Genomic DNA, 71,391 nt, shown 5'->3' with positions numbered 1-71,391 from the left:
TGTAGACTGATTTTTATGTGAGGAACTTGGGTCATTTTTGCCAGGAAAATCTAAAGTATGTGATGTTTACGGATGCTCTCGAGAACCTCTACTGCTCTATGACACATGAAATGAATGCTTATACAATGTTCAGGATAATATTGAAAGAGCTACTCTGTACTGTAATGTTAATGTGTCATGCAAAGAAAAGAGACTAATTCAAACTATAGTCTCACATAACCAGATTATATAGTCTTCAGTCTCAAATATACTTTATAATCAAACTATCCTAACAGTGTCATTTTAATTACCGCATCAGTCAACATGATGCCGCTGAATTGCAGAGTTTGTGTAAACATATCCACATCGATATGATCAGATGCTTTCTTAACTGTTGTTTTCTCATCGCTGTCATTGTTGTTGTGTGCTTTTGTTATTAAGAGGAAACCGTGCAGCACATCTTTACATATTCTAGTCTAGTGGCTGGGAAGCCATTTAAGCTTTTATCTTTTATAAAATGAATTAAAAACTAAAGCACATCTGTGGACTTTAAGAACCTACTCTATACAAGAGCATGAACAAGGATGCTTAAGAAGCTGATTCAGAATTGCTTCAGAATTTAATTAGTGGTGCTTGCCAAAGGCAAGGCAATGCAAGTGCAATTAATAATGCAATGCAAGTGTCGTCAGTAAGCAAAGTAGCACGTCCTGATTTTGCCGAGTCAGATGCGTTCATGGGTCTACAAGTTTTGTGGATCCTGGAACAACATTCCTGCCCGAAAATGTAATCATAACCTTATGCCTACCCCTAAATCTAACCCTACCCATAATGTAGATGTAGAAGCGCCTAACCCAGGTTGTAAGCCTAAACTTCACATAAACTGTAAACTTGTTCCTCAAATCTGATTGATTGGGTTGATTGGACTGTTGTTCCAAGATCAACGAAGATGTTAATCCAGAAACATGTTGCACTTGGTGAAATCAGGTTCTGCAAGCAAAGTAATGGGGGCACATTTAGGTCAACTTGTATGTTCGTTTTCTTTTGCTTGTACAATTGCTTGTTGCAAGGATAACAATCTGAACCAGCTAGGCAGTGAACAGCTCTCTGCATACTCAATGAGCAACTGTGCAGTGTTCCGAGACACTGGCTGTGCTCTCTGTGCACTATAATGAGCCCGTGTGACCGGACATGGCTAACTGAGGGCTGGCTAATTTTCGTCATAAGCCATTTCATGGAAACTTGCTCATTAACACTGAATTCCGACAGTGTGTCTGCAGGGAGCACACAGTGAGAAGGCCAGTTGAAAAACAATGCAATCGGACCTTGAAAAACATTAAAATATCAAACAACAGTCAGAAAAAAAAAAATCTCATAAGACAAAACTAAAAGAGTGGGTGAGCGAGAAAATAAAGCATTGTAGGTCTTACCTTTCTGTTTCAGGTTAACCTCGATGGTGACAAAATTTTCAAAGAACACATAGTAGATGTACGAGTAATTCTGCTCGAAGAGGTGTTTGAGTTCAGCAGGCTCCGCATTTTCTACAAAAAATTAAAAAAAATAACAATGAATCAGCTAGACATTTAGCATATTTTTTTTCCCCAAAACCAAGAAAGTTTTGAACAACAGTTGTACAATTTGAAATGTTGCAGGGAAATAAGCTGGGTTCTGATCAACTGGGCGAGGGTGTCTGATGTTGAAAGACCCGAAACACCCAATGACCCCAGGTTCCATCACTGAGGATGTGTCCAACGCATCTGCATGATGTATCTTTTACCTTCAGGTATTTATGTACAAACCTCTAGATCAAAAGAACTTTAGGATCATGACAAACAAACATTACTTCATTGTGTACTGTGTAAAATACCCCTTAATGCTTGGTCTCTCTTTCAAGCACACAATCTGTCTAGTTTATAATTTGTGTCTTTCAGCATGCAGGATGTGAGCAGGTCTCTTTATACTGATGCTGAAGTCTACTTCAACCTGCAGCCCAGCAACACAAGTCAATATTTGTGCTTTAAAGCTCCTCCACACAGTCCAGCTCCACTCATCATCCTAATGCAGCCGGTCCTGGTCACAGACACGTTCCCGCAGTGTCCAGCAACCTCAGTCAAGCACCTGCTTCATTCTGTTTATAGAGCTGTGAGCCAGCATGAACACCAGAGTACTAATTACAGTATTAATAATACCGTTACATGTTCTCACGTCTCTAAGAAATGCACATTTGACAGTAGCTTGAGTTGACAGTAGGAGTAGCTTGAGTTAGGATGCAGATGTAAATTTATATTCATTAACAAAAACAGTAACATCTGCAAAAAAAAAACTGTTTTGAGTTTTATTAAAATGAATAATTGGTCTTCCATAGTAGCATACATTTAGATCATGATAACCACAGTTAAAACCAACCATATAGCACCTCACTGCCATGGTAAAATGCAACTATATGGTTTCTGTGGTATTTGTATGAAAAACAGTAGGATAAATATACAACTTGTACAAAAATATAATGATAGGCTATAGCTTAAATCACAAAAAATACTGTAATTATATTCCATTACTCCTTTATTAACAATATGAATCTCTACATTAATAATATTATAAAATTCAATATGAAAATCCCACATTTCTGCCACAATACCATGGTGCAGTTAGTGTTACAATAAATCCATGGTAAATGATGGCGATTTGTAGATTGAAAAACCTTCTGACTGTATCTGCCAGCTTATGTTCAGCCTAGTTTCTTTATCATGGACTTTTAATTTGTTTTCATGTTCACCATGTGTTCCTTTGTTCAGTTTTCCCACTCTTCGTCATTAGTTAATGTGTCAGCTGTGTTCTATTAATCATCCTCATTTGTGTTTGCAAGTTGGTCCCTCACAATCATTCTCTGTCTGATCACCGTTATGCGTAAGTGTGTGTTGCTCAACCTGTTTGCCTGTCTTCTGGATTGTAATTAAAACTTTGTATTTGGAAATGATCTTCTTTTTCATATGCCTTCCTGCAACCCACTGTGATAGTTTCTTGCGCACAGTGTTTCACCTGTTTGTCAGCGCTGTTTCATCTGGATTTAAACTGGTTTAAATCACAGAACGAACCTAAACTTTAGACTTTTTATGAATATAATAATATTATTCACATATTTTTCTCCTAAATAAAAAAAAAAAATCGATAGCCATATTAGTGGTTTCAAGAATTATGGAATTTCAATGAAATTGTTATCAGCTGAAATTAAGGGGCTAAGCTACTCAACCATAAAATTCCTCAAAATGCCCATCCCGAATTCAAACTGCCAATGAGCAGTGAGCCAAAGACCTATGAATTTTACAGATTGTGGTGTATATCAAAAAGCTTTGAGCACAGACAGACAGAGGGGAATTTTGGCTGAAACTACAGTACATGAGAGAGAACAGGCCAACGGATGGTGCTACACTGGCTGTCGGAAATATTTGAGATCTAAAATAGAACACAGCAGAGAGCACAAGTGTCTGACAATGGCCCTCATCTTTAAAGATGAACTAAACACCACGGAGAGAACGACAGCGCTGATGCTCCTGTCAATCTCAAGGAAAGCATAATGTATGATTCATCTTAAAACCAGAACTAACTAAGATTCTGATGCTAGGAAGTTGTGGGTGAGTGGTTGGCCACTTTCTGGCCACAGACAAAAGAATGTAAGTCTATGGGAATTTTTTTTTATCATCCATCATGCAAAAATCATAATTTCAATCACTTAGAAAAGTAGTTACATGTAAGTTTAGCCCTATATGTATGAACCAGAGTCAGACACTGATAAAGGAAAGACTCTCTTTGAGAATGAACCAGATAGTTTTTTCAGCCATTTTACAATGATGGATGAGCAACACACACAAAAACTGTTACAACATTCGCCATGCGCTATAATGAAGCAACCATAGACGGAAGCAACACACGCACACAAACATGTTGAACATGTTGCTTCATGTTCATTTATTAGGCCTACTTGTTGTACAGTGGCAAATGTGACATGATGCCTACCGATACCGAACAAGAAAATATATGCTGCATGGAGATAAAAGTATAATTATTTTAATTATAGTTGTAACTTCTGTAAACAGATTTATTTTATGAAATACCATTGCCTAATACAGTTTACTATAATGAAGGTTAGAAGACAGATACAACAGCTTGAAGTGACTCCCTCATGTATCCACTGCGTCTTCAGCAGTTCTGATGTCTGGAGTACATTAAGACGCTTACATCTAACAACAAAACACCTGAATTGCATACAAGACATTCTTGCCGCCACAGCTGCTCCGGCGTGGAGAAAATGGCAGAATATACAGCTCACTCAGGACGGAAACTGTGCTAATACGGCAGAATCCGTCAGCAGTCGCGGGCAGAGCCTAAGCGATGTGACGTCACATTGTCAGAAAATTAAACGATTTGTTCTATGAGACTGTTGAGGTTTTATGGTGATTAAAAAATAGGAGTGGGTGGATTTGTAGTGTACTAGGGATTGCATAGACTAGTCGACTTTAATGCTCTGCCATGACGCTTTAAACTTGACGTCGACTAGTCGCTAGTCATGGTCTATAGAGGACGCAACAGGATAAGAAATCTTTTAAGTCCACTTTTCCAAACAGTTAAAATGACAAGTAAATGCATACTCAAGAGAGCACTCCACAAGATATGTTTGATTATACGATCTGAAAAACTGATTGGGAGAATGCAAGTTTTAAAGAGCTTATTGTACAAGTAATTTAATCTTCATTCTCTACTGCATGCTGCATTGTAATACACACACACACAGAGAAGCTTGCACATCACGTGCAGATCGCGCGCACAGAAACATTCAGTAACGCAGAAATGCATTCTCAACACTGTTCACTGTTCTAAAATAGCTTAGAAGCTGAAAATTTCAAGCATATTATATTTCTTAGTAACTAAAACCCACAGCTTCACTATTAGTAGAGATACGGTGCCATAGAATTAATTCACACGCAATCGATCTCTCACTAATGCATTAATACAAATTTAATCTTTACTGTGCTACTTAATCTGTATCTGATTTAGAACGAGCAGAAATCTGTGAGAAAGAAATATAACGACAAAGACAAAAAAACTGATAAAAAATAAGCTGTTATGTAGGAGCAATAGCCTTGTGAGCAGCGCTGTCTGAGTCATATATGCCGTAGATGTGCACAAGGCAACCCACGTTCGAGTCTCAGCTCGATGTTCAGGCTTATTTGTTCATTAATGACGTCATCAGCGACTTTTGTCACATAAATGTCGACTTTAAAAAATCTGAAATCGTTCAACCCCTATTGTGTACAAACACTGCCAACACACATTTATGTTCAAACAAACACCATATAAAACTGAATTTTGCAAAATAGGTCCCCTTTAAAGTAAAAGTACACATTTAAATCTACTCTCAAAAGTACAAATTTTACAAGTACAAAAGTAAATGTAATGGAGTATCAATGTACTTCGTTACTACCCACCTCTGTATATGTGCAATAATCATAGTAGTGTAGTCATTTCAATATTGAAAATCAATCAACCAATCAATCAAACAAGTTACTGAGTGTGCAGCGATCTGTTGAGAGCCATTTAATGATTTACCTCATATAAAATATGACTGTTTATCACAACTCTCAAGCTCAGCATGGCAATTGATCTGTGCACAGAAAGGATAATGTACTGTAGTAATGCAGGACGTCAGCTTTGAACTAAATAAATCTTAAATTCACATCAGAAGTTAATTTTAAATAGTCGCAGATGCATCTGAATAACAGGTAGGCCTAGTTCTTAAAAAGTATTGTGTGCTTCCTATCAGAGCAGTTTCTCGAACACACCCATCCGTTTATTTAGGCTACTTCACTTCCTCAGGTCCACAAATGCACAAAAGCTGTTGTGCACGGGGTCTGATCTAGGCCTTAATAAGTGGATGTGTGAATAATGTTTAATAATGTTGAGCTTATCACTTCAGGGAAACTTCAATTCATTGCTGTATAATATGCATTTAAAAAACGCAAGGACCTAGTGATACATACAACACAACATTAAATTAATAACTTGGTCATACCATACCATGATCATGATATTTTGCAATTCTTTGTTTAGTGCATTCAAAACTGCAATATATGCAACACCATTCAGATGTCTGGAATCAGTAAGATTTAAATAATAATAATAATACTGTTATGCAGCAAGGACACATTAACTTGATGAGTGACAGTCAATACATATAAAATTACTAAATACTGTTCTTTGGAACATCCTGAAAGTATAATAAAAATGTATAATGGTTTCCACAAACGTGATATTAGGCAGGACAACGGTCACAGGAATAGATTTTAAAATATATTAAACCAGAAAATGTTTATATTTTTAAATTGTAATAATATTTCACAGTATTACTGGTTCAATGTATTTTTGACCAAATAAATGCAGCCTTGGTGAAAATAAAAGACTTTCAAAATAATTTAAAAATATTACCAACCCCAAACTTTTTGAACTGTAGTGTATATTTCTAGCTTGTTTGTTTTGGGAAAATTAAAATAAGCAAAGCCACCACAGTTTTGCTCCATTTCCCCTAAAAATATAATTGTGAAAAGTGCAGAAACTAAAACTATATATTTTTTTCTGCCATGCTGTTGGTTAATTCTTTGAAATACACATTATATTTTACCCACCTCTACTTACAAGTACACTTTCTTTTAAAATAGACCTTAAAATATAACACATTACAACATTAAAACTATGTGTGTTCCTATGAAAATCATTTTAACAATCCTTTTTTTTTTTTTTTTGCTGTAATGGAAGCAGTTTCCTTGCCATTCACAGCAACATCACATTTTCAGTTTCAAAACAATCATCAGTGTACACAATGGCACCAGGAAGCCAGATAACACCACACTGAGCAATTCAGGAAACAGGACAGTAACTACTCCACGGCAGGCCAGCATCTCTAACAGGACTCTTTAACCAAAGACACTTCACTCAAAAATCTGTGATGTTACATAAACCATCCACATGTCCAACATTCAGGAAGTCAGTGCAGCTAAAACAACTCAGGAATCTGAGGGAACTGGCCTGAGACGGATTCCTTCTCGGACTTCCTTGACTAATCCCAAAGGAAGTGCTGGTTTATTTCTGTTATTCAGTGACATCCCACCCATTCCTAAAGAACCAAATCTTTGCGGTCCCCCACCCAAAATGTGAACTAATCTCCACTGGTCAATTTCTCTCTCTCTTAAAAAAACTAAACAAAAAAAGTTCAGGGATCCACTTTATTTAAAGTTGACAGTTACATTGTACTTACTCAAATAAGTACCGAGTAATATTAACTACATGCACTTACGGTTAGGGTTTGGCTTAGATTTAGTTACTTGTAATTATGAATAATTTACTGTTATTACTAAGTAACGTATAACTAAGCAACTTTAAAATAAAGTGTTACGAAGTTCAGATCTCTGAACAATTACTTTCTTTTCACACCAGATTTTAATTTATTACTTAATTTAAGCAAACTGAACGTTTGGGCGTGTGTTCAAAAGAGAATAACTGAGTATATGAGAATGACTCTGAGCAAAATTGTCATACTCTTCTCAACTTCTAAACATCCTATCACAATGTGAGCCATCACATGCAAAATGATTCATTCAATGATATGTATATACGTATATGAAGTATATAATTGATATGGCATAGATAGATAGATAGATAGATAGATAGATAGATAGTTTAATCACTTACAGACAGAATAACCAATTGAACGTAATAGAAAAACTGTCAAAATGTGCAAACACAACATCCATTCAACCTCAGATTCACTGACATCTAAAGAGGTTCCAGTGAAACCAATGCATGTCTTATCAAAACAAAACCCACTCCAGACAAAAAACACTCAACCATACAAGAGAAAAAGACACCCTTATCAAATCATTGTATATCAGACCACACTTCCAAATGCAAACTTGTCAAATACTGTCAAACGTGTCACAGAATTGCAGGTAAACAAACACCATGATTGCTGATGGTGCCTTCATTCTCCTCTCTACATAGCATGTTAGCTCCATGCAAGGCAACATTAGGTTCATAAAATAAATACAAATAATGTTATTTCTCACCAATAACGATTCGAAGATGTTTCAGTCTTGTCAGCACGTCTTTCTTGGGGTCCAGGACTTTCTGTGTCGATTTCCTGACATCTCCATGAGGTTTTTTAGAGAACATTCCGAGATGTTTTGAAGAGCTAATGATAATCTTCCGTTAATTTCCTCATACATGGAAGGGGTTGTCAAATTCACGGCTCGAAAGCAGTTATGGGTTGTAAGGAAACGGGAGGAATTAGTGGTGAGGCGTGCATTTTTGCAGAGGAGGTCAGACAAAAGAAAAGAGCAGGCAGCCCTCCTCTGTGTGTGAGTGTCTTGTGAACTACACAGTACACACCTCTCTGAAGATCCGAAAAAACATGGCGGTCGGAGGACGCGACATGAAAAACACCTTCATCGATGCCAGAGTCATCCAACGCTCAGACGCACAACCACACACATCCAGAAACACACCCGACAAGAGCAATATTATTATTTTATTTTACATTCATAAATAGTGTTTTTGCATAATTTATGTAAAAATAGATCATTGCACTTCATATTTGATGATAAAAAGGTGTAAGACATTTCTAAACTGTTATAACGAGGTATGTTATATTTTTGTATTCTTGTTTGAAAGGTTTTATGTGTTTGTATTTTTATGTACTCTATTCTAATATTTCTACGCTATTTATTTTCCTATTTTTTTATTATATTGCTTGCCTTTGTGACTCAATGAAATTTCTGTTGGCTAATAATTGAGGGAAAAATTACAAATAGGCTGACTAAAAAACAACAACAAACATTTAAAAATGTAAACATTCAAAACAACTCTCTTTTACATTTATTGTAATGTTGTTAAAGTTGAGCAGTAGGCTATTATGTATTTATCATTGTGAATATAAATTATACTTTACAAACGAAAGACATTCGAAAGACGAATTCAACATCTTTGTTTTGATTGTGTCGATTCATAAGCAGAAGTCTGCACACTTCACTCCTAAGTTCCACATTTATGAGTTTTTAAATATATATTTTTAAATCATCCACTTCAATAAGTAAATAAATGTAAGGTAGTACAGTAGTAGGCTACATATTTGTTGTAAGTTATTTCCCCATAAACTTGTTCTGTAGGAATACTAGTCTATTCAAGCAAAGAAGTAAAAAAAAATAAACATAATAAAAATTCAAACTTCATCTTTATTGTTTAGTATATCAAATCTAGTTTTAATTTTAAAAAAATTGTGTATTTCTAAAATAATATATGTCTTCTCCTTATATTATATCCTTTATTTTTGTACCATATTCCTTTGAGAATAAATTAATAAAAATAAAAAGAATTCGAAAGAAAGAGGTTTATTTAATAATGTTTGGTTTCAGTATTATTTTTTGATTGTTAAGTTGTCTAAAAATAAAACTGGATTAATAGTAACTCTATTTCAAAATAAATCAAATAATAATAAATGAGAATTTAGAAGTTTACTTGCTACAATGAAAATAACACAATCATTCCATCTAGTCGTCCATTGATTTATACAGCCTGTTTTTATAGTAGTAAACACGCTCTCCACAGAACGAGTGACTGGCAGGGAACTGTAGTTCTTTGGATCACTATGAACCATATTACCGGAGATACATGTATCACCATAAAACTACAAACCCCAGAAGCGCTACAACAGCTCACATTCCGCGCCACTGTCCCAGCTTTTCACAGGGTAGCATGGCTTAATGAAGCAAAAAGAGATTTTTTTGTGGTTTACAAAAATATTAAACGAGCTAAAGCTACTTAATAAGCAAAAGCTCCCCGTTTCGATTTCATCAAATCCAGACTAAACGAACTACTAGTCATTTGCAGGATTTAAACGTTTGTTGTTAGCATGATACATCTAGATGTAACGTTATGTTTTGTTTTTAGCAATAACATCAAGCTAACAAAAACATCTGTTCACAAAAAGCATTGATTTAAAGGTGAGAAGCAGTTCAAAGCTAATCTTAGTCGAATAAAAGACAGGATGCCAGTGCACTCGAGAGAAAAGAAGGAGAGCAACCATGAAGAGATGGAGGTGGATTTCGCAGAGCAAGAGGGGAGCACTTCAGAAGATGAGGATACAGAGAGCTCTTCTGTCTCCGAGGATGGAGAAAGTTCAGGTATCTATCTTTCCACCTATCGTCTGTCTGTCTATATTACAATGAGACAATAATAACAATATTTTATGTTATTGTTATTATTGTATCATTGAGGAATTGCTGGTCCCTGTTTGACAGCGCCTACAAGTAGTTGACAGTCCACTTCACATACCGAGCCTGATTCTGTTACTTCTAATTTACTTGAAACATATGAAGAAATAAACAATATGTTTAATTACAGAAATGGACGATGAGGACTGTGAAAGAAGAAGGATGGAATGCCTTGACGAAATGACCAATCTAGAAAAACAATTCACTGATCTCAAAGACCAGTATGTACAATCTTGTTTGAATTGAATCTGTGCATGCAAAAGTGGAATTTACACGTGGATTTTTCCACTTTTCCACATTGGTCACTAAGTTTGCATGCTTTTATTAGGTTATATAAAGAAAGACTCAGTCAAGTTGACGCCAAACTCCAGGAAGTGATGTCAGGAAAGGCCCCCGAGTACCTGGAACCTCTTGCAACTCTTCAGGAGAATATGCAAGTCAGAACTAAAGTTGCAGGTCAGTCCAAACCGAACATGGGGTTTTTGTTCTTTGAAATAGTGATTTTTATTAGATAAGAAAGTGCATTATCTCACTGATTATATGCATAGGTATCTACAGAGAGTTGTGCTTGGAATCGGTGAAGAATAAATACGACTGTGAAACCCAAGCAGCGCTCCAGCACTGGGAGGTGAGATTTACAGATGTAATCCACTATTACTTAAACAATGGTGCATGAAATGTCATTATAGAGCCATACAGAAGTGTTTATATTGCTTGAGGCTGTTAGTCAGTTACCACATTTGAAGCATGCATCTATTTAAATGCACTTTCAGAGTTAAAGTCAGCATAAAACAAGTTGCGATAGTCATATATCCTAGTGAAACGGCTTCTCAAACAAGAGAAAAAAATGGGCGGGAGTTGATATTGTCCATGGGGAATTGATTGGATGGTTGTTGTTTGCTATTGGTTGATCTCATGTGAGTGACAGGTTGCCCCGCCCTTGCGCCAGTAAACAGATCATCAGAGAACAGAAGAGATGTCGCTGCAAAAGGAGGGGAAGATATTTTGATTAATGATTTTGAGGGCACATACATTTTCAAAAAATAATGATGTGCACGGATAAATCATTTATAATAAATACTGCAACATTCCAAAAAAAGAAAGAATTGCCAGTTATGATTTCATTGTGACTTTACATGTAACTCAAATTTGGTTCAATTTATTTCTTCTAGAGTGAGAAACTCCTATTATTTGATACGGTTCAGAGTGAACTGGAGGAGAAGATCAGACGTTTGGAGGAAGACCGACATAGTATAGATATTACCTCAGGTACTGGAATTGTTAATACGGTCACACATCATTTTTGTGTTTTTGTGTTATTTATGCAATCTTTGTCGTATTTCCCCTTTAGAGCTCTGGAATGATGAGTTACAATCAAGAAAAAACAAGAAGAAAGATCCCTTCAGTCCAGACAAAAAGAAAAAGCCTGTTGTTGTGTCAGATATCCTTTACTACAACATGCAGTATTATAACTACTATGGAAGCTTGTTTCCACCATGGAATAAAAAAGAAAAGAAAAGATGATTGCGACTTTTTATCTTTTTATTATTTTGTACAATTCTGACTTTTTTTCTCAGAATTGGATGATATAAAGTCGCAATTGCGTGTTATAAAGTTAGAATTGAGAGATATAAAGCTGCAAATCTTTTTTTCCTTAGACTTCATAATTCACAATTGTGAGTTTATATCGCACAATTCTGATTTTATAACTCGCAATTTTGACATTATGACTCGCAATAGCGACTGTATATCACGCAATTGTGAGAAAAAAGTAAACTACATAAACTACAATCTATCTATCTAGAATTTGCTTGAATAACAGTATGATTTATGAGTTTCTTAACATGTTCACGGCCATATATAGTTTACATGTTGCAAGACCTGGATATACTGGAAGACTGGACTGCTATTAGAAAGGTTAGACTGTCAAAAACTCTTCTTTTTTATGTGAAGACATTTTTATTATTTTGTAAGTGATGTATCATGTTACTATCTTGTAGGCCATGGCAACATTAGGACCTCACAGAGTAAAGACTGATGGTAAGATATATTTAATATTCACAACTATAGTCAAATATATTATTCATATATATATATATATATATATATACAGTATTTACATTATTTATTAGTTTTTGGATAACTGGAATAATTATACACTACTGTTTAAAAGTTTGGGGTCGGCAAGATTTTTTTTACAAATGTTTTTGAAAGTTTTTGAAGTATTTTCTGCTCACCAAGGATGCATTTTTAAAAATAAAAATACAGTAAAAATGTGAAACATTATTACAACTGCTTTCTATTTTAATATATAATAATAATATTTATTTCCTGTGATGCAGAGCTGAATTTTCAGCATCATTGCTCCGGTCTTGTGTCACATGATCCTTCAGAAATCATTCTAATATGATGATTTGCTGCTCAAGAAACATTTCTTATTATATTATCAATGTTTAAAACTGTTGTGCTGCTTAATATTTTCAGATTCAGGATTCTTAGACGATTGATTTATTTAATATGTCCTTGCTGAATAAAAGACCCCAAATTCTTGAAGAGTAATGTATGTAATTATGTATCATATCTTGAGTGAATACAACATTCAACTTTTCAGTGACCAACCCAGATCTTTAAAGGGATACTCCACTTTTTTCGGAAATAGGCTCATTTTACAACTCCCCCAGAGTTAAACAGTTGAGTCTTACCGTTTTCGAATCCATTCAGCCGAACTCCGGGGTCTGGCGGTACCACTTTTAGCATAGCTTAGCATAGATCATTGAATCGGACAGGACCATTAGCATCTCTCTCAAAAAAATGACCAAAGAGTTACATCGTGTACTAAGACCGACGGAAAATGTTAAGTTGCGATTTTCTAGGCTGATATGGCTAGGAACTATACTCTCATTCCTGCGTAATAATCAAGAAACTTTGCTGCCATACCATGAGTGCAGCAGGCGTAATGATATGGCGCAGCACCTGAAAATAGTCCCCAGCTCGGTAACTTCCAACGTGACCGGGACTAAGTTTGTCTAACCTATTAGACCTATTTTCAGGCGCTGCGTCATATCATTATGCCTGCTGGACTCACGGTACGGCAGCAAAGTTTCTTGATTATTACGCAGGAATGAGAGTATAGTTTTTTTAGCCATATCAGCCTAGAAAATCACAACTTTACATTTTCCGTCGGTCTTAGTACACGATGTAACTACAGAAGAGTCAAGTTTTAAATAGGAAAAATATCGAAACTCTTTTGTCATTTTTTTTTGAGAGAGATGCTAATGGTCCTGTCCGATTCAATGATCTATGCTAAGCTATGCTAAAAGTGGTACTGCCAGACCCCGGAGATTGGCTGAATGGATTCGAAAACGGTAAAACTCAACTGTTTAACTCTGGGGGAGTTGTAAAATGAGCCTATTTCCAAAAAAAGTGGAGTATCCCTTTAACTATAGACACAGCAATGTTGATTTGTGTTATATCAGTGACAGTAGAACTTTGCATAATTTGTCATAGTCTCTTCAAAGAGTGAGAAACACCAGCACAATGCCCGCTCGGAGGACGGACGCTTGTTTTACGACGGGGATTGGTACAGCCGCGGACAAGCCATTTGTATTGACAAGAAAGACGAGTATCCTACGAGGTGAGGGTTCCTTACCCAGACACGCTGAATTGCCAAGCTCATATTGATTATTCTGCAGCATTTTTCTCCTCTGTCTTTTTTCAAAACAGTGCTATAATAACTACAATCAATCACGATGAAGTCTGGTTCAAACGGGTCGATGGGAGCAAGTCAAAACTGTACATCTCACAGCTTCAGAAAGGCAAATACTCCATAAAACATGCCTGATCCACCTGAGGTCTGAAATGTTTAATAGTGCCATTTTATGTACAGTATATCATGATTTAAATACCTTTTTTGATGTTTAAAAGCAGATACGTTGGTGTATTGTCTGTCATTTGAAATGTGGGGAAAGCTGATGTTATTTTATTGTTTATTCAATGCAACACCATTTGTAAGATTATTATGCCGGACAAATTCAACCATGTATTTTAATTACAGGTGAAGTTACATCAATGAGGTGTTTTACTTTTGTATTTTGACGACTGGGCTCATTGTCCATTTCAATTCTGCTCAGTTAATGGCGTTTGAACCCAGTTCGGACGTGTAGTGATTTGTAATGCCGTGTCAAGTTACCAAATGGTATCCTACTCTTATTTTTTTACATTTCTGCCTCATCACTGTGTTTTCATATACAAATGACAGTTTCCATCCTTGGTGACTTTTTAGTGTAACGAAACGCTCTTGCTCGTCCAACATCTTTTATGAAATACAGATTAAGTATTTTTAGGAGTGAATAAACAAGACGTTATCACAACTTCTCAGAGTATCAGGCCTTTATCAGGTGTTCTAAGAAGATGTGATCTGATGCTGCTCTATTTACAGTCTAGTCAAGCCATGAATACTTTATATCATACATTGTAATGTACATTTCAGCTCTGGTCATTGGTTGTTGTTGTTTTTTTAAATGTGGGGTTATATCACCACCCTTTGGTCTGTTGCTGTACTGTGACTTTTACATTTCTTGTTTTATCCATACTTTTGAAAATTCTGTGCTGAATGTATTTTTGTCAGTTTCTTATTAATTCACATTGAACAAACTCTCAAATACAGCATTTCAATATCATAGCGCTTTGTTGTCCTTAATAAATGACACAATTCAATAGTCTAATTAGAATAGAAATACCATGGGTTAAAAAAGAGACAAGTTGTATAATCTTTGCAAAACTAATTTAGTGAGTGTGGAGTCATAGTATTATCCTTTAATTATGTTTGCCAGATCATTAATACAGCACAAGATGAAGAAGAGAAAACAAGACTTAAATCATACCTTGGTTTAAATAAAGTAGTGGCCAAAAGTGATGTCCAGAGGGGATATTTGTTTTTAATGACCCTACAAGTTTGATTAAACCATCAAAATATGAGGAATATATTTTATAAAACAAAATTTTTAAATATGCAGGAAGAATAAAACACTAAACTTCGTTAAGGTATTTATTTGACTAAATAATTTGGTTTAAAAAAAAAGGCAAGCTACAGTTATGCAAAACAAAAAAATGCACAGAAAAACAAAAATATCTGGAAAAAGCATATGAGCAAGCAAAGCATGCTGTCTTAAATTTTTAAGTACAATCAAGTCATTTCAACTTAAATTACATTAATCTGACTTAAAAAAATTAATCTTTAACAAGTTGAAAATTGCTTATTTTGATGAGTTACAGCAATGTAAAAAATTGTCATAAATTATTGATCATATAATTTTTGCAGTGTAATCAGTTATTGATATTTCTTTGGTTCTCTCTTGTTTTTGCGTGTATGACAGTCCAGGCCAAAAATTATGTCTGCACAATTTGGCATGTTTCATTGCACTATTACAAATAAACCAATTGAGACCAAGCACAACTATGCTTAAAAAAAAAAAAATTGAATAATATTTGAATAAAGGATGAAGAAGTCAAAGGGTTACTGTGGGTCTTAAATCAGTGCAGAAAGTCTTAAATTCATAAAGCCATTCATAAAGATGCAAATGTAAAATGAAGTCTTGAAAAATGTAACAAAATTATGTGAGTTTGTGATTAAAACAAGAACAAATATCTGTCAATGAGTTATGAAAACTTCCCTTTAGATTTTTCTGAGCACATTAGCAGATATTTGTTCTTGTTTTAATCACAAACTCACATAATTTTAAACAATTTCACAGAAAACAAGACTTCATATTTTATGTCATTTTGCATCTCAAGTAAATGTATTTAAGAATTGTAAGACAATTCCACTGGAAAACAAAACAAAAAATAAATGATTAAGAACATTTCTGCAGTGCATGTGATCAGAAGGTACAGTAAAAGTTATTTACATATTCTAGTCTAGTGGCTGGGAAGCCATTTAAGCTTTTATCTTTTATAAAATGAATTAAAAACTAAAGCATATCTGTTGGAAGTGTTGCTAATACAACTCATTGTGTTTCTCCCTAGACATTTACTAGAGAACATATTCAATTTATTCTTTACTTGGTCATAAATTTACCTGCAGAAACCTTGTGTCAATTTTCCTATAGGTCGGACATCACTTTTGGCAACTACTGTACAAGCTTTAAAGAGCATTAGTTTAAAATTTCAGAATTATTTGAAAGAAGCCCTTAATTTTCTTCGACAGCTGTCTGCTTTTCAAATGGACCAATTGAGTAACATTACTAGTCTCAAAGCAAATCATTTAAGTCAATATGTCGAGTTGTGTTTGAGTATTTATATATGCACTATACACAAAACTGCAAGTTTGTAGTCTTGGTGTGTCAGTAATCACAAGTATAAACACTGTACAGGTAGATAGATGTACTTTATTAATCCTGAGGAGGACATTCGGGTGTAATTTGCTTGACAATTGCATGGCATTGTATGCGAGCTTTATTCTGCGGCTAAATGCTGTAGCGTAAAAACATTTAGGTGACAGTACATTGAGAAGACATGAAAGTATAAGCTACCAATGACTGCTTTTGTTATAATTCCGATTGTGAAATTACATCTTTAGATGTTTGTAATTAACACATTACCATTCATGTGCATATATTCAGAAACATAGTTGACATTCAAGTGTGTAAGTAATAGATTAACATGTAGACACAACAAGAATTGGATTTGCAATCTCAAAATGGCATGAAAATACATAATCCTTCACCAAAATGCTTTTCGGGTTCTGCACTGCATTCAAACTGAACATTGTGTTGTATTAACAAAAATATAAATATCCACTGGCATTCGTTTCATTCAACATTATGATTAAATGCAGCCTTTTATGTTAGAAAAAAATGGCTACTTCATAAATATCACAAATATTCTTTAACGGAAGTTTCGAGATCACAGTTCAACCGAAATACTGTTACACGACAGTTTACACAATAAAGCTTAAATAAACGTGTGTAATCAAATAATAAAGTAGATTTAATTGTTAGAAATAGGCTACTTTCAAACTCTAAAGCAAAATGGATCAATAAATGCATTGCAAAGGGATGTTCATTATGTTAGTTAAAAGAGACGTGGCATTAGTGCGCTCAAAAATAAAAGAAACCATTCTCCAGTGTAAATGTCCTCATAAAGCAGAATCAGCACTGTATTTCAGTTTATAGAATCTTTGCAAAAGAAAGAGTGATGCACGGTTCGTACATGTGCTCTCTGTACTGTAACGGTGATGAGCAGCAGGCCTGTGGTCTCTGAGCCGTCGCCGTGAAGCAGTCCTGACCTTTTTTTTCCATTCCCGTCTAGCCATTTTCATGTGTGGTCAAAGCCGGAGCCTCTCTACGCTAAATCCCAGCGCAGATAACAGGTGCAGCAAGCCTCGGACGGATCACGCAAATTTCTTCTTGGTTGCAGTGAATCGTTCCATGTACTGAGCAAGGGAAAGATAAAAGCAAGTCATTATATGACTATGTAAGAAAAAAAAGAAAAAAAAAAAGTATTAGAACTAAATTTCAAATGGCTTTCTTAATCTAGATCGTTATTAGGCTGAATATTGTCTTAAAGGTGCAGTAAGCGAATTCTGAGAAATGCTGTTGAAAGTGGATGTTCATATTTTGTTCTTCCTTGTCGTTCGTTCTCCATCTTCGATGTATTTTTCGCAAAGCATTATTTTGCTTCGTTTCAGCCATGATAAAGAGATTACGTGTTCGTGCATTTAAGGGGCGGAGCAATGAAGGGAGGTGTGTGTTTGTTCAGGTTGATTTCAAATCACTTATTGCACCTTTAAGACTATAGTTTTAGCATGTAATCATAAATGATCTGCTTGGGTGCAGGTATGACGTCAGAACCCCGAAGACTGATTCGCCCCTGGTTACTTCAAGATTTTCCTATGTGGTTTTTAATGTGGTTTTTCAATTTATGAGTAAATTAAAGGCATACTATGCAGTTTCCGTTTTTGTCAAAAAGCGTATTGTAAAAAGTCGTAAATACCACTCACGCAGAGCCGTCTCTGCACTCTTCCGACCGCGCTTTCTTCGTCGACTCTGCCATGATTCACGTCTGAAATGCGTGCTAGTATCTTCCATAGAGGCTGCTTCATATGTTGTTGATGTATGTGATGTCGTGCCGTAAAGCAAGTCGTGATTCTCGCGAGATTTGTCGGGGCGCCACCTCTCAAACTTCTTTTTATATCAGTAGATATAAAAAGATTTAGCTGATTATAAGATTGAAATTTCACTCATAAGTGAAGCAAATAACTGATTGGATCAAGTTATTTTTTTTGGTAACGCTTTACAATAAGGTTTAACATTAGTTAAAGGCACAATATGTAACTTTTTTGCTTTAAAAATAGCAAAAATCACTATATCTATTAGGGCTGACTTCTAATAGTCGAGGATTCGACGATTCGATTCGGAGAGGTCTGATTCGACTATGAACCTCATAGTCGAATACATGGGCGTCAGTTTGGTTTGAAATGTGCTGGGGACAGAGACGCATTCGCATTTTCAGAAGGGCTGGGTACAAAAAAATATTTTCCGCTTTCGCGCAGGTCATGTTTTGAAAGACGATGTCCTGTAGCTTACTAATGTAAATAAATAAAAATGTATTCAAAAATCTGCTTCACATTTTCAGCAGGGCTGCGGAGAGGCTCTCATGGGCTTTATATATAGGCTAAGTCCTAACGTGAAAAAAGCTTTACGTGGTTTAATGTACCTAAACAATGATTACCAAATTTCCCTCTCATATTGCTCCTCATAACCACTGAAAATGGTCAAAAAATCGAACCCAGAGTCCAATTATTATGGACGTTATCTGATATTAAGCGTTTCTGCTTCACATTTTCAGCAGGGCAGCGGAGCGGCTGTGAGTTGACTCCACACGGTTCTCATGGGCGTGAAAAAGCTTTACGTGGTTTAATGCTACCTAAACAACGATCACCAAATTTCTCTCTCATATTGCTCCTCATGTTTATGAAATGTTATGATATATGTGTGATATGTTTTGTTCATCTGGCTTTAAATGAATAAAAGGTATTTGTTACACACCATGTTTTTCTTTTAGTTTTTTTTTTAGCTCTTTTGTTTGAAATGGAAAAAATCTAGCTGCTATCTAAAAAAAAAAAAAAGAAAAAAAAAAAAAAAGGTTCGACTATCAGTCGACTATGGCAAAATCTAACGAATCAGATTCGACTATGAAAATCCTTAGTCGAAAACAGCCCTAATATCTATGTTATATATTTTTTTTAGTTGTGTACTTACATTATCCCGACTGTCTCCAACAACTTTCAAACCAGGAGAAATTTGTAATTTAATTCGAGAAACGTCCCGTTTCTTTATTTCCGTTTTGTCGCAGTCAATGCCGTCATATCCGCGTTGTCCCTGGTTTCCGCTCGTGCTGCCATGGCAACCAGAGCTATGAACCAGAGCCCTCTGATAGTAACCAAAGCGACAGACGTGGCCAACTTTGTAGTTCGCAATGTCTATTTGCATGCTATTGTTGTTGCGTTCAAACATTATGGACAATGGCAAGCAGACTTTGGATAAAAAAGGAGAACTAAAACGAGAATCAATATCAGCGCGGTGTTTTCGAGATGCCGAGAGCTCCCATAGACAGTATATAAACGAGAGCTCCACGTCCGAGACTTCGACCGCTCCTACATGTACTTTATTAAACAGGTGAGCACATTTACATAAAACTAATCAATGTTTTATAGTTCAACAATGATAAAATGTTAGAATATGATTTGTATGTTATTCTAATGTTGATCTAGTTTACTGCTAGTCTCATACAGACAGACTAACACATACATTTCAACACATTCAAATGCAGTTTAGTGTGCTAGTGTAATGTTAGACCAAGTGAAACAGCGCTGCGTTACCTCACAAGTTTAATTTGTCTAATAAACTGACCTGTGAGTTGTAATTCTGCACTTGCGTGTAGTTTGGTAGAATGAAATGTCCATATTCCTTTTATATCCGCGGGACTCGTGTCGCGTGTGGAGCTGATAGCTGTCTCTCAGCAATCCCGAACTGCTTCATATCACAGTCATGATAAAAGCATCGATGTATTCAGTCATCCATAAACATTATTAGATCGGTCGGCTTGACGTTGACGACAAGATCCATAATTCTTAGCAAATGTTGCGTCATCAATCTACGCCTTTGTTATTGTAAAGAGGTTAGCGACCCCTAGTGGCGAAAAATTCCATACTGTCCGTTTAACTGTATCAATTAGCATGAACTAAGAATGAACAAAACTTCTACAGCATTTATTAATCTTAGTCAATGTAAATTTACTCATTTTAATTTTTAAAATCCAAAGGTGTATTTGTTACTAACATGAACAATAAACAATTAGATTTTTACTAACGTTAACAAAGACTAATTAATGCTTTAAAAAATATATTGCTCATAGTTAGTTCATGTTAGCTAATGCATTAACTAATATTAACAAATGAGAACTTTTTGTGAAGTGTTGGAAATTTTTTTATAGCCACTTGGCACCGTTTATGCCTGAAAGTAAGATCTGTTTTGGGCAAACCAATCACAAGTGGACTAACTAACCTTTTTTTTTTTTTTTTTTTTTTAAAGGGTCCAAAATGCATTGAGATTTAATCACTCAAACTACATTATATTTGAGGGGTTTTCTTTCTTTTTTTCTTTCTTTTTCTCTTAGAGGCAAGTTTTATTGTCAAGTGTAAAATGAACTGAATTGTTCAATTCCTAGCTAGATTTCTTCTTGGTCTTTCCTATTACACCTTCCTGAGATGACAGGGTTAGATTGTGTGGGATTTGACTTTGTGTCAAAAATAAATACTTAGACCAGTTTTGTTTTACATTCAAACTTAAACTGTGGTATTTTCCATCTAGGAAAAAAACGTGATATTTATAGAGGACAAGATGCACAAAACTAAGCTGACAGTTAACATTGGACCTGGAATATAACCTAAAAACAAAAGTTTTTTTTTCATTGTGCCTTCTTATAAAAGACAAAATGTAAAGCTAAAAAAAACGCTAGAGCTTGAGCACACAGCTCCCATTCTCTGTCTTAAAATCTGTTTACAATCTGTTTAACATTCCTGTCTAATGCGTTATTAGATATAACTATTATACATAGAAAGTAGACAGTATATGAAATGTTATTAGCGTTTGCTGTGTGGTTGATGCCCAATATCGCTATTAGAGCAGAAATACAAATCATGTTTCGTGTGGTCCCCTCAAAATTGCGATGGATTTTCTCCTAAGCGTTAAGGTTAAGAGGTCCATCTATCACTGTTTTCCATGTTCATAGAGTTAGTTCATAGAATAAATATATAGGCTATAAATCTTCTTTTTTTTTTTAAATGGCGGGAGCTGGTGTTTCGCGTGCGTTCGGCTGTGTACACTAACTTCACTGGTCTGAAGTAGGAGCTAATTCAATTCCTCCAAAAGCATTCCTAGTTCCTGCGGTGCGATCACGCCAAAAAGCGAGTAATTCAGCCATTAGTTCTAGGAACTATAAAAAGGTTCCTCTGGTGTGAAAGCCCCTAAAGAAAGAACCTTATGTGGAATGGAAAGGTTCCATGGATGCTAAAGGTTCATCATGGAACCAGAGATGGCATTGAAGAGAAAAATATAAGAGTAGCCTAAACTGACACAAACGTACTTTATCATATCCTTCTAGGTCCCGCATATCTTTCACTTCGAACAGGTTGCCCTCCACAGACAGCAGGGACACCTGGGACTCTGTGAGGATGGAGATGGGGATAGAGGAGAGCTCCAGACAGTTCTCCTCCAGCCGTAAGACCTTCAGCCTGGGAGTGCGAGACACCTCTGGAGTCAGGGTTGAAATCTGAAACAGAACAAACACGGCAAAAAAAAGTCACCCTGACACCCCTATATCATGACTTGACATTTCCTGGACGCAATGAACTAAAAACTCACCTGGTTCTGATTGAGGTTGATTTCAATGGCTTGCAGTTCGGCCACCTCTGCAGGAACCACGTGGATCTGATTCTTGGACAGGTCCAGAACATCGAGCTGGCGAAGGCTGCCGAGTCCAGCGGGAAACTCCTTGAAGTGATTCCCAGACAGGTTCAGGGTGCGCAAGGACTTCAGTTGACCCACTGACACAGGAAGCTGATTCAACTGGTTCCCATTTAAAATAAGAGTCTCCAGCTTCTTGAGTTTCCCGATATCATTTGGTAGACTGGCTGTACACAATAAAAATCACACATTAATGGAGTGCTTAAAGGTTCATATACAGACCCTTTCCAAAAAATTAGAATATCATGGAAAAGTTTATTTATTTCCATAATTCCATTCAAAACGTTAAACTTCCATAGATTCAGGGCCCACAACTTAAATGATTTCAAGTATTTAGTTGTTTATTTGTACATAATTTGGGCTTCCAGCTCATAAAACCCACGAAAACAGGATTTCAAAAAATTAGAATATTACATGAAATCACACAGTAATTACACAGTGATACCATGGTCATTGAACCAGGTTTTGGTTCTTTTGGCAGTGTGGGCAGGTGCAAATCCTGCTGGAAAATGAAGGAAGCATGAAGTGCTCTGAAAATGTCCTGGTAGACGGCTGCGTTGACTCTGGATTTAATAAAGCACAGTGGACCAAAGTCCTCTTTTCTGATGAGAGCAAATTTTGCATCTCATTTGGAAACCAAGGTCCCAGAGTCTGGAGGAAGAATGGAGAGGCACACAATCCAAGATGCTTGAAGTCCAGTGTGAAGTTTCCACAGTCTGTGTTGGTTTGGGGAGCCATGTCATCGGCTGGTGTTGGTCCACTGTGCTGTCCACTCAACGCAGCCGTCTACCAGGACATTTTCAGAGCACTTCAAATATAGCAGACAACACAATCATAGAGGCGCCCGCGCGGTCACTTGCATTGCTCGTGAACGGGAGCGCATCTCATCCTAACTTAACGAAACTCAGCATATGCCTCACAGACATTAAATATATCTTAAGAAAGCTTGAAATGTCTTTTTAACAATTTAAAACGAAAAGAAATAGGCTACTCTCTGGTTATGTAATCCATGATGTGCATTTCTCTCTATAGGCGCGTTCACTACGGAGATGGCGATCGTCAACTTCATCTTTACAGCTGTTGTTGCTGTTAATAAACTAAAAATAATAGGCCTATAATTTTATTAAACAATAAATTAAATGAAATTGTAATTGTATTAAAAAAGCAACAAAAAATTCCTGTTTAATTTTTTTTTAACCTAGCTAATTACGCATTAAATTCAGGTAGGCTACTGAGTCGCTGTCCTCATTGCCGCAGAAAAGCGCTGAAACGGAGATGAAGGGGAACCCGTTTTTTTTGGGTTTTTTTGGCTTATTTTAACTGGCCCATCCAGTTTTCTGGGGGCCCACCTACAATCAAAATCCTGGCGCCGCTAGTGGTACAGCCTCAGGGACATGTTTACTTTCTGGAGTACGATTTTTCTCCATCTCTGGTGAGATAGCAATCCTTATGATAAGTGTGTTCATTAATTATTAGGGGTGCAACGGATCGCAGTTGATGCGTGATCCGCACGGACCAGGCCCCACGGTTTGACACGCATGTGATTCGTGGATTAACTGCTAAGTTAACTTAAAGTAAAAGTTTATAATTTGGCCGTGTTTTGTCTTGCCAATTTACACATTCAAACGATTTTAAATGCAGAAAAAGAGGCGAAAATCAGGACTCTCACGCTGTTATCTGTGCGCACAACAGCGCACACACCCGAAGTGCGCGCACGCAGAGAGAGAGAGAGAAGGGCGTTTCAGACAGCACTTGAACAATTGATTCCCCTTTCGTGTTTAATTGCGGTTGAACGGACACATACACACAAAATTATGTTAAAATACCTGTCTCTGCAAGTATTATCTCGTTTATGTCACAAGTGAACAGTTGAGAAAGTAATGTGTGTCAGTATATCCGGTCTGTGCATTCGGTCTTAAAGTGACAGCAGCCTAATATTCCTGCTGTTGTCTATGTCATTAATGTTAATAAAATAAAATAAAAATACAGCTTTAACAAAGATGAACCTATATATAATTTCTACAGTGAACAATTATTGTTATTTTACATTTAGACAGCTTGTAGGATAAGTGTGCCGCGTAAAGTGTGAGTACTAAGCAGCATCTCCAGGTACTCCCTTGAGAACCAGACCAAAGAATTGTGTGATACCCCTGTCAATAGGCATGTTAGGTGTCAACTACCCAAAAAGAAAAGAAGAAATAACTTTTTTTGTAATGTTATTAAAGAAAGAATTTCAATAACATTACAAAAAAAAAAAAAAAAAAATGATATAGAATGTTAAGTTTATCTTAATGTAGATATTTGTCAACACTTACTCAGTTTATTGCTGCTTATGGTAAGACTCTTGAGTTGCTGGAAGCCTCCTATGAACGCTGGAAGCACCTCGATTTTGTTATTGGACAGATCAACTGTCCGCAGGTTTGCGGTGAGTTTCTGCAGCTCTTCTGGGAACTATATAAACAAAGACACATGAGCTGTCAATAATCCATGAGGACGTCGCTGCTAAGTGCATATGAGTGGGGAATGTGATTACGACAAGCCTATTAGTACCTCTGTCAAACCCTTTCCGGTCAGCTGAAAGACTCCAGTCTTCTGAGATGTTTCCAAATGAGCTTTGAGCGCACTGTTCCCCATTTACAGGATCTGGATGTTGCAGATACCGTTGAATTTAATATCAGGAAATCCACTGGAAGACTAAAATAAAGCAATAATAGCATTTACACGTTATATGAAGTCCAGTTAGCCACTTAAATGAACCATGATTCTTGCATAGTAAGCATAATTTAACTATTAGCATGGTTAGATCAATACAAGTATGGTTTCAATAAAATACAATAGAACGTGTTATGAAAAATAGCAACCTAAACACACTTTAAACCTATAATTACAAACGATTGAATTACTGTATTTTATTACTATTAGATTTATTCACTGACTCTTTCATTCACTAATTATTTAGTAAGAACCTACATCAACATTTCAGCTAAAATCTCATTGTTATAGTAGTTGTTACCATAGTAAAAGCATGGTAAATATGGAAACCAGAAAACATTTACGTAATCTCGGAGCTAAACAAACACATGAACAAAACCTTATCTGTCAGCACTTTAGCGAAAAGTCTAATTAACAACGAGCTGTCACAAATCTGAACATGCACGCCTGAAACAGCAGTTGACAGCTGTAACGTTATATTATTTCAGAGTAATAACGTTACTTGCCTTTAGCCTGCTAGCTCGACTGTAAATCCAGTTTGACAATGTGTAACGTAACGTTACAGCAGGAAAAGTTTACAGAATCCCGTTGGCTAGAGCTAAATAACCTTCATTAAGCGCTTAATGAATGTGTAAAAAAGTAATAAAATATGGTTGGATGGTGATTTAAGGTGGTGATCAAATGGTTATCTTCTGGGGAACTTTGTCCATCTCCAGGTTGATGTTTGTTTATGTAGATACAGACAGTTTATTGAGGCTGCTGCGTGTAATTGCACCTCCCGCCCGCTGGCTGGCGGTAATAGATCATGTATCTTCCGTTTCATATTCTGTATATCGCCACTTAGTGGCTTGGCTGTGAAACGACTTCAACACTTCTTATACTGTCTATGCTTCAACAAACTTATAAAATCGCAACCTAAATGTCTAGGCTTATACACATCTAATAGCAAGCATAATAGATAAGTATAGTCTACCTTATAAAAATGTAGCCTATTCATACTACTGTAATAATTATTATGGAATCTCATTCATTGCACTGTTCATAAATAAGGGTTGCAGCAGCAGGGTTGCAAATTTAGACTGAAATAAGCTAACTAGCTACTTTTTATGCTTTATTTTATGTTAGATAATCAGTCATAAAAACATCTAATAGGTCTCACAAGAAAAAAAAATGCATTCAGAATCGCTCTCATTTAGTTTTGTTTTTGCATGTCAACAGTCAGTGGAAAGATGATTTGTTGTTGTAACTGGTTACCATGGTGAATGTTTGTAAGGGGCTGTGCAGTGTTGAGTGGGCAGAGACCACATCCACGTCCTGACACGTAGTCCTATGCGCAAAAGATGCAACTGTTGCTATTTAATTTTTCTATAGGCTATTATAAAATGACACGCTTTTTTCTTCTTACTAGAATGGCATCAGCAGCCTACATCCTCAGAATGTTTTATTATTTTTTTTATTTTTTACAGCTTAACAATACAGCTTGTCCCTGGGGCAGTACCCTACTTTATACCTTATTTACCTATAGCACTGGGTAGTAACTGAATAATAGATTACGTAATCAGATTCCAAAAATTAAGTAATTGCAATCAGATTATATTACATTTAAAATACATGTAATCAGACTACAGTTACTTTTTTACTGGTTACATGATTACATATTATTTACACAATGGCAGTAATGCTTTGCATTCGGAGCCGCCCACACTCTCGCTATTTTCACCGTTTCTCCTCACGGCTGCCCGCCACGGATTTCACGGGATAGCCTTTCACGGGCCTGCCCAGCCGCGTGTGGTGCCCTTATCGCAGCTAAGGATCTTCATCAGCTTTGCGTTGTCTGTTTGGGTCCTAAGCACGCTCGAGAAGCCCTGGAGAACCCAGAGAATTGCAGTTTCTGCCTCATGCTGCCTAGGAAGCTGCTTAAACGCCGTTTTAAGGTGGCAGTGACACAGTGCTCCGAGCTCAGCCCTTCTGACTCGGACGGGGGACACGGTGATGACGGCGCGCTACCGGGGGCCTCCCGGGGTGCAACGTCTCTCGTCTGGGCTGACCAGCCCAATCCCGCCTTCCTCGAAGAGGACATCTTCGGGGACAACCTCGCTCTCGCCCACGAACCGGCCGGTTCTGGCGAAGAGGAGGATGTGGCCATTCTTGGGGTTTCAGAGGACGTGGAGGCCATCCCGCTCTCTGGTGTTTCCCAGGCTACCGCCCACGTGGCTTTGCCTCAAGCCATCCTCCTGGAAGTGTGTGAGCGAGCGGCCGCTCGTCTCAACATTGAATGGCCGGCACCACAGAGCGCCACCGACCAGGAGAGGGATATATATGATGGGAAAGTGCTGGGACCCCCTCCCGGCCCGAGGAAACAACTCTTCCCCATCCTCCCGGCGTGCGCAAAGCACATGAGAAATTATCTCCAAATTATTGGAGCGACCCGCTCGACTTCAGACACGGTCTCACGGGACTCGAGGTTAAGGACATGGCAGCGCACGGTATGGGCGAACCTCCCGCCGTTGAGCCTTCCATCGCCAGGCACCTTAACCCCGCTCAAGGCGGGCTGCTCGCTCCCCCTAAGCCGGTCTTGCCTAACAAGATGGACCGTATTGCTGCCTTCGTTCACCAGGCACTTTATAAGTCCTCGGCCGTGGCTGTCAGGGCCCTTAATGTTTCTTCGCTCCTCGAGGAATTAGGGCAACAGTTGGAAAAGGGAAATCCTTCTGAGACCCTCTGGAAGGAGATACTTACGGTGAACGACCTCGTCCTCCGTAACGCTTGGCAGGCTGTCCATGGCGCTTTCCGTGGTGGGAGAGCGCGCGCTCTGGCTGAACCTGTCGGGACTCCCTGACAGCGAGAAGCGGCGCATCGCGGGCGCGCCGGTGGAGCCCGGCCGGGCTCTCTTTGGCCCTGCCGTCGCACTGATGCAACAACGGTGTGACGATAAGAAGAAGGAGGATGAGGCTTTCAAGCTTTGCCTTCCCAGGAAGGCGGTCCCACGCCAGGCGCCCCCTGTGCGTTTGCCTAACCCACTGGCCACGGGACGACAGTTTCATCAGGGCAAGGAAAAGCCCCGCAACAAACCACCGCCACGGCAACATAACCCAGCACCTACAAACAAGCACTGGGGTAAGCCCGCTCCCGCCGCAGCCACGGCCGGGAGACCTGCGAATCCCAACCCCACCGACTCGAAACGCAAGCGCCCTGCCTGATGTTCAGCCGATGGGGGCATCGAGTCCATGTTCACGGGCCGCGAGCCCTTCGGACTCCCCTCCTCTTCTAGGACCCCCGTCCAAAAGACCCAGGGGGTCCCGCGGATGGGTCAGCTCACCGCCTGTCGAGACTGCCCAGCTTGTGTGTTCAGGAAATGTGTGTTTTCCCCCCACGTTCAGGGGGCCCTTTGTGAGGGAAAGTTTAAGCACAGTGACACCACACTGGCCACATTCTGTTCCCCTCACTCTCTCAATAAAGGCTTCGGCCCCAGTGTTTGCCCAACACAAAACACAAAAAAATATGAATCGAATGAATTCGTTTCGGAGAGAAAACCTCTCTCCGCAGAGAGAACTGTTCTCACCACAGAGAGAGGAAATCCCTCCGAACCCCTGCATGTCGCCTCCAGTGTGCCCACTAGATGGCGCCATTGCATCACAAATAAACCTGTTGATCTCACACAGCTCCGCTCTGGCCCGAGCGGGAGCACTCGCGAATCACGAAGCGGCTTGGCGAACCGTTTCGGCTCCCGAGTGGGTGATGCGTACAGTAATGCAGGGTTACAGATTGCAATTCGCAGTAAAACCCCCGCATTTCAACGGCATTCTATTTTCTCACACGGAAGAGAACGCCTCACACATTCTGAAAGGGGAGATTTCATCTCTCCTGAACAAGGGAGCGATTCAGGTTGTACCCCCCAATCTGATGAACCAGGGTTTTTATTCCCGTTATTTTCTGGTCCCGAAAAAAGGCGGCTCTCTCCGCCCTATCTTGGACCTTCGAGTGTTGAAGAAACATTTGAGGAAATACAATTTCAGAATGCTGACACAAGGCGCACTCGCCCGTGCCATAAAACAGAACGACTGGTTCACATCAGTCGATCTGAAAGATGCTTTCTTTCACATAAGCATCTATCCTCCGCACAGGAAGTTTCTTCATTTCGCCTACCAGGGCATATGTTACGAATTCACAGTTCTTCCGTTTGGACTCAGTTTGAGTCCCCGGTCTTTCTGTCTGTGCGCGGAGGCGGGCTTAGCACCTCTGAGAATATCAGGTCTGAGAATCCTGACTTACATAGACGATTGGCTCATCATAGCCGAATCAAAGGAGAAGGTGTTGCAGGACACCGGCCGTGTGCTCGCGCACATCACATCGCTCGGGTTCCAAGTGAATGTGAGCAAGAGCAATTTCACGCCCAGTCAGAATGTCATTTTCCTGGGCTTGGAGTTGAACTCGGTCTCCATGCGAGCGCGTCTCTCTCAAGAGCGCGTTCGCTCTCTGATGAACTGTCTGTCGCAGTTCAGAGAAGGGGCGAAAGTACAATATTGCACGTGTCTCAGACTGCAGGGTCTCATGGCTTCATCCACCCAGGTTGTGCCGTTGGGACTCCTGAGGATGAGGGCGTTCATGAAATGGGTTTTGTCACTACATTTCAGCCCAATTCGCGACCTTTGCCGCTCGGTAACAGTGACGCGCCTGCTCGGCAGCCTTGCGTCACTGGGAGAGCGAGGACTTTTACGCACGGGGAACCCCTCTCGGGGCGGTTACGATGCGGAAAGTTGTGACGACAGATGCGTCCTTAACAGGCTGGGGTGCCACCCAGGAGGGCAGAACGGTGAACGGTCTGTGGCCAAACAGACTACGTTCAGCGCACATAAACTATTTAGAGCTTTTAACCATTGGAAAGCTCTGAATCTTTTTCTGCCCCGCCTGCAGGGACATCACATTCTAGTACGGTGCGACAATACCACGGCTGTGGCTTATATCAACCGTCAGGGCGGCATGTGCTCGTCGAAACTTCATGCCCTAGCTTACAAGCTTTTGGTGTGGAGCAGACAGGTTTTCCTGTCGTTACGCGCAACTCATGTTCCGGGCATTCTGAACAGAGGCGCGGATCTGCTATCAAGGGGAAACCCAATCTACGGGGATTGGCGTCTTCACCCGCAGATAGTGGAAATGCTATGGATGAGATTCGGACGGGCGAGCGTAGATCTATTCGCCTCGCGCGAAAACTACCATTGTCCTATGTTCTTCTCTCTAAGGGACATGCCCCTCGGGGTAGACGCACTGGCTCACCCATGGCCCAGAGTGCTCCTGTATGCTTTTCCTCCCCTGTGCCTGATAATTCCCACATTGGCCAGGGTGAGAGAGCAGGGCCTGTCTCTCATTCTGATAGCACCCAGGTGGCCCAAAGCACCATGGCTGGCGGAGATAATTCCTCTGTTATACGCCGAGCCGTGGCGCCTTCCCGTTCGCACGGACCTATTGTCACAAGCCAACGGGGAGATTTACCACCCCCACCCGGACAGGGTGGCTCTCTGGGCCTGGCCCGTGAGAGGATGAACCTGAACGCACTTGGGCTTTCGCCGCGTGTGGTCGCCACTATTCAGAATGCCAGGGCCGTTTCTACGCGGTCCTTATATGGCTGTAAGTGGCAAGTGTTCGAAGGGTGGTGCGATGGGCGCGGCCTCACATCTTATCAGTGCTCAGTTCCTGATATTTTGTGTTTCCTTCAAGACCTCATGGAAAAAGGGAGGTCTTTTTCCACCATTAAGGTCTACTTGGCTGCGATTTCAGCCTGTCATGTGGGTTTTGAGGGCTCTACTGTCGGGCAGCACCCTCTAATCCGCAGATTTATGAAGGGTGCACGCCGCTCTTTGCCAGTCATCAGGAGAACTGTTCCGGAGTGGGACCTCTCCATGGTGCTGGATGCGCTGTCTCAACATCCTTTTGAGCCTCTGGGGAGTATTTCCCTTAAGCTGCTGTCCTTCAAGACAGCTTTGCTCTTGGCCTTGGCATCTGCTAAACGTGTCAGTGAGCTACATGCACTCTCGGTTCACCCCTCGTGCACTAAGTTCTCCCTCAGTGGAGATAAGGTTTCCCTTAAGCCTAACCCGGCCTTCATGCCGAAGTGCTTCCCTGCGTTCACTTCGGAGGTGTTGGAGCTGTCCGCTTTTCACCCTCCACCTTTTACCTCTCTAGAGGATCAGAGGCTGAATGCTCTGTGTCCAGTCCGTGCTTTACAGGCATATATGACCAGGACCAGCGCTTTCCGGAAGAGCGACCAGCTCTTTGTTTCATGGGCCCCCCTGCACAGAGGGAGTCCCATATCGAAGCAGCGCCTCTCACATTGGGTTGTCTGCTATAACTAACTATAACTATAACTATGGCTTATGAAGCAAAGGGAGTGCAGCCCCCAAGGGGCATCAGAGCTCATTCCACAAGGGGCTTAGCCGCCTCTTGGGCTTTGTTTAGGGGAGTGTCACTGCAGGACATCTGTTTCGCTGCCAGTTGGGCTTCTCCTCATACCTTTGTGCGTTACTACCGGCTGGATGTCACCAGAACCTCGGTAGCACATTCAGTTTTAGGAGTGGGGCCTTCTTAGCTCTTCCCTGTAACCCTGTTGGGTAAAGACCAAAAAGAGTGAATGGGCCGGCTGGCCATGTTCATTCCTGTCACCAAACATTTACTTCCCTTATTGGGTGTAGTTTATGTATGTTGGTGGGTTGGGGTTACTATCATGTATGTGTCTCATGCATGTTTCATGTCCTGCTTGTCCACAGCAGTTAGGTGTGGCGTCACCTTTGCAGGTTCATGGTTAATGGACGTGTCAGGCACCGTCTCCCCGAGGTGACCGTCCTTCTCTGGCTTTCGGAACCTCACTGTGAGTGTATTGGGCAATCGGGGAGTTGTCCATGTCTCTCCCATAGGTGGATCTCGAACACTATCGTAACCCCGGTTCTCTGTAACATCGAGTGGAGAGATCCACCAGCTTTGCCCCGCTTGCCGCACGAGAAGTGAATATACTTACTGAGGAATAGCAGCGCGCCCAGCTGTTATATGCCCGTAGGTGAGGGGGTGTGGCCTCACCTGGCATTGGCTGCGCGCTTCTGTCTGTCTAGCCAGACTTGGTGCAATTGGATGCTTCTGCAGAGGTCAGGTACGGATGCCCTTCCCATAGGTGGATCTCTCCACTCGATGTTTCAGAGAACCGGGGTTACGATAGTAACCTATTGTTATTGTCCCGCTAAGTTTAGTTTTGATTGATTCACTTCCGTTGCAAAGATCACTAGTTATTAACTAAGGGGCAGCTTACACGACACCATTCTAACAGAAAACCCTTAATGCGCTTCGGCCTGCTCATTTGCACAACAACAATCATCTCCATGTCCTCTTATCCTCGGGCTCTGGCTGAAGTTGTAGCTCTCCGTCTGTGGGGGGCCCAAACGATTCCTCCGTGGTCTCAGGTGGTGAAACAGGCTCTGGGTCTGGCCATGTCCTGGATCGGGGCAAGACAATCCAGAACAGATTCTTCAGGGTTTCGTCATTGGAAGGGCTGGTGAGTGCAGGGCGACTGAAGTTAACTGTGAAGCTCCAAAAATCGGGGTTCTCCTGAGCCACCAAAATACTCTTTAATCCATTTTGTGATCCGGTCATCTCTCACGGGTGGTTGCAGGAAGGCAGACGAAGATTATATTTCCACCACAAAGTTAATGACAATAAGCTAGCAAGCAGACAGGCAGGAGGAGCAACACACACTTAACGTAGACGTGACCAGATAACAAATTATCAAAGAGGATGATCTGATGAGTCATTGTGAACATCATGAAATGATGACTGAGAAAGAACACGTGACTGATGAAAACTGACTGAAAGTCTGTGAAAACAAACTAATTGAACATAACTGTGACAATTACAATCTGTGTATAATTTGCAATTTCTATATTTGATGAAAGATGAGTACAACAGAGGCCTTTAATTTAAGATGCCTTTAATTTATTATTTTTAAACCAAATACTATTTAAAAAATACCTCAAGACATTGGTTTGGAGAGTGTACAAATAAGGATCAGTGATCAGTGTTTTATAATTCATAAAGTTTATTCTTTAATGGTCAAATGCAACATTCAAAAAAGTGTTTTTCAGCAGACCATTCAAACACATCCTCTCTATGGTGTAGAGTGTCTAGGCCTGGCATTGTCTTGCTTCCCAGGAAAGATGTCATCTTGATGGCAGCATATGCCTCTGTACAATCCCAATACGTCTCCTTGCCAATGGTACCTTCACACCCATGCCATTTGCACTGATGTTTGCTTTTGCACCTGTTGCTGATGAAAGTCTGGATGGTCCCATTCATCTTTGGGACTGAGAATTCAATGTCTGTTTTTCCCAAGAACAAGCTGAAACGTGGACTCATCAGATCACAGCACACATTTCCACTGTCTTCTGGACCATCTGAGATGAGCTCGGGCCCTGAGAACTCAGCTCCATCTCTGCATTGAACAGTTGTATAGCTTTCTCCTTGAGTAACAGAGATTCAAATGGCATTCCTTGATCTTGACGCAGCATTAAATCGTGAATCGTGTGGGCCCGTGTGTCGTGTGGGCCCACCGCAGACGGAGAGCTACCACTTCAGCCAGAGCCCGAGGATAAGAGGACAGTGCTGACCGTCGCCCCGGAAGATGAGCCCCCCCCCAGCGAGTCTGACCAGGGGTGTGAGACTTGCGGGCCGTCCACTACACTCTGTTCCTCCACCCCTACGGCTACAGTGGGCTCCTCCTTCCCTTCGGGTATCACCTCAGTCCTTGGGCAGTCTGGCTTCTCCTTACATGATCATCACTGAGGCATTGCTCCATCGGCTACTGCTCCTCCCTCTGTTGACTACGCCTTGGGCTGTCAGCTCTTGGCTCTGGGTCTGTACCTTCAGACGGATTCCATCATCACCGCCGGGGTGGAGGAACAGAGCGTAGCGGATGTGGGATGAGAGAATCCAGTGGAGTCTAAAGGGTTACAAATTTTAAGAATCTATTTCAGATATGCTTCCTTACATAACATCACGGTGAAGAATAATGATTTTAGCATTTGAGGTTTTAATTTAGATTCCAATATAGACTGAGAAAGTTTAGCAGCGGTTATGGTGAGCGGTGAGCGGTTATCAAGAGATTCCTGCCAGTCCTGTTTCTCTAAATGAGTCAATTCCTGAGACTCTCACCCTCACCCTTTGTCCTTATGCATTTCCTGACCAGTAAGCTCAATGTACAGCTGTGCTTTTGTCTCTGTGATCATGTGAAGGTATGGGTGATACCGTCAGGCTGATTGGATCATTTGAATGATAGTGTTATGCTGATTAGTTCTGTCTCTCTTGAGCAAGCCGGATAACCTGCCAAACTGGTTTTGACTTGATTGAATCAAATCATGCCTATGCTTTGTCTTGATTTGTCTCCACCTCTATGTAATCCCTCCCCCTGGGAATGTATATAAAAATACCATGTAAAGTTCCCTTAGTTAGTCTTGATGATGATGAACTACAGACTTGGAAGAATAAATCTCTTCTGCTTATAAGATCCATCTCAAGTCTCCTGGTCTCTGCTTCGATGAAAGAAAACTTTCCAACAAGTCGAAAGGCAGAGAGTGTCTGGTGGAGCAGAGTGGGTGGAGCCAATGGGCCGAGACGATCTGAGTGCGTAGGCGGATCCACTGGATTTACCTGCTCAAGTGCTAATGGTGGTTGTAGGACCTGAGGCTCGACGTGAGTGATTGGCATCGCAGGAGATGGTGAAGGGCTGACAACCTCCAGAGAGGAGGACTGGCAGAGCAGGGCTGTGATGGAGGCAGATGAAGGCTAGGCAGGGTGGAAGGTAACACAACATTGTCCATGCAGATGTTTGTGCTGTCTAAAAACAGTGATGAAGGTTCAGAAGAAACAGATCAAAAATTCAAACCATCCACGGTGCTGTCTAGGAACAGCGATGAAAAATCCGAAATGGGGTGGGAGATGATACCTCCACACTGAAGTCAATAAGCCAGTCCTCAGTCTCAAATTCCACCAGTATACCATCGGCCACTGATGTTGTGGGCTCACACCCCTGGTCAGACTCAGACTCAGCCCAGGAGGCTCCTCTTCCGGGGTGAGGGTCAGCACTGTCCTCTTATCCTCAGGCTCTGGCTGAAGTTGTAGCTCTCCGTCTGTGGGGGGCCCAAACGATTCCTCCGTGGTCTCAGGTGGTGAAACAGGCTCTGGGTCTGGCCATGTCCTGGATCGGGGCAAGACAATCCAGAACAGATTCTTCAGGGTTTCGTCATTGGAAGGGCTGGTGAGTGCAGGGCGACTGAAGTTAACTGTGAAGCTCCAAAAATCGGGGTTCTCCTGAGCCACCAAAATAAACTGAACTCTTTAATCCATTTTGTGATCCGGTCATCTCTCATGGGTGGTTGCAGGAAGGCAGACGAAGATTATATTTCCACCACAAAGTTAATGACAATAAGCTAGCAAGCAGACAGGCAGGAGGAGCAACACACACTTAACGTAGACGTGACCAGATAACAAATTATCAAAGAGGATGATCTGATGAGTCATTGTGAACATCATGAAATGATGACTGAGAAAGAACACGTGACTGATGAAAACTGACTGAAAGTCTGTGAAAACAAACTAATTGAACATAACTGTGACAATTACAATCTGTGTATAATTTGCAATTTCTATATTTGATGAAAGATGAGTACAACAGAGGTCTTTAATTTAAGATGCCTTTAATTTATTATTTTTAAACCAAATACTATTTAAAAAATACCTCAAGACATTGGTTTGGAGAGTGTACAAATAAGGATCAGTGATCAGTGTTTTATAATTCATAAAGTTTATTCTTTAATGGTCAAATGCAACATTCAAAAAAGTGTTTTTCAGCAGACCATTCAAACACATCCTCTCTATGGTGTAGAGTGTCTAGGCCTGGCATTGTCTTGCTTCCCAGGAAAGATGTCATCTTGATGGCAGCATATGCCTCTGTACAATCCCAATACGTCTCCTTGCCAATGGTACCTTCACACCCATGCCATTTGCACTGATGTTTGCTTTTGCACCTGTTGCTGATGAAAGTCTGGATGGTCCCATTCATCTTTGGGACTGAGAATTCAATGTCTGTTTTTCCCAAGAACAAGCTGAAACGTGGACTCATCAGACCACAGCACACATTTCCACTGTCTTCTGGACCATCTGAGATGAGCTCGGGCCCTGAGAACTCAGCTCCATCTCTGCATTGAACAGTTGTATAGCTTTCTCCTTGAGTAACAGAGATTCAAATGGCATTCCTTGATCTTGACGCAGCATTAAACTGTTTTAAATGACACGGTTTTCCAAAGTACTCCAGAGCCCATGCTACTATATTTAACAGTAGCATGACGGTTTCTCATGCAATGTCATGAACATTCAACAGAGGTTTCCTGCCTTGTCCTTCATGTACTGAGATTTCTCTGGATTCCCTGAATCTTTTCACAATATTATGTATGGTAGCTGGTGAAAGACCTAAAATCTTTGCATTCTTGCATTGAGAAATGTGATTTTTGAATTGTTTGATAATTCTCTCATGAAATTTGGCACAAAGTGGTGAGTCATGAGTCATGACCCATCTTTGCTTGCAAAGACTGAGATGCTCATTTTACACTCAATCACAATACCCTCACCTACCAATTCACCAACTTATTGTGGACTGTTTCAAAAGAGTTTTTTTTTCAAAAGACTTGGATATTCCATAAACTTTTCACTTTTATTTTGCCTCTGTTCAAGCTTTTTTGGAGTGTGTTGCAGCCATCAAAATAAAAATGTGTTTATATTTACAAAATGCAATTAAGTTGTTCAGTGAAAACATTGGAAATCCACTGTACTTCTGTCAGTTATTTTGTCAGTTTATTAAAATCACAGATTTTTGATTTTATTGCATTTTACAAAATGTCCCAACTTTTCTAGATTTGGGGTCTACATGTCTTTTATTAATTATTTTTCTATAAACCAAACATTTTCAGGAAAAAAAATAACTGTTAACTCAAGGCATCAGTTTTGTAACAGAGAGTGCAAATATAAGGACCAGTGATAGATTGGCGTTTTTGTTAATTTGTCAAATACAACAATCAACTATCAACGTGTTTAAATATATTTTATTAATACTCATTAAAATGATTTCTACATAAATATAAGTGTCACATACATGTCTGTTAAATTAATAAATGTAAATATTAAAAAAAAAATCAGAAACTATTTTGTCTACAAAATAAATTAAAATCCATTAAAATGCACAAGTCACAGTTTTATTGGAACAAATAAATATATTCATTCTAACATGGAAACATGCAAGTCATTTTAGGAAGTTTTGGCCCATACACATGTACAGCCGACTATAACTCTCTCAAAAGTTGCCCTGAAGCACTTCTTGTTCTTTGAATCCATTTTCAGCACCAGGATGTCCTGATATATGGGTAGAGAGTTCAGTCTCTCATCCACACCAGTAGGAAAGGTGCAATATTCTGATTTGCACTGGGCTTCAAATATGACCTGTGGTATTCTGTCTTGTGAAATATTTTGTCTAAAAAAAAAGAGAAAACAAGGTGGTTATTTCAGTGATACGAAACCCACAGACCTAACCAACACCTGATTTACTTGATGTTTCACACTAACATCACATGCATGGCCTCCTGTACCTTAAAATGCTTTCACTTTAGCATAGTTGCTATGAGTGCTAGCTTAATGTTAACCTCCCAAACATGGAAATGGAACTTTTCCATGTAACTTTTTGCATGCCAAGAATTGCTAATTGTTTTCGTTGACGTTAAACATTACACTGCTGAAAAAAAGAAAAGAAAAAAACCCCCAGCAAATATCAACCTTACCTGGTCTTGCTGGTCTTTCAGTCGGGTCATAGCTGGTTTAGCAGGTTGGTTTTAGAGTGGTTTGACCACGTTTTTAGATAGCCAATTGAACACCAGCTAGGCCAGACTGGGAGACCAGCTTGAGCATCTTGACCAGTTACATCCAGCTTAAACCAGTTAACCACCTTAGGCTGTTTTTTTAGCTGTTTTCTCAACAGGGTAAACCAGACAGAGATCTACATCATTCTGTAACTCTAAATCATTTTTGATTCACTTATGAATTTGGTGAATTTGATTCTGTGACTCACATCCAGGTCCATGCAGATAGTGAGTGGCTGTGGATGTTGCCATTTCCCTTGTCCTCTGAAGGAGAGCCATAGAAGTCATCGGAAATCGTCAAACCAGAGTCACATATTTGATTCGGCTTTTGTATGGCAAACGTGAGGCTTGCCAGTGCACAGAGTAAAACCTGAGAGAAAGATCATTATCTGCTATTATATTTCATTAAAATTCATCCATGAAGACAATTTACTGTTAACAGCAAACAGCATATTACATTTACCTTAATCTAAAAAGTTTTAAGATGAATCTTTGCGAAGCAAACATTGTAATCAAGCCAATCGTGTTAGCATTAGGCTAGCTAATAGAGTTACTCTAAATATCTATGCTCGTTTCGGTCGTCTCACCATGTATTTAGCGTTGAAGAAGCTCAGAAACATCTTTAATGCCCTCTTCTTATTCTCGTCTTCAGTGAAAATGTTTCTTGTTCACTTCATCTATTTATGCAATGCTTGATCGTGATTGCATAGATAATATTGCCTACCTCTGACCTGGATTCGTTCATCAGATCAATTGATAGGTGAGGGGTAACGTTAAGACCTACATTTTGCCATCATTGCCAGTAATCTGATCTATGGACTAAAGATCGGTCTGCGTTGGCAAGGTTGCAGAATTATTTCACCGAATTTCGGTTGGAAAAAAATGATGAATCATAAAAATCCGGCTTTTAGGGTGAGTTATCAAGATTTTGGATTCTGTGTTATCTTTTTAGTCATGTTTCGGAAATTATTTGGTCGTATCTGGTCTGTTTAAGTTTTATGCGTGGAGAAATATTGGGAAACTTTTATTGAACACCCTGCAGAGTGCATGAAATTCTTTTTTCTTTTTTTCTTTTTTTGATTGCCACTTTTTATCCTGGTTTAATACTCTTGAATGAACAATGAATGTTGTTATCAGTGAGGTTTTTGGCTCTAGAAGAAAATGTTCTATATAGAAGCTTAAAGGGTTCTGTCAGGTACTTATAGAACCTTCATGGGGTAATTTAATGGATTTAGTTTTAATTAATTAATTTTGTTTTAAGACATTTTTAATTTTAATTAAATCTTATGACTTAAAAAGCTTGTAAACATACTTTATCTCTTAAAAAACAATAAGTAACCCATTAAACATGAAAGTATTATGTAATCATTTAAGACATTTCTTCTTATATAGAACCTTTTTGGCATAAAGCGTTCTACAAAATTGAGTCAAGAACCCTCGGGTTCTAAATAGAACTCAATTGAACTTTTTATTGACTAAGAATGAATAATGTTTGGTATAATTTAATGAAAAGCAACTGAAAAGCATAATTGTGATGAAGGATTTCTAGTCATCCTAATGTGCCAAATGGATGAATAACAATTTTTCTTGATGGATAAATTAATTAAATGTCCAGTTTCTGTCAAAATAAACATCTACCAAACAGAAAATGAACATGTATTTCATGCTTTCTAATGTATTGACAAAGCATACTGTTGCTGAGAAGTCTAGCCTATAATACCTTTTGGATGCTTGTATCCCAGCAATGTCTAGTTGGTTTGCACCCGCAAAACAGCTTAACCACAGAAAACGGTATTTTAAGAGAGCTAGACCACCTTGGGAACCAACTCCACAAGAAAGACCTCGTCGTCGACATTAAGTTTTACTGACATGTCAATGCTATGGTTTGTTATAATTACTTTTACTCACTTTACATTACTCTCATTTGATTCGGATCAGTACCTGTTTAACAATTCAGATATCTATGTATGAATGAATATGCCAGTGTACCAGTACATTCTTTGTAACTTAAGCAAATATTTGTAATTGTATGAATAAGCAGAAAAAAATGAAGCAGTGCACTTTTTATCAATAACATGTCAAATTTGAATAACGAAAGTTGATTATCTATTGCGATGGACCCTCATCAAGCCATTTGCCATCTCAAGACTCTTTAGGGAAATTCCGCTGAGCCGAAACCATTACAAAATGTTACATCACGCGTATTTTCACATAGATGCTGTGGTAGGTTATTGGTTTACTGATGCATCGGAGATTATCCCAGCATCAAAGTAAGAAGTGTTCTTGATAGATTGATTTCACTGATAAGTGTCTCTGTGCGGTGTCTTAGAGAAACAGTGCAAAGTAAGGCCTATTTTCACCACCCACATAACCGTTCACTTTTGGTTGCAAAGACAGCTCCTTTTTTGGTCAGTATTCCGCATTTGGTTGCTTCTTTCTTTTTCTTTTATTATCTGTGTAATATGAGTTCATTTGGACAAGTATGCCTTAGATTTTTTTTGTTTTTTTGTTTAGAAAAATGAAAGTTGCTCTAAGCGATGTTGGGTGAAGTCACTTCTTGTTGACGTTCAAAGTATTGTCAAACAAAACGGAGGCTAGCTCGACCCTCCCTCCTCCTCATCCCGTCCCCTCCCCCTCCCTTCCGTGCTTCCAGAAACAGTCATGAACCATTTAGAAAAAACAAACTGAATTTCGGAAGCTCTTCTCCCGGGCCCGGCGGAGTTCTCGCCACCTTTTGAACGCTTTTCCGATGTAAATTCGGGACTTCGCGCATTCCTTCTCCTTTTCCCTCTTCTTTGTTATGTGTTCATCGGAACGTCGTCTCTTTGGTTGTGTGTCGGCCATATCAAAATTCTCAAGAATATACATTTTTAACGTTAGTCGTTGTCGTTGTCTGTGGGGTCCACTCCCCACACCCCCCTTCATGTGCACACACACTAACCCCCCAACCCCCACCCCCAAATCATTCTTGTCGGTTATTGGCTGGAACACTGTTTGTTCTGTTTCGTGGTCCAGGCTGGGACAGTTTGTTTTTCTTGCCGTTTGTGGAGCCTGGGCTGTCTACAGAGACCGCGTTTTTTTACAGTGTGTTCAGGGGACAGGCAGCTAGCGGATAGTGAGGAGATGTTTTGGCCTAAAAAACGTGTGACATCGCTTAGAGCACCTAAGCAATCAAAAACAAACAACAATTATAAAGCAACATTTTGCAAAGTTTCCAACTAGTCGGTATGTTTTGTCCGTTAATAGGCAGGTTTATCATGGGTGCCCTTTGTCTAAACCCAGAGTTATGCTACAGTTGTGCCTATTCTTCTTTGATGTGGCAGCACCCAATGCGGGAACCCTCTCTGTGTGGTTTTTTATGACTGATGACATAGCATTCACACAGCGATCGGAAGCTACTCAGCAAATCACTGACCTCATTTCTTCTTTTAATGAAAGGAAATATAGCATCCTGTAATCAAGATCCTTTACATGACAGTATCAGTTGGCCACTGATTGTGTAATTTGACCACAATAAAATATATTATTTGATTTCCACTCACTGAGTGGGCAGAATAAAACCAAGAGCATTACCACCGTGACGACAAATGATGATATAACAAATTGCTCTTAAAAAAAAAAAAGCCTGTTTATGCAATTTAGTTAATCTTAATCACTGTTCAAAGTCAAAGAAATATGAAACTTTAGGTGCACCCAAATTTAAGTGTAATAAAGACCAAGAAAATATATAATTAATTCACACTCTTTGTGATTAATCCTTTGTCAGTTATCTAAAATGTGAGTATATTCTTAAAATATCTGGCAGTGCAGTTTTAACTTGTTTTAAACACAAACTTTTAGTAAATCTTTCAGTGAACAAGACTGAAGCTGTTTTACTTCTCGAGTAAATGTATTTTGATTTAAAGGGATAGTTCACCCAAAAATTAAAATTCTGTCATCATTTAATCACCCACAAGTTAAACCAAACATGTATGTTTTTATTTCTTCTGCTGAACACAAAAGAAAAATATGAGTAACCAAACATTTGACGGTAGCCATTGACTTCCATAGTATGAAAAAAAAATACTATGTAGTATTTTTAGTATTAAGTATACTTAGAAGACAGGTAGGGTTAGGGTGAGTACAGTAAGTTGACATGTACTGGTAAAGTTACTTATAGTCAGTTGAATGTCTGTTGGGGAGCATCAAAGTAAAGTGTTAGAAGATATTAAGCAGACAGTCCTCTATTCAGAGTTAGTTGACATGTAGGTGCAAAATCCTTTTCTGCAGTGTAATATTCATCATAACTAATGGCAACACTAACTCAAAAATGTAAAAGATTATTATGACCGCCGCTAGCGTAGCTAGCGAAAGCGGTCATATAGGGATTGTCAAAGTTTTTTTTTTTTTTTTTTTTGTCATCTACTGAATTTTTCGTCAACGATACCAGGGTCACCGAAACACCGGGGAACATGAAATTTGGTGGGCATGTAGCCCCGCTAGACTTTTACGGAAAAATTTCGTTTGGTCCCCGGGGGCCACACCCCCCCCCCGCGCTGGGCCCCCCGTCAATTTTTCATCAACGATACCAGGGACACCGAAACACCGGGGAACATGAAATTTGGTGGGCATGTAGCCCCACTAGACTTTTACGGAAAAATTTCGTTTGGTCCCCGGGGGCCACTCCCCCCCCCGCGCTGGGCCCCCCGTCAATTTTTCGTCAACGATACCAGGGACACCGAAACACCAGGGAACATGAAATTTGGTGGGCATGTAGCCCCACTAGACTTTTACGGAAAAATTTCGTTTGGTCCCCGGGGGCCACTCCCCCCCCCGCGCTGGGCCCCCCGTCAATTTTTCGTCAACGATACCAGGGACACCGAAACACCAGGGAACATGAAATTTGGTGGGCATGTAGCCCCACTAGACTTTTACGGAAAAATTTCGTTTGGTCCCCGGGGGCCACTCCCCCCCCCGCGCTGGGCCCCCCGTCAATTTTTCGTCAACGATACCAGGGACACCGAAACACCGGGGAACATGAAATTTGGTGGGCATGTAGCCCCACTAGACTTTTACGGAAAAATTTCGTTTGGTCCCCGGGGGCCACTCCCCCCCCGCGCTGGGCCCCCCCAAACCCAAAAAATTCTGTTTTTCCTAAATAACTACCTGAACCGTGGCACCGAGGATGAAGAAATTTTTATGGTATGTTGGTCTTAAGGGCCCACATCAACCTAGCCCATAATCACTCATTTGTGATTTGCGCCCCTTCCCATAAAAAATGAAAATGCAATATTATTCTGCTTTAATCACCCCTATCTTCAGTTGAGATGTTCAGAACTGCACCATATTTCATGTGTATGATTAACTTGACATCCTCTGGGGGTATGCTAAGTTTCGTAGAATTTCATCCATGGGGGGGTATAAAATAAATTCATTTATGTGCACATTTAGTGACTGTACACTCATCGGCCTGTAGATGGTGGTGTTGAGCGAAGGGTTGCTGGTTTAGGATGATACTGTCACACACACACATGCAGGAATACAAACAAACGCAAGCATGCACACACACTGACATCCACACGCACAGACACACACCCATACACACACATACAAATCCACATGCACAGACACACACACACAAACACACACGCGCACACACATGTACGCACGCATACATACACGCACAGACACACACACACACAGACACACACATACACAAACACACACACATACATACACACACAGACAGACATGCACATACTACTGCTTTTTTTAGGTATATACATAAACACGCAATACAGCCAAATTGCTCCACGTCATTTATTTTTGTGGAAAGCCAGTGCAGGCCTGAGCGGCGGTCATATTTTGTACCGCCATGCGGTACATCTAGTTAATAATATGAACCCTAATAGAAATATTCACAATATGCCTTCAGTAGTAAAAAATCCAGAGTAGGAATACTGATGAAGTGATGAAATGAAGTAGCCGATATGTTGCGCGTAAATTGGGGTTAGTGATTCAGCTCTTTTGAAGAGTCTCCAAATTTGTGGTCTTATATGGGTCACTATGAAAGCCCCCGGTTCCTAGATGTTGACTAACTGAAATCCCTTTCATGAGTATGAAAGTAGGAGAAAATCCAAGAAGTAGGTCAGAGGCCTGCGTCACATTTCCAATGGTTAAACGGCCTAAGATGATGAACATGCAGAGGCATTTTTTAAAGGGAATGAAGTCATGTCGTTTTAAACCTGTATGATCTTTTTCCTTTAGTGAAAGGTAAAAGAAGTATCAATGGGATATTTTGTGTTCGAAACGGCATGACTTTTTTGAATTGTCCCTTTAAAATCCCAAAATTCTATACTGAATAAAGGCTTATGAACTGTAAACAATATTTATGCTAACAAAAAGAACATTGAAAACTGACATTTGAAATGCATGGAGTTAGCGCTGTCATACTGTTGGGAGATTACATTTATTGTGTTACTGTCAAGTGCATCAATTCTGAGTCACATGAAAATGCGGTCCCTGTCTCCCCCCACCAAATCCTTCGAAATTTCAGTAGGAACCGCAATTGCACCGCATCTGACGCAGTTGTAAACCAGCACCGGTGGGAAATTGCGCATCGGTGAGATGCAAGCCATTACAGACACTGGAGCGGAAGTCTCCGTTTGCAAACTATGGCAATTGAGGTCACTAGCATTAAAAAAAGGCAACATGGGGGCTGAAATATGGCGGTCAGAATCATATGCAGCAAGAGTTTAATTCAGCATACTAATATATACCTCCTGATCTGAATAAATGTGACACATCTGTCAGAGAAAGTAGGTTATGTTATTAACTTGGTTGCTAAGGTGCACTAAACACAGTTATATGTGGCCACAAATGTATTTAGACACTTCAGTCCAAAAAGAAAATGCATTATGCATTTCATTGCATTATATAACAAAATAACAAACCAAATGACATTTATTTTGAAATAAAAAGATGAGTACACAATTAAGTCAAAACATATTTGGACATTTTGGACTCAATAACTCCATACATCCACAAAAATTCACCAGTTGGTTCAAATTAATTGGAAAAATGCATCATATTTCAAACATTTATGTCCTTTTTTCTTTTGTGGAACATAAAAGAAGATCCTTTATCCCAATGAATGTCAATGGGGTTCAAACGTATAACATATCAATAGTTCTGCTATGACATCAGTGACTTAATACGTCCACTAAAATTCACTTCGGATCCAGTTAGTTGAAAAGTAAGAGCAAAAAATGGCTCAGAAAAGTGATTTCCAGAAGCAAGTGCTTACATTGTTTCTTACATAATAAAACAAAATTGTGAAGTTTTTAAGTGCATCATATTGTTTCAATGCATTTTTTTAAACATTTGTCAAAAGAAAAGCATTGTGATATTTGACTGTAGAGTCACAATACTCAAAGTGGTTATGCTGACGCATTAAATATGACGACATAAGATCAAAGGGAAGGAAATGCACCTACACTGCTGCGAATGCACCAAGGCCTCTCTATATAAACTGCACTTACCACTGTAAATGTAGAACAGCTAGACTTAAGACTGACAGAAGACATCTGAAAAGAAAAGATCAAAATCTTGAGACAAAAATGAATGCAACAATGTCATCAGCGTTAAACATCCAGTTCCTCGTGGTGAGTATTGCTGAAATGTTAGAAGATGGCCTGCTAACTATTACTGATGTTTTTGCTGCCGAAGTCACAAAAATGAGTGTAAAATGACATTGTGTGTGTGTTTCACAGGTGGCTTGTTTGATGGGGATCGTTTTGATATCATTTGGAGCTGAGGCGGCACCTTCAAAACATCCTCAGAAGAAAGGAAACGGCCACCACAGGTCATCAGAAGAATCGGATCCATCATCATACCGGTTGATATTGGATTCTGAGTTCAAAGCGGCCAAACCGATCCAATCAATAAACAATGACTCCATCTCTCCATGGACCTACACGTAAGACCTTGTCCTATATACCCTTAAAAATAAAGGTTCTAATTGGAATCTATGGTTCCATGAAGAACCTTCAACATCCATGGAACATTTCCATTGCACTAAAGGTTCTTTACCCTTGGTTTCACAGACAAGGCTTAAGCCCTATCCCAGGCTAAAATACACGTTTGAGCTGTTTTAACTGAAAGCAACTTGCATTTATAAAAGCTACTTAAATGTCCTAACTGGACTAAGGCCTAATCCTGGCTTAATCTAAGCCTTGTCTGTGAAACTGGACCTTAGATTATTAAAATGATGGTAACAAATGGTTCTTTTAAGAACTGAAAGCTTCTTTGGGGAACCCAAAATGGCTCTTCATTGCTGCAACCCTCATTCCCTTTTGGAACGTTTCTTTTTAAGAGCTTCTTTGTTGTTTTTATAATTAGATTGTGACTGTTGCAACCCGCTGACCTAAAATTGCACGATTCATTTTGTTTCATAGGTTTACGCATGACGAGAACCTGTACCCTTCTAGCATCGCAGAGGCGAAGTGTTCTCTTACTGGATGTTTGATCGAAACTGAATCAGGATGGAAAGAGGTCCAGGATTACCAGTCCAAACCTATTTACACCCAAATCATGGTCTTGAGGAGAATTCGAGGAGAAAAGCACAGCTACTCCTTTAGACTTGAGTACAAAACCATCGCAGTGGGATGCACCTGCATTCATCCATATGTACACCAGCAGGTTTAAAATGAGTTATCGTATTGTAGATGTTTTCTACTGATGTCACTGGTATTCTTACTATTCTAAAACTTAAGGCATATGACTTAAGACTTTATAATTTATTTATGTTATCACAGATAAGTACGTGTTCGCAAATGTAGGATATTTATTTTTGCTTTATTTTGATATTTAAACTTTTTTGTAGAACCAGAAAAATCAGATTCAAACCCTCAACCGACTTGATCTGTCTAATAATGTAATTTATTAATGTCATTAAACATGTGTTTGTAGGTTATTTATTTTTACTGGATTTTTTGTATGAAAATTACTATTTATTTATTTATTGATCCAGACTGTTTTAAAGATTGCAATAAATGAGGAAAAGAATACTACAATGCTTGTTCTGATGGGCTGTTTTTTTTTTTACAAAGCATTTTAAAAAATTTAAAATCTAAAAATGAGGTCAAATGAAGTCACAAGGACAAAACTATACCAGCAGTCCTTTAATTCCCTCTGCTTCTAAAATATATCACAATTTCTGTACAGAATTATATAGCCAAATCAGACACCAGCTGATCGTGAGGCAAGTGAACATATGTACAGCGGCAAAAGCTTGAGCAGTTTACCAAAAATAGAGCCTTAAAGACAGGACAGAAGACAAACTGACTGCATCCACATGGGCAAAGTACATGAAACCGTCCAAACGTCACCCAAATATTCATAAACACACAAAGTTACCACTCACATTCACTCATTTTTTGGCACTATTGGCATACAAGCTCGTCACAGAGACAAACACTTCTCTGCGCTTCTCAGATTAAGGTAGTAAAGATTCCGTCGGGATCTTTGCTGGCCGGCCAGTTCCGTTCGTCTGACAACATGGCCATCGTACCTTACAATGATATAATGATATCATATAATCGGGTTTCAGAGTCATAATCTCATATGATCCAAGCTAATAAGCTCAGCGTGATAGTGAGTCCTTTGGTCAATGTTCTCCCATATGATCAGCGTGTGTTGTGGGAAGATCTCAAGGCACCTGGAACATAAAGTTCAGAGATATAGCAATTAATATCAGGACAAAAACCACACTTTCACACAGCAAATGGCTTTTCACAAGTTTTATCAAGTGCATCACGGCATGCAAGCATTAAAACTTTGATTTCGGACACATTTAATACACTACGTTGTCAGGTAACTAACAGATATTCTACTGTTTTTTTGGGATTCTTCTATGAGAAACCAACTCTAAGACATAAATACAAAGCAGAACTACAGTGCTAAGTACACATCACCTCTCTGAATACACAATGTTACAAACAGCTAATTCACAGCATTACAACACAAATGCACATCTTGGTTACTCTGTAGTTTCTATCTGCCTCTTCATTATCTTTATCCTATCAGTGCATGCAAAGCTATTACTAAAGACTAAAAGGATTGATGATTGATGACTCGTGCATTTTACACAGTTTGGCGGTAAACAAATCCACAAAACAAAACGACTTCTTTGCATTTTCCAATTGATGCCCAATTCCACATCCACAATATACTTCGTTTTGTGCTGCAGCAAACACAAGAATATAGTATCTATTGCTGCAAATGTCGCAAGATAATATCGCAGCCTTCAAATCGCTGTCAATTCCGAAGCACAGCCTTTCTTAGCATGACTAGGACCTGCTAGGCCTTATTTTGTCATTCTCTTTAAAAAATCTGGACAAGAAATGCTCTTGATTCTAATCCCAGTCCACTTCAATGTGTTCCTTGTTTTTCCTCACCTCCTCAGCATGCTTGTCCTGGAAAAATACAAGACAAAAGGAAGAAAAACTATTAAATAATAGAACAATCTCAACCCTAAAGTGTCAAAGCTTTGAAAAGATTTTCCTAGTGGCACCAAATAGAATTGCAAAAGGAATGCCTATTTCCAAACAAGCCCAATTAACACCTATTGAATCATAGGTTACGACGCAAGTTTGTATAGAAGAATGAAACGTCATCAGCATGTGCTAGTGGTAAACAAACAGAGCAATATCAATCGCACTTTGGCAGTTGTGGTTTTTATGTGCGCTGAAAAAAGAGGAGGAACGAAAGAGGAGAATATGGATGCGGTCATGGCTAGGGAAAAAGGACAACTTGGAAAATGGAGCTTGAGGTAAGTATAGTTTTAAGTTTTTGCACCATGTCGCGTTGATCAATACGCCATTTCATGTTGCGTTTTTATTGGCTAGTCAGTTTGCGTAGGTCGTAACAGCAAACACACTTTGAGATGATGATGTTTCATTTAAGACACTGTTAGAAAAAAGCAACTTGAACAAACAGATTGCAATTCCCTTTTGTGCCACTAGTGGTGCATCTTTAAATAGAACTGGGTTAAAATGTCGAGATTCACCGTACCTTCTCCTGAAGACGTTCCAGCATGGCAGCGATGTGGGCCTCCCTGTTCTCTTTGTTGATCTCCATTCTTTGCTCCAGTTTTTCTTTGGCCATCTTGATGAAGTTGTTGTGTTCCTCCACGGCTTTCTGGGCCACTTCTCGTTCATGTTCTCTCTTCTCAGCCAAGTGCTTCAGAAGTTCAGCTTCCTGACACTGTGGAGATAATGCAGGAGATTCTAACTCAATATGAGACTCAACTATAAACATATCTAGTGTTGTTATTGTTTACTAAAATGAAAATAATTCAAAATCATTTGCGGTATTTGAAACCAACCTGAAATCAAATAAAATACAAATAGCCAACATGACAAACGGGCCTTGGCAACAAACTGAAATGACTAAATTGAATTTGAAGTACTAAACTGAAACAGAAATTAAAATACATTAAAGCTATATATATATATATATATATATATATATATATATATATATATATATATATATATATATATATATATATACATACATATATATATATATACATACATATATATATATATATATATATATATATATATATATATATATATATATATATATATATATATATATATATATATATATATACATACATATATATATATATTATTTATATTTATATTTTTTTTTTATTCATTTCTATATAAATATATACATTTATATATATATATATATATAGAAATTAATAAAATGACAAAATTAAGATGACAAAAAGTAATCCAAATTACTAAAAGTAAAACTAAAATGAAAACTGAAAATATAAAGTAAAGCTAACTCAAAATATTAATAAAAACTATAATAGTATATAAATAATACTCCACTGAGGATATCCAGCTTTGAAATATCTATCCGAGGTTGTCTTAAAAAAATTATTATGTAAAGTTTAAATTGATGCATATATGGTTAGCCAAATTATGTCTCCGTTATAGATATGCAAGTGAAAGCGACAATAATCACACTTAATCTTCCATCATGATATTTATTCCTCACCTTTCTTCTCTCCTCAGCTGCATCCAGTTTCTTCTGGATCTCCTCCAGCGAAGGGTCCCTGCGAGGTGGGAAAGTGGGATGAAACTCCCTCTGACCGTCAAAAGACGGTGGTCTGAGGATGACCTCAAAGGCCTGTCCCGATGTCCGCTTGTTTAGCTCGATCACCTCCATGTCTTTAATGATGCACAGGTTGAGGTCCACAACATCTAAAATGAAAGATCAACAATGATTCATGTAACTAATGTTACAATTCTTAGATCAAATTAAACTAACAGTAATTACACAAGATTTTAGATTTGAGACCTTTAAAGGGGCTTTTAAGGTACCTTGTGTTTTCTTGGTGGGCTTCTCCCGAGGCTCTGGCAGGATGCAGGAGCAGAAGAGAGACACTAGAGGGAGCTCCTTCATTTTCTCTCTGTATGCTGCAACAGAGAAAGAGACCGGGTTATTTTGAGCTCATTCCACTGATGCCATGTGCTCACACATCATTCCTTCTGCTCGATCAAACGCTCACAAGATCACGTGTGAAAGAGCAGGTGGATGTACACGTACCTGCAAGAGTCATCTTTCCTTCTTCTGAGTCCTCGAAGGCGGTTCAAACTCAGCTGGTCCTATAGAGAGAGAGAAACGATGATGTAATCAGAATCCAGTCAATCACTTCTTATGGATATGTCTTTGTCCTCATATAAAAGTCTGGTATTATGAATAACAAGCCCAAATCAACAGTTTATACTAAATAAATAAATCATACAGCAATAAATTAAAAATAAAGGCAAAATTCCATCAGATTAAGCATTTTGCATCAAGTTTTTGTTTTAAGCATAGCTAAAAAAAATTAATTTGGTTAATGCATAAAACAGTTTAAAATAATAATATTAAAAAAAAATCAAGATGTATTCCCAGAAGCCTTAATTCCTTACACAATTTTGCTTCACAAGTAAATCCCTTGTTAAAAAGAAAAGAAAACGATTTGTTTGCAGTGTAAGAGTATCACACAGTTACATCTAATCACATAGTATATGCATACCAAGTACAAATCTATTCAAATCCACAAAAACCAAGCAAGGAACAAACAAACTCAGCGGTAATGTACTTGATGGCAATCGTTCGCGTAAATGAATCTGGTTTGTTCAGGGTTGATGATCATCTCTCAGCCTACGCTCCTTCTCTATCATTCTCTCTCGTTCGCCCTGCCTCTGTCCTCGCCGTGCCCCCTCAATTCCCACGCTTCACGATCGCTGCACCAGCTAACACCTTTGCAACTTTGTGACATTTTCAGTGCATGGGCTTATTCTATAAAACATTTCAACTCCATTCCTAACATGCAGGCCAAAAATGTTGATTCTTTGAGAACGTGCATCATTTTCCCAAGTCACCGCATGCACACAAAGCCCAAAATCAGCTCCTGTTTTATTGATGCCAGCAACACAGCTGATGTAATAAATAAAACATGCTTTGGAGCACAACCCAACAGCATTGTCGTTCAACTAAGAGACGTACAAGTTTATCATGCATTTGTTTGCAGCTCATGCTGCAAGTCATTTTCTTAACCTCCCACTGCTTTCTGATCGAAATAATCGCTTGGTGTTTTGAAAGCAGAGGTTGTGCCGCTCTATAAAGGGGCCGTGGCCTTTTGCACACCAACATATAATCTCACCTCTCATTACCACCCACAGCGCAGACTAGCACGCTCAACGCAAGACCTATGCACACTTTGCCCCTTTTTAAACAAGCAATGCACTCTCCTATTTTTCACAATGCACTATGCATTAGACCAACATGATTTCAAGCACAACTGCTTTCTGATGTGGTATTAAGACTAAACAGTTGCAAAACCCAACAATTCATGCTTATATATGATTTACATATACGTCTAATAGCCCAGGCTGCATGAAGTATCTCAAATCTAAATCTGCAGTGCAACATTATCTAAGAATCTTTCTGCCCTACATAATACGGAACAAAACCGAATAAATGGAAGTTTCCATAGTTAATAAAACTTCAATCGCATTAGTCCAACAGATCAGCAGTCTTCCTTTGTCCTGCAAAAGCATAATACAGTAATAACAGGTTATGATATACAATTTCACCTTAACTCACCGACAGCGTGATGTGATCTTCTGTCAGGGTCTTTCCCTTGCGTTCAGTCTGACAGTCTGCTGCTGTTTGGATGCTCAACCTGGCAGCATCAGCACCACCTCTGCTAGATAAAGCATGACATCACCTCCAAGCGCTGTGATTGGTCGAGAGGGATGCAGGCTCCTGATGGGCTGGAATGGTTGGGAGTGCAGATAGGGGGTGGTTAACTCTTTGTTGAAAACTGGTTATGATTTCAGGGCATGTTATGCAGCTTCATGCAGAAGAAGCACTATTTAGTAATATTAGTAGTAAACAGAAAACAGTATTGTATTGTTTTTTGTTATTGAAAATTGGAGCTATCAAAGGATGTTAAATATTATATATCCTACATTTGTGAGCAAATATCAAGGCTTGAAACCCAGATGCATTTCCTTTTTTAGGTTATTCCAGTTTAGAATTGAATTACGCGCAGCATCGTGTGCTAATCCAGTTCGGTCTGGTTTTGGGAGCTGCTCGAAATGTCATGTCTAAAAACGGAGGAGGACTGGGATTTATGTGTCATCTTCTCACTCACTCATGGCTGGAGTCTTGTGGATGACTATGACAAAATAACCTTGCCAACATGCCCAGTCTGGATGCGGGCAGAGCGGGCCTGTTTGAACAGTCTGTCAATGGCCCATCTGTTGCTCTGGTCCTGTGCCAAATCAAACTACTGGAGTTTGAACACAGTTTGTTCAACATAGCGTTCATTTTGTAGAACGAACCTGATTTTGCTACCAAGTTTATGCACGTCACATCTCTAATGTCACAGATGAATGGTTTCTGGATGGATCTAATGACAGGACTTGTAAATGTGCAGGATAAACTTATAAGGTGCTTATTTGAACCTGTTTGCAGTTCCGAGGTCTCTCAGGTGAGGTAGAAATACTCCCAGCGGTCCTGATATGGATGTGTATTTGGTGGAACAGAACATACTGTACCTAGTTTATTTCCCAGTGGCACCGCATCCCTCTAAGCACACAGACAACGTCTTAAGTGAATAGAACAAAGGAACTCAATGCACATGGGTAAATGCAAAACAAGAGATAGCATTTTTGTAGTTAATAATACAGTAAATGGTATATGAGCACATAATTTGTGCAAGAAAGGATCACCCACCCATACAAACTGTTGGTTTTGGTGTACGCTGGATGTGATCACTGGAGGAGGCCGCAGGGGGGAGGGGAGACGATGATGTCATCCAGCTGTCTGCTATAGGTGGAGAGACGTGTGCCTGCATACAGGGTTTTTCACATGGCAACAGAGCAAAAAATGCAGCAAACGAGGTCCTAAAACTGAATAACAGAGAAATGAAGGACAGAGGAAAAAGGAGTTAGGGTGTATAATGGGTATTGTTCGCAAATGGTGCACTGAAACCGCACCAGAGCGGTAAAGAAAGACTGAAAAGAGAAAGGTGGGGGGATGTGGTGAAGGAAAACAATGCGCCTGCAAGGAAAGCCTGATCATCACATGGTAACTCTGCTATGATGTCATTTCCAGCCAATCAGGAGCGGTGCGCTGGATTCTCTAGTCAAAATGATGCAGTTTCCAGTCCACATCTGACCTGACAGGCAATGATGATGATGATGATGAAGCTAATCATGCATACAAGCACAAACCTTACTGATAGTTTCCATGTTATTTTGTAATAGATTTTGTTATATTTTTTGTAGAAAATGTGTTCTAAACAGTTTTGATCATTAGAGTAAGGCGTTATATATATACATATATATACACACACACACACTACTTTTTTAAAAGAAATTAATACTTTCATTCAGCATGCACACATTACGTTGATAAAAAGTGGCAGTAAAGACATTTATAATGTTACAAAAGATTTCTATCTTTCTAAAAAAAAAAAAAAAAAAAACTGTCACTGTTTCCCCAAAACTATAAAGCAACAAAATTGTTTTCAACATTGGTAAGTATAAAATGTTTCTTGAGCAGCAAATCATCATAATAGAATGACTTCTGAAGGATCATGTGACACTGAAGACTGGAATGATGTAATGATGTTGAGTAATGATGCTGAAAATGCAGCTTTGATCACAGGAATAAATTACATTTTAAAATATATTACAAAAGACAACAATTATATTAAATTGTAATATTATTTCACAATATTACTGCTATTTTTTTCTGTATTTTTGATGACATAAATGCAGTCTTGGAGCGCATAAGAGACTTCATTCAAAAACATTAACAAATCTTACCGACCTTAAACTTTTGAACAGTGTATATACATGCATATACTGTATATATACTATGCTAGATATACTATATATATATAAAGAATATTTAACTTTCAAATTATTGATAGTTATTTCAAATTAATTTCTACTACATTAAGCCTTTTCCTTTTAATAAGGTACAGTTTGTTGTCATTTTAAAAACTACTTTTGTACATACATCTGTACCTCATATAAAACACACAGTAAAGCAGAGCTGCAGTTCAGTGGAATATTTTCTGACATCAGTAACACATCAGTCTAATGGCTTGTGATACTTGTGGCAGAATGACAGATGGACACACTTTCCTTAAGAGGTACATTACAGTATGCCAGATGATTTATATTAGAACATATTGTGATGAGCTCATTCTGACACACCCCTCCTGAATAATACAATGCGAAACAGTGAATAATTCATAGACGTGCATTGTTTTGAGTCGAAAATGCACAAAATGCTTGTTTTTGTCCTGGCAGTGATCTTGTATTTTGGTTTCAAAACTATCCACAATGCCATAAATGAAGGTCAACAAATTTGTAGCTGAACTACGTTGTTTTCATGTCAAGTTGATTTATGTTGAGGCAACGTGTCTTAAATGCCGTATACAGGTTAGTGAAAACGTGTGTGACATTTCAGATTCGTGAATTCCATGTTTTGTAATTGTTCTAATTTTGATTAAAAACATTAAAAACTCTATAATTTTTTTTTTTTTTTGTATACTACATAAATTTAGTATACACTAAATTATACTACAATACATTTTAAATAGCATATAATACAAATAAAATGCCAAAGACAACCAAAAATTAACAACATTCCCCCCAAATGTGTAATATCAGTGCCTTGTTCAATATCTCACAATTTGCTTTGTTTTGTGGCCAAGACATAAAGGTTAGTGCATGTGCAGAAATTGATTTTTCAAAAATAAATCTAGCTTGAGAAATATTAACTGTGTGACAGCTACAATTTATTTTGTGAGGCTCTGAAATGCAACTTTTCATTTGAAGTTCCAACATTCAATGCACGTCCAAACATGTCAATGCATTAGGCACCATTTGTAGCCGTAAAGCATTTAGCATTCAAACCACTGAGTCAAAGCTTTATGTGATCCGATTGTGTATTCTAGGTGTGAAGCGCTCTGGAGAGTGTGATGTGAGAGAGTAGGTCATACTGTATCTGCAGGCTCTAAACTCAGGACATGACATCACTCTAATGGTCGCGTGCTGCATGACTCATAGCTTTTAACTCTGGTCGTCAGTGTCTCTCTGACCGGGACTTACGGTCAAACCAATCCACATGCTTAGACGTGCTAATTACTAGCAATAAACAGAGAACAAAAGATGACATCACATAAAAATATAAAAACAACAGCTGTTGCAGATGGAATTCTGCATTGTGCATGCTGTACAGGATCTACTATTTCAGTCAGTGAAGCAACATGCAATAACACAATGTTATAATAAATAATTATAATAAACATAATAATGTAATTAACAGTTGTATGCTACTTGTTTTGCCTCATGATCTCACTACATTGCATGTTTGATGTTCAGTCACAATATTGGAAGTCAAGGTTATTCTGCAAGTCGGTATGAAACTGCGATAGTCTTTTCTCCCCTATTGTGACATATATCTAAGTGAAACGGCTACTCTGACTAGACAAAATGGAGGGCGGGACTTGATTTTGTCCATGGGGAATTGATTGGATGGTTGTTGTTTGCTATTGGTCAATTTACTGTGAGTGACAGGTTGCCCCGCCCTTGTGCCAGTAAACACATCATCAGAGAAGAGATGTTGCTGCAAGAGGAAGGGGAAGTTTTTTGGTTAAAAAATGAACTTTAAACAAAAAAAAATATATATAATTTATAATAAATACTGCAATATTCCATAAAATGTCAAAAATGATTTCATGGTGACTTTAATTCAGTCAGAACAAATAATATCTAAGTTTGGAATAGGATTTGTTGTCTAGTAGTCATCTCAGACACAAAATCGGTAGTTTTGTATTTGTAATCTAATTTTGTGTCAAAATATCTTAATTTTGGTAGCCTAATTTAATAAAACAAGAAATAAATATCAAATATTACTGCTGATATTACTTACAGTTCAGTCGTAATACTGGGAATAATGGTCAAGTTGAGCGCATTGCACAGTGGAAAACAGTATCCAGTGCAGTGTGCACTGTTGTATACTGTATATTTTGAGAAATCAGTCATGTGTGTATTTTGTGCATATTCACAAACATACATTATTCGTAATGCAGAAATGTTAAGCAAGTAAGTATGCACAAAATGAGGTCATGCGACAATGTTGGACACAATCTTAATTGCTGCATAGTATGTACCACTTTACATTATATTTTCTAAAATATTAGGCAGTATTTGTTGTATACAACACAGTATGCAGTAAACACCTGCACACCATATACGTACGTACTGCATACTGATAAACTAGTATGGTAGTTTGTCACTCAAATTTTTCAATATGCAATGGTAACAGATTTGGTTATTGTCTAGCTGGGAAAGCATCATTTGTTGGCTATAAAAAGCATACAATTTAAATACTAGCATTCAAGCAGTTCAGTGGTCTCCTAGTATGAACAAACAGCTCTTTGACCATTAACATCGATAAAACACTTCAAAAACAACCATAGACCGGTAAAAACCAGTTATGACTGACTTTTAAATCTTGCCAGGCAATGTCTTTTCCTCCCAGACATGCAATTATAGTAGGCGTTCTGACACTTCCCGCTTCCATTCAACTCATCCTTTCTCCCTTTATGTTCAGCAAAAGAGCATTTGTGTGTGTGTGTGTGTGTGTGTGGCAGCATCAAGGAAGGGTGTTGAGATGTAGCTCTCGTAAACTCAACCACATAGTGACTCACGCTCTGTGAAAATCCAAAGGCATCTGCCAGTTTGCCACACAACCTACACGCTTCAGAATGAGATGAGTCACCCGCGCAGGGAAAGCGTGCATGTATCGGTTCACGACTACTCTATTCTAGAAACTTACAGAGTAAAGTTAAGAGTCTGCAGGACTTGGATGCAAAGAAAATGTAAACCAAAGCAAACACCGTGTGAATACTGTGTCCAAACATCCGTATATCCACCCAGCCATCTATCCAACCATCCTCATCAAATATTTAAAATATTTATGTGAGATATATGTATTTGAGTTGCATATACTTGAATGTAATGGAAATGTAAACCAATGTGAGCTAACACCAATTTTGGATTCGGTGCATACAGTGTCAGTAGAGTGATCCTTTCTTCCATCCATCCACCTACCTGTGCATCCATCCATCCACCCACCCACCTTCCACCTACCTACCCATCCATCCACCCCCCCCCCCCCATCCATCAATCCACCTATCCATCCTCCCACCCATCCATCCATCCATCAATCCACCTACCTACCCACCCATCCATCCACCATCCATCCATCACAAACTAACAAGCTTAAGTGCTGCATATTTGTCAATCGTATATAAATGAAACTGGTAAGGAACGTAAGATTTCTGTAATAGTACGAATAAACAATGTGTTTTAAATAAATCATTACATTTTCACAATATAAAGATTCTAAGCAATTTGAATAAATGCATTTTGAAAATATGATTATTTACATAAAATAAAATAGAACTGTGCCATGATCTTTTTTGTTTGTTTATGTATGACTGACAAAAACGCATCAGTTTATGTTAAAACCGTGTAATCCAAATAGATGGAAATTGTATATGCAATTCAAATCCACAAAACATTAAGATCTGCTTAAATGCATTTAGATAGACAATCAAAATACATAACATTTTTGATTACATCCATCTGAACACATTTAAAGCAAGTGCTTAACAAATTCAACAGCTGCATGCAATTTCAGTATGAAAATTAATAAATACAAGTCATTCAAGCACCTATACTGTGAAAGGACAGGAAATTAATGTTTTGAGTCGTTTCCTCCAAAAAGGTGAATCTCAATGACATCTCCAATGCTCACATTCAACTAGATTGAAAGCTGAAGGTCTTGCAGAGTGGTATTTCACACATGTGAAGGTTGTAGAAACATAATTCATGAAACGGAGCGGCTGAAGGCATGATTTTGAATCCCACAGTCTCACTACACCCACTGGATCCCTCCGCCATATGGCTGCAAAACCACTTCTGCCCACCTACAATCTCAGCACATGAACACGCTCCACGCTTCTTCAAACAGCATTATGAAAAGACGAAGCAGAAAGTTTCAAGCAAGGCCGATTTTGTATACTGTATGTAAAAAAATATTTTATTTACCATAATAGAAACTTTATAGGTATAGGAGTCCATTCCTTAAAAGAGAAACTTAAGATTTTCGGCTTCTATTCCAGGTTGTTATGAAAACAGAGTTTTTATTAACAGAAAAATAAAATTGTAGAATGTACATAAATATATTATGCAAAAGAAAAACCACACATTATTTTCTTATGTGCAATAACATGCTCATTGGAGACACAAGACAAAATATGCTGATGTTTGGTTTTGAACTAATGCAGTTCTTGACCTGTCCACGATGCAACAGTTATTACGTTCTAATACAAATTTACTCATTTGCAATTCTGAAATCTCAGCGCAGGCTTTGTTGATGTGGCAGCAGGACGTGCAGGCAGCTACAACCGTAGCAGATTCATTGAAAACGGTCCATATTAGCCGCCAAAATCTATTTTGGAGTCTTCCAAAGTTAAGAAAGTGGATACGTCAAAGTTCAGGGGTCAAACTCGAATGTGTGACCGAACACTATACATACATTTCCTGCCCTCACTTTGACTCCCTGTTGCGCACCTGCACTACTTCTCTTCTCTCCTTCAGAAAGTTCCCGAAAGCACCGGCCTCTTTACTTTCTTCTGTGACTGTTAAAAGAATCAATGGGGAAAAATAAGGGTGTTACAGAGTGGGATGGTGATTATGGTTCTTTAAGGGCCATCTGAAGTATCCTTCTCACCTGTGTGATCGATATCATCAGTATCGCTGTCTGTGTCTTCCTCATCTTCATCTGGGTTGCCTCGGTTAAAGATGAGGTCACTAGGCCCACCAAGATCTGGAGCTTCTAAATAAAAAGATAACCAAGGCATATACATAATTTTTTAAACAAAGCTAATGAAGGATCACCCTCCAAGTCCAGCTGAATGCAGACAAATGATATCCGTAAAAAAAAATAAAAAAAAAATAAAGCAATTCATGTCAAAAACACACTATCATTCAAAAGTTTTGGAACCAGTAAGATATTTTTCAGAGATATTAATACTTTTAATCAGCAAAGGATGCATTTAAATGCATTAAATTTAAATGATCAAAAGTCATAGTAAAGGCATTTATAATATAATGTTACAATTGATTTCCATTTTAGATAAATGCTGCTCTTTTGAACTTTCTATTCAAAGAATCCTGAAAAAAATAAATAATAATTCCACAAAAATATTAAGTTGCATTGTTTTCAACCTTAATAATAAGAATAAAAGAGCAGCAAATCATCATATTTAAATGGTTTCTGAAGGATCATGTGACTCTGAAGACTGGAGTAATCATCACAGGAACAATTACATTTTTAAAATATATAAAAAAATTACTTTAGATTGAAATAATATTTCACAATAGTACTCTTTTAACTATTTTTGGTGAGCATAACAGACTTCTTTCAAAAACCTTTAAAAAAAAAATGTTACTGACCCCAAACTTTTGAACAGTATTGTTCCCACACATCTTACTGTACCTCCCACTCTTTTCAAAACTTATTTAAAAGACATATTTCATACATAGACTACTATTCAGGGCACAGTCATTGTTTTATTCTCATCTAAAGATCGGATCGTTCGTTATATCTGAAGAGTTCAAAGTTGATTAATGACTTTCAAATACATTTATTTTTGAATGAACAGACGTGACCGTTCTGAATGAATGTACCGGTAGGAGCTGCAGTTTCCATGGGAACTGCTCCCATGTCTTTCCGAAGGCGGTCCAACTGCTCCTGCTGTTTCTGACTCTGAGCTTCAGACTGTGCATGAGATGAAAGAATTAATAACAGTCAGACTTGACCTTTTCTCATGCTAGTGCAATTTTTATTTGCCTTTCAAATGAAAAAAAAAAAAAACAAGCAACAAAAATGTTGTTTAATCAGTGATGGAAGGATCTTTGCAAGACATGACCAGTTGATTCATGACTAGTACATCAGCCCACACCAGCGATTACTCACCAGCTCTCTGTGCAGACGTTCATATTCAGGGCGATACTCGCTGTAAAGAGAGTAAAACATATCAATTGTTTATAGAAAAGCATTCATTTATCTTTTTCTTCTATGTTTCTAACTGTATACAGTTGTACAATTAATTTAACTCTTGATTGTTTTCGTCTGAAAGAAGAATGTCATATACACCTAGGATGACTTGAGGGTGAGTAAATCATGGGCTAATTTTAATTTTTGGGTGAACTATCCCTTTAATAGATTTAAACGATTACAACACTGGTAGACACACTAAAGCCATTGAAGTTCTATAGTCTTCAATTTCATAATTATACCATAATTATGAATTATGTGTGTTGAATTATGAATTATGAATCATAGAGTGTTGGGATACGTACGTTTCGTACTCTTTAGCAGCATCTGCAACCTGTACGAACAGTTCATCAAGCCCAGAACCTGTCACTGCAGACACACCGACAACCTACAGGACACAAAGAAACGTTCCTGCATAAGCACTGGACTGAGAGGAAAAAACTAAAGTCACAAAAGAGTGATTGCAACTGTCACCTTAAAGCCCAACAATACATTTCAGACACTGAGAAAGCCATAAATCTGCGTTCATGTCTTGCTTTTTTTATTGATGGTTCTAGCCAAGGTAAGCTTCACCATTAGCATGGCTCATACTACCTGTCGATTTTACAGAAAAAAAACTAAACAAAACTGGAAGCTGTGTGTGGTTGCCAGAATAATTCTGTTTTTTAAACATATTTACAGAACAACCTGTACATTTTAGAATTTAAAACTTATTTACAAAAAACAAAAACTTGAAATATTAAATCCACAGATGAGAATCTTACGCTGGCCATGTACTTATACTGACACCTACAGATGTGCAGCATCATGCAAAGATAAAGAATAAAAAAAAAAAAAAAAAAAAAAATGTGTAGTGTATTGGGATTGTCAAAACATTTGGTAACTAAAAAGAATTTTATTAGGTTTAGTAACAACATTTTACAGTGTTTACATGGTACAATGACTGGTAGGCTAATGTTTTTATTATTGCTTGACACAAATTTCACGATTTCAATTCAATTAAAATTTTGTGATTTAATTCCGATCTTGATTCAATAGCGATTCATTTGGATAAGTATTAGTTACAGTATTCTCAAGAAAAAAAATCTCACCTAATGCTGTAAGCATACAGATAGCCCTGTCAGCTGGTATTATTATTAAAGGTTAAAAACAACAACTCAACTTAATAACAACGTTATAATATTTTAACGATACAAGTAAAAAATATAATAAATATGTAATATAGTCGACATATTTGGCAAAAAACTCCTCTCGCTTGAAAACGCTTAATGTAATTAAAGGTGTTGCTTTCATATTCTGGGCTCTTCTGCTTTTCTGTACATAGGTATGTATTATTAGTATTGTTTTTCCTGAGTTTGATAATACCATGTATTTCTTTTAATATCACTGTCTAATTTAATGCATTAAGCCACGTTCAGAACGTCCCCAAGGATGCAGGTTTTGTGACATCATTGCGTACAAAAGATGTCCCATTTCATTGGCTAGGCGCCAACCAATAAAACGACTCCTTTGCGCCCCTAAATTTTAGCGAACAAGTACGAATATTTGTTGTACAAGTTCTCAAATTCACATCTACATGCTCTCGAGTTTTGCTACTATTAACCTTCATACGTCAGAGCATGTGAAAAGTGTCAATTGTGCTGAATGCGTGCGAGATTGCAGCTAACTGGACCGCGGCTTTAAACTCACCCTCAGGTTGGTGTAGAACTCATCCAGGACGAGACTCATAGAGCGGGTCAGGTTACTGACGTAAGATGTCTCCTGATTCAAAGCGTCCTGGAACACCTCAAAGTCCTGCATCCACTCCACCGCAAAACTGTGATCAATGATGTCAGTCTGATAAAGGTGCAGAAAAAAAAAAAAAACACTTACACTGATTTGTTCAAAAAAACATGCTGATGGACGAGATTGTGATATGCAATAATAATCATTTTTTGAACAGTGAATTTATTCATATTAAATCTATTTACTAATATAAATAGTACCATTAATATTAACAACTTTATTTAAATGTAAACAATAAATATATGCTAATATTTATTTACATATTAATTCATATTATACATTTAAAATTATATAATTAATATTAATAAAATAACTTGATTTTATTTAAAGGTTGGGTATGGGATTTGCAAAACGGCCGGCAGATTTTGAAAATGCACAACTCGAATGGTCCTACCTTCTTTCCTCCAACGCTGGCCCTGACTCCACCCATTACTCTCTCTCTGTCTCTTGTGGTCACGCACGCGAGGGGGATGGGGGAGGGGGTTATGGTACGACCGTTTGATTGACGAACTTACTGTCCAATGATTCTAGGTGGTCTTGGAAATGATTGGTGGGAGTTTTTCGAGTCCTGCCCGTTCCACAGATGATTAAATTGCTTAATTTTCATTTCAGTGCTTCTAACTCAGTGGCTGTAAGTGGGTTAGGAATAGGATTTCAAGTGATTTTGAAAAAATTGACAAAAAAGAGAATCACATACCCCACCTTTAAGAAATACTACATGCATCAAATTCACTTGAATGCATAATACAATGTATACATATTGTCGTCCTTCTAGATATCAGTATTTGCAGTTAAATATCCCTATTGATTGACCACTGAAGATTAGGATGACAGCATTTCTTACCTTGTTCATGGCAACTATGAATGGTAGCTTGGTCTTGTAGAGAATGCTGGAGGAAAACAAGACATTTCTGTAAGATCTACTGAAATCATGACATCACTTGCATGATGCATAATACAGTGTGAAAATAACACTGAGAACTCAGCAAGTACACTGCGCTCTGAACTTGAGTTATTTATCGAAGCTTGTTTCTGCCACAAAATAAGAAAAAGAAAAAGTTAATTGCAACTTTTTATCTCACAATTTTGACTGCGAGTTTATATCTTACAAATCTGATTTCTCGCAATTGTGAGTTTATATCTCACAATTCAGACTTTCCCCCCTCACAATTCCGAGTTTAGATATGAACTCTGAATTGTGAGATATAAACTCGCAATTGCATTTTATTTATTTTTATTCAGTGGTGGAAAAAAGCTTCCATAGATATTGCATAATCAATATATATTTAATAAGTCTGAGCTGCTCACCTGCAGGCGTACAACATGTTGGACATGAAGGTGACCGGATTCACACTTCGAGACGTGTCCAACACATAAATAACCACACAGGGAAAAGAAGAGGCCTGGAAAAGAAACCTTGTGTTTATATTCAAAATGTCCAAATACAAATGCAATATCATGACTAAGCGTGAAAGACTGTGAAGTACCAGTGTTTCAGTAATAATAGTTCCAGATGCCGACCATGTGAACACCTCTATTTGTCCAGGAGTGTCAATCAAAACATACCTGCATACACACACACACACAAAATGACTCATACATGCAATAGTAGCACTGAGAAAAAGACACAGATATCATCACATCTAGAGTACTGAACACAAACTTACTGGTGATTACTTTGCTTTTTCTCAATAAACTTCATGACCTAAAAGAGGGCACACAGAAATGGTAAATCAGAACAGAAGAATGTGGAAGTGAAAGTGTAAAACAGTGACATCTATTGGATCCTTCAAATGCAGCTCTACCTGATCAAATCGTGTTGCAAACAGATTCAGAGATGTGACGATTCCTCCATTCGGACCTAAACCATATCTGTATTAGAGTCAAAGACAATCCACTCAGATGAAATTAAACTATGGATACTACTACACTTTTTGACCTTGGAATTATGATTTTTCCAGTCATTTGTAATTCACTGAGAATGCACTGATTAAAGGGATAGTTCACCCAAAAATGAAAATTCTGTCATCATTTACTCACCCTCAAGTTTTTCCAAACCTGTATGAATTTCTTCTGCAGAACACAAAGGAAGACCGGTAACCAAACAGTTGATGGGCCGCACTGACTTCCATAGTTAATAATGGCTACCATCATCTGTCTGGTTACCGAGATTCTTTACAATATCTGTGTTTGAGTTCAGCAGAAGAAATTCATACAGGTTTAGAACAACTTGAGAGTGAGTAAATGACAGAATTTTCATTTTTGGGTGAACTATCCCTTTAAGAGCAATGTCTAGCTAAAATAACATTTAAGAACACAATATAACTGCATTATATACTAAAAGAAATCACTTTGAAAATGTTAATATACCTAATTTTTCCAGGCCTGGAAATCAAAACCTAACCTTTTCTCTGATATTTCAAGTTTTCAAGTTGTGAACAAGTTTGAATCTGTTGTAAAAGTCAATCGTGAGGTTTAAAGATTTAGTAAAACACTCCAAATAACAGTCCATGCCTGGTGAAAATCTGCACGATGATGGAAGACAGCACAAGAGACATATTTTCACACTGAAAGGATACTGTTTCATGACTTCCTTGTAATTGACAGTGTCTCTGATATCTGTAAGGAAAAGCACAATCAGACTTAATCTTTGACATTAATGTAATTATTAAGACGCTGCTAACAAATCATGAATATTTATCCATAACAATAGCGGCCAGTGTTTTAATCAGTAAAATAACCCTGAGTGGAATTTCACTGCTTCATATCACACAGTGCTGGTTCCAGTGCAAATCAGGAAGTAAATGTTGTATAAATTTGAAAAACTTCTTAAAGTTACATCAAACACCGCTTGTGCTGGCATAAAGGCACTGAAATAAATTAACTTTGGAGTTTATGAGTCTTACAAGTTTTGAGAACGTATTTAACATCCACTAATATCGAATATTTAAGTAGGTTGTATTAGTTTTTTTTAGGTTATGTTTTATTTTATTATCATAGTGCTAAATAAAACACACATATTACGTGTAAACAGGCAAAAGCAAGTTGTAAGATCATTAAAATTGTGAAATTAAATTAGTTTGGATTTTTACATTTGTTTTTAAAACACGTAAACAACAGTTACGTCACCGCTCGGTTCTGAAAACAACGCGGGTCGGTTCCGAGAACAAGTTCCCTCGGCACCTGCTCCGGTACGAGAACCAGCACCGTTTTACTGGGATAACAGGGGCAGGGAAACAGTGACGCACCAATGTTGGCTGGAAAAGGGACCTCGTGAACAGCAGGATCGAGATTGATGACATATGGAGGAGTTTTCTTGGAGTGCAGGTAAGCTGTGAGCCTCTGATACAACAAGATATAAATAGACATTAGTATTCATTAATTCATGATATCCATCTTAAATTGATTCAAGTTAATGTTTACCGGGTTTTTTTATTTTTATGATTTGGTTAATTCAGAATTATCACACATAATACTGAAATAATCTTAAATGAACCAAGTAAATCTTAAATAATTATATAATTTACTTATCATTTTACTATGTGTCTCAAGTCAGTCTTACCTGCACAAAAGTAGTTTTTCCTGACCCTGCCATGCCTAGAACTATAAGACACACCGGTTTCGCTTCTGTATTCTGTTCATTAGATGAACTCTGGCTCGGTGCCGGTTTATCATCTCGATCTTCTTTACATTTATCATCACTTTCATACGAAGGTCCATCTCCGCTGTCTGCTGCTGCAGTCGCCATGCTGCTGTTACTGGACACTTACCGTAAAGTAATGTCTACTGGCGTAAAATGACGAAAAACATCCTGTCGCTATTACCTATGATGACAACTAGATGGCAGGAGTCCATAAGATTTGTTTAATTTGATAAAGACTGACTGAGAATAGTGACTGAGACATTAAAATAGTTCTTTAAATGGGTGAATCATAAAAATGTCTGGATCACATTTCATTGTAAAATAAAGAAATTATTATTATTTAGCTAAATTAGGCTACTTAATTATAATAATTAGTATTAATCATTACTATTATTCACACCATTAGTATTTATTTATTTATTTTCAGAACAATAAACCACATCAAATATCTAATTGTCCATTAAATATTTCTTAAATGAGTCTCTATTTTATCTTTATTGTAACAATAAACCATTCCTATCCCCAATGTGGAAAAATACAATTGGAAGTAAATAATTGTGAGCATTTAATGAACGTTAATTTTAGGCTATTTAAAAATGTCTGGACAAAATCTTTTCCATTCAATTTTACATTACAATAATACGAGTGTGCTTAATAGTCATGAATTTGAATGTTTGTTTCTATTTCGATTTTGGGGGTGAAATATGAGCCCAAACATTTCTTTGCAAGATCCACCTCCCAAGTATTATTTCCATAAACGTGTCATATGCGTTTTTCCCCCGTTTTTTTTCACCGCATTATCCCTGTTACTGCTTTTGTTATTAGCGGAGAGACCTGAGTCAGATTTTGCTGCCACCGTTTGTATATGCCAAAAATAGCCTTTATATATCTTGTCTAGGCTATATCAACACAAACATGGACTCTGTGTTTTTTCCATACGGCTCTGCTCTTTCTCATTAACACACTCGGAGTCTTCTGAGGGCAAACAGCTAGTGCTAGCTATAGCGTTCAGGGCCTTCGGATGGTTTATACTAGACATTCCTCAATAAGAACAGAGCTGTGGGGAGCCATATGTGTATCATTCAATTGTGTGAGCAGTTTCTTTACATGAAGGTGTCATGGCTGGTGGCTCTGTGTAAGCTTGCCTCATATTCTAGGTGTATGTTTGTTGATGTTACAGTTTTAGATCAACTAATACCCAACCAATCAGAAAGTACTGTAAGTAAAAGAGAGAAAAATATTCCAGTGTTTCGAACTGTTGACATTCTCTTTAACAACTATTGTCGGACAAACTTTGCTCACATTTCAGCTGCTTCCTCAGTAGTCTTTCCATGGTGATTCTGATGATAGATTTATTGTTGTTTACTTGATCTCACCTTTCAAGACTGTTGGCTCATAATCGTTGTTACTGGGTCTCATGTTGAGAACTCTGATGAACCCTTTGGCCAACATTCAGTATTCGAGTGAAGTGTCAAGAACATGACCTTCCATTATCTGTGGGATTGTTTTCTCTCTTTATAAATAACCATGTGTTTTTTGCACAGTATCTACAGATATCATTTTTCATTGTTCATTGTTCATGGAGTTCAGATAAAGGACATTGTCCATACAATATAATGTTACCTTTAATAAAAACCAATAAAATGTTGTTTTTTTTCTCAGTGTTTTTATCTTGTTTTCCAGTAAAATATATAAATATCCATCACTGAATGATGCTAAATGCTAAATTTGAAAACCTTTTACCAATTCTAGTGTATTAAGTTGGTAACATTTTTACAATAAGGTCCTGTTAACGTTAGTTAAAGTATTAGCTAACAATGAGCTATATTATTCTTTGTTAACATTGATTATTAAAACTACAACTATTCATTGTTTGTTCATGTTAGCTCAAATCCATTAAATAATATTAACAGATACAACTTTTGATTTTAATAATGCATTAGTAAATGCAGTTAACTAATATTAACAATTAGAACCTTATTGTAAAGTGTTACCATTTATTTATTTCACAATATTCCACCACTTTATATATATATATATATATATATATATATATATATATATATATATATAATATATTCTGTATTTTATATTTTAGTATTTAGTTTTGTCTTCCTGAGGCTGACGATCAACATTTTCTGAAGGTAAAGCACCTTTCACTGACCATTTACTGGTATATATATATATATATATATATATTTTTTTATACGTAGTTTCAGGCCGATTTTGTGCTATATCCTGAATGAAGTTTATTTTTTTAGCTAATTAGTGAATTGTTTTCTTCTTGTTTTAACCATAAACATCACAAAATGTAGTTTTGTTGATAGCAAATTTGGTTTGTTGTTTTAGAGAGTGCATCTTTAATTTGTTTAACACACTGAAATCAATTTCCTTTCCCTTGCACACAAACCTGATCCACATTGCATTCAGTATTGATAGTTTTGGAATATCCTCTCTAAACACACCTGAAAATCATAAATACAATAAATTAACGATTTTTTTTTTGCAGGTAATGCATCAGTGGCTTTGTTTAAAAGATAATTTGCACTCCAGATGTGCTTTGCAGATGTGCACGATTACAGACTGACAGATACGGATGCCTCCGTCCAGAGACCCCCCTGGTCTCCAACCTCTTCCGTAATGCTCTGAGTAATGGAAAATGAAATTGGGCTTGTGGTTTAGATTCATTATGAGCAATCTGGAGTGGGAAGAAGATCCCTCTCGAGTGAATCTGATACTGAATGTTTTATTCCTTTGTTGCTTGTCTATCTATTTCATTCGAGTTTGCTGCATGTAGACATGGAAAATGTTATGTGACCTGATATTTGTTTCATTTATGAGCAACATGAGTGTGAGAAATAGTAATAGTGATAATTGCTATTGCAATTCTCATTATTATTTGTAGCACCGATGAAATGTGGTTTTAAAAAACCCTGTAACCCTAAGCATAAGCAATAAATCTTCAGTTAGATGCTGGGTTTGTGGATGGCATGGCACTCGTGCTGGGTTGACACTGTGGTTACAGGTCGTGAACTTAAACCCCATTTAGGTTATGTCAGTGTCCGTTTGATCTTAGAATTATAGCCTCTAAGGAATTCTTCTCAGTGCTCAAAGGTCTTGTCGGTTTAATCAGATTTTGTTGTCTAGCGAAGAATCTAAGGGAAAATTAAAAGCTTCTGCCGGTGACCTTTAAACTGTGATCAAAGACCCTAAAAAGACAACAGACGTATATCAACACGAGTTCACTAAATGTAAAAACGTGTCACAGACTCAAGCATATTGCAATATGATTTTCATAACCTGTGTTATTTTTCTTGTTTGCCAGTAAAAATATTTAAATATCCTTAAAGTGCCCCATTAATCTTTTTTAGATATTTCCTTTCATGTAGTGTGTAATATGGCTGTTTTTGAATGTAAAAGATCTGTAAAGTTTTAAAGATCAAAGTGCACGATAAATATTCACTGTAAAAAAAATCTGTAGAAATTACAGTATTACTGGCAGCTGCTTGCCAGTAACTTACTGTAGATTTAAATTGATGTTATTTACTGGCAACAGTTTGTTCAAAGTTAAATGAACATTAAACATTAACAAGTCTTTATCTTTACAGAATAAAACTAAAATAACAACCTCATGCAAAGCATTCTGGGAACCAAAATCTGAAGGAAAAAAAACCAGAAAAAGGTTGATGAAGATTTCTGGTTCCCAGAATGCTTTGCATTAGGTTGTTATTTTATAGTTTTATTCTGTAAAGACAAAGACTTGTTAATGTTTAATGTTCATTTAACTTTGAACAAACTGTTGCCAGTAAATAACATCAATTTAAATCTACAGTAAGTTACTGGCAAGCAGCTGCATAATTACAGCAAATTTTTTACAGTGTTGGTCTCAGGCAGTCAATGAAGACCGTATAGGCTTTGCATAAGTTGCTACATAGGTTCATGCAGGAAGTATGACTGAATTACTATCGACTCGTTTCAGGCAGGTCAGAATCGATTCTTACATTGACAATAACATTGTCTACTTTGACCCTCAAACACTCTAATTGTAGCTGAGGGCTGGAAGAGTTTGGTTTGTGTTGTCGACATGTTGAGAAGACGCTGTTTTCTGCGCTGCGAAAGCAAATTCACTTTGCATGAACTTCCAAAGCTTGAGGACTCGGACTTGTATTGATACGGAAAAACCGACGCCATCGTTACTGTTTATTTAACTGTGTATACAAGCGCTGAGAAAGTGCTCCAGATGTGAAATTCAGATATGGTAATGGACGTTTAGTTTTTGACATGCACTGTAAGCAGCAGACCAATCACAACACAGATTGGGCCATCTGACCAATCAGAGAAGAGTTGGCTCTCGGAACGGAGTTTAGAGAGACTGGATCCTTTATCGAACCGTTTCTGACACTGTGAGAAAAGAAGTGGTGCTGCAATGTATATTATGAGACAAATTAAAGTGTTTTATGACCTTGGATACAAGTAAACTGACTATCTCCAAAACAAAATTAGGAACCTTTAAAATAGCATAATAGGTGCACTTTAAAACAAGTTAAATTGCATTCACTTTTAGCTTATAAGACATGATTTCAGAGAATATTTTGCACTTTCCATGGATACAGTACAGTTTGGTGTCCCATGACTTAAAGAGTATTCAAGGCACAAATCCCATGTTTTTGTAGTGAGATCTACAGTGAGAGAACTACATTAGATATGCTAGATAAATTTGTCTGGTGGTGACCATTTGTCCCACCACCACCCCCCCACCCGCCCCCCACCCCCGCCGCCCCGCCCCGCCTATTCATTTATACTGAAGAAAGGGTCATATCAAGAAACCCAGATTATCATAAAGACTTGAAGGTGGATTCATTTGGATCTAGACAGAAAGAAACCGCCGAAACCCCACCTAGAAAACACCTTTTTTCGGTTTTTAGGTGGTTTCTTCCTACTAGTTTATATGAGTTCAGCATATGAGTACATTCAGGGACATCAATATCTGTGTTGTGATTTGCGAATTGTTCCCTCACTGGGTATCGTTCAATAATGATGTCAGAGGGGCGATACCAAAAGAAGGCACAAAAAACACCCATTATTATAACCTCAAATATGCTGTATTGAAACAAATTCATACTTATGTCTGAGACAGGGGTTTCCAAACTTTCCCAGATATGATGGAAGCACTGAAGTCATCGTCGGCAAACAGCCAAATGCAACTGTAATAGAACTGCAATGAAAAGAAATATGCGATCATTGCATATAGTTAGGCCCTGCACCTTATATAATGCATTCGT

General features: G+C 38.2%; 6 protein-coding genes across 18 annotated transcripts in view; 2 read left to right on the top strand and 4 right to left on the bottom strand.

Moving 5' to 3' along the window:
* The window catches only part of ralgapa1 (Ral GTPase activating protein catalytic subunit alpha 1), a 71,046-nt gene extending 62,620 nt beyond the window's left edge, over positions 1–8,426 (bottom strand). For 4 of the 6 annotated variants that reach the window (XM_084097805.1, XM_084097808.1, XM_084097807.1 and 1 more), the window contains exons 1-2: positions 8,091–8,418; positions 1,407–1,517 (exon numbers count right to left, since the gene is read on the bottom strand). In XM_084097805.1, the coding sequence (XP_083953931.1) occupies positions 1,407–1,517; positions 8,091–8,196 (217 nt within the window). In that variant the 5' untranslated portion in view covers positions 8,197–8,418. Of the gene's footprint in view, positions 1–1,406; positions 1,518–8,090 lie in introns of all 6 variants that reach the window. The other 2 variants (XM_084097806.1, XM_084097809.1) reach the window with 1 other exon arrangement.
* A 1,300-nt stretch (positions 8,427–9,726) lies between these two features.
* Positions 9,727–14,971, top strand: brms1la (BRMS1 like transcriptional repressor a). The gene is made up of 10 exons (XM_084096994.1): positions 9,727–10,202; positions 10,423–10,513; positions 10,621–10,748; positions 10,841–10,920; positions 11,465–11,561; positions 11,644–11,733; positions 12,145–12,209; positions 12,293–12,332; positions 13,800–13,926; positions 14,016–14,971. The coding sequence occupies exons 1-10, from the start codon at positions 10,067–10,069 to the stop codon at positions 14,131–14,133; spliced, it is 972 nt and encodes a 323-aa protein (XP_083953120.1). The 5' UTR covers positions 9,727–10,066; the 3' UTR covers positions 14,134–14,971.
* A 1,687-nt stretch (positions 14,972–16,658) lies between these two features.
* Positions 16,659–25,824, bottom strand: lrrc57 (leucine rich repeat containing 57). Its single transcript, XM_084096995.1, has 6 exons — positions 25,537–25,824; positions 24,869–25,012; positions 24,634–24,769; positions 22,217–22,485; positions 21,939–22,124; positions 16,659–17,724 (listed from the first exon to the last, which is right to left on the bottom strand). The coding sequence occupies exons 2-6, from the start codon at positions 24,950–24,952 to the stop codon at positions 17,683–17,685; spliced, it is 717 nt and encodes a 238-aa protein (XP_083953121.1). The 5' UTR covers positions 24,953–25,012; positions 25,537–25,824; the 3' UTR covers positions 16,659–17,682.
* A 19,613-nt stretch (positions 25,825–45,437) lies between these two features.
* Positions 45,438–47,019, top strand: il17a/f1 (interleukin 17a/f1). The gene is made up of 3 exons (XM_084097003.1): positions 45,438–45,611; positions 45,720–45,925; positions 46,404–47,019. Exons 1-3 carry the CDS (start codon positions 45,567–45,569, stop codon positions 46,651–46,653), a joined length of 501 nt encoding a protein of 166 aa, XP_083953129.1. The 5' UTR covers positions 45,438–45,566; the 3' UTR covers positions 46,654–47,019.
* Positions 47,020–47,116: 97 nt separating this feature from the next.
* Positions 47,117–52,261, bottom strand: stmn4l (stathmin-like 4, like). 7 transcript variants are annotated; one of them, XM_084097000.1, is made up of 7 exons: positions 52,129–52,261; positions 50,581–50,639; positions 50,355–50,450; positions 50,029–50,234; positions 49,021–49,212; positions 48,405–48,422; positions 47,117–47,665 (listed from the first exon to the last, which is right to left on the bottom strand). In XM_084097000.1, the coding sequence occupies exons 2-7, from the start codon at positions 50,591–50,593 to the stop codon at positions 47,657–47,659; spliced, it is 534 nt and encodes a 177-aa protein (XP_083953126.1). In that variant the 5' UTR covers positions 50,594–50,639; positions 52,129–52,261; the 3' UTR covers positions 47,117–47,656. The 7 variants fall into 7 exon arrangements, with proteins under 7 accessions (XP_083953126.1, XP_083953127.1, XP_083953128.1 ...); XM_084097001.1 differs by having other exon boundaries at positions 52,119–52,198; XM_084097002.1 differs by lacking the exon at positions 52,129–52,261 and adding an exon at positions 50,949–51,033.
* A 6,370-nt stretch (positions 52,262–58,631) lies between these two features.
* Positions 58,632–66,243, bottom strand: gpn1 (GPN-loop GTPase 1). 2 transcript variants are annotated; one of them, XM_084096993.1, is made up of 14 exons: positions 66,029–66,243; positions 65,715–65,808; positions 65,046–65,085; positions 64,272–64,338; positions 64,134–64,171; positions 63,954–64,032; positions 63,775–63,869; positions 63,311–63,356; positions 62,371–62,517; positions 60,987–61,069; positions 60,601–60,640; positions 60,312–60,402; positions 59,353–59,454; positions 58,632–59,260 (listed from the first exon to the last, which is right to left on the bottom strand). In XM_084096993.1, the coding sequence occupies exons 1-14, from the start codon at positions 66,212–66,214 to the stop codon at positions 59,169–59,171; spliced, it is 1,200 nt and encodes a 399-aa protein (XP_083953119.1). In that variant the 5' UTR covers positions 66,215–66,243; the 3' UTR covers positions 58,632–59,168. The 2 variants fall into 2 exon arrangements, with proteins under 2 accessions (XP_083953119.1, XP_083953118.1); XM_084096992.1 differs by having other exon boundaries at positions 59,353–59,457; positions 66,029–66,242.
* Positions 66,244–71,391: the final 5,148 nt, after the last annotated feature.

This window comes from Abramis brama (genome assembly GCF_963993115.1).
Source record: "Abramis brama genome assembly, chromosome: 21".
NCBI classification, from domain to species: Eukaryota; Metazoa; Chordata; class Actinopteri; order Cypriniformes; family Leuciscidae; genus Abramis; species Abramis brama.
This window is presented reverse-complemented; position numbering and strand designations above follow the sequence as displayed.

Bases quoted from the DNA above. Each gene is read 5' to 3' on its own strand.
- lrrc57 (XM_084096995.1), bottom strand. From the start codon at position 24,952: ATGGGGAACAGTGCGCTCAAAGCTCATTTGGAAACATCTCAGAAGACT. The intron at 24,770-24,868 runs GTACTAATAGGC...TTGTTTATATAG, and splicing joins CCGGAAAGGGTTTGACAGAG to TTCCCAGAAGAGCTGCAGAA. The intron at 22,125-22,216 runs GTGAGTTTTTAG...GTTCTGTTTCAG, and splicing joins TCAACCTCAATCAGAACCAG to ATTTCAACCCTGACTCCAGA.
- gpn1 (XM_084096992.1), bottom strand. From the start codon at position 66,214: ATGGCGACTGCAGCAGCAGACAGCGGAGATGGACCTTCGTATGAAAGT. The intron at 64,339-65,045 runs GTATCCTTTCAG...ACTCTAATACAG, and splicing joins TACAAGGAAGTCATGAAACA to ATATGGTTTAGGTCCGAATG. The intron at 59,261-59,352 runs GTGAGAAGGATA...TTCTTTTAACAG, and splicing joins TGATGATATCGATCACACAG to TCACAGAAGAAAGTAAAGAG.
- stmn4l (XM_084096996.1), bottom strand. The intron at 50,235-50,354 runs GTACCTTAAAAG...CTTTCATTTTAG, and splicing joins GCCCACCAAGAAAACACAAG to ATGTTGTGGACCTCAACCTG. The intron at 48,423-49,020 runs GTACGGTGAATC...GTATTTTTCCAG, and splicing joins TGGAACGTCTTCAGGAGAAG to GACAAGCATGCTGAGGAGGT.
- brms1la (XM_084096994.1), top strand. From the start codon at position 10,067: ATGCCAGTGCACTCGAGAGAAAAGAAGGAGAGCAACCATGAAGAGATG. The intron at 10,514-10,620 runs GTATGTACAATC...TGCTTTTATTAG, and splicing joins TTCACTGATCTCAAAGACCA to GTTATATAAAGAAAGACTCA. The intron at 12,210-12,292 runs GTTAGACTGTCA...ACTATCTTGTAG, and splicing joins ACTGGACTGCTATTAGAAAG to GCCATGGCAACATTAGGACC.
- il17a/f1 (XM_084097003.1), top strand. From the start codon at position 45,567: ATGAATGCAACAATGTCATCAGCGTTAAACATCCAGTTCCTCGTG. The intron at 45,612-45,719 runs GTGAGTATTGCT...TGTGTTTCACAG, and splicing joins TAAACATCCAGTTCCTCGTG to GTGGCTTGTTTGATGGGGAT. The intron at 45,926-46,403 runs GTAAGACCTTGT...TTTGTTTCATAG, and splicing joins ATCTCTCCATGGACCTACAC to GTTTACGCATGACGAGAACC.